Here is a 72,089-nt window from a genome sequence, read left to right on the forward strand (position 1 = left end):
GCTCTTACTGTCTCCACAACTTCTCAGATGATTGGTTCTGATGTCCAAGCATGTTCTTCCATCCATGCTATGACTTGTGCACCTTCAGATATGGTGGAGAATGAATCAGGTCCACCTTATCTAAATGAAACAACCACAACCCCATCCCTCCAGGATGGCATAGCACCACAGACAACTGTTCTATGTACTCACTATCCTAATTCACCCATGCAACCTGATACAGTTTCATATTTGTCTCAGCAAAGTGTTGCTCTCCATCTAACATCTGTGGCCTCTGAAGATAATCCTGGAGCAATTTTGCAAAGCAGTGCTGTTCACTGTAAGCCCCATGCCAGTCAAGATGGTGATACACCCAGGTCAGTCAGTGGCAACATCTCTGAAGTCTCACTTGTAGAAGAGATGTTTCCTTACCCTGAGATCTGTGACTCTTCTGAAGCAACCTGTGTTGTTCTAAGTCACTCACAAGAGAACCTCAAGGATCATCCCTCCAAAACTTCTGAAAGCAACACTCCCAGTAATGAATGTGCAAGGACTGACGTCCTTGAAGGGTCTTCAGATGCTCGTGTATCATCATCTTCCTGTTCTTGTATCTCAAAATCACTATGTAGCTGTACTGTTCCTGAGTCATCACCACTGAACACTTGTGCCCCTCAATCTTATGTCTATAATAATGGCAGTGAACCCCCTTTGTTAGCTTGTGCTGTTCCTACTTCATCAACTGGAGGGTCTGTCAATGAAGGATCATTAGATTGTACAAGTGTCACCCAAGCATTGTCCAAAGAAGCTAACCTTGAGTCGTTTTCCACATCTGACCCTGAACCATACATCAATGTTTTCCCTGCTGCATGTCAAACTAACATCCCTAGGCCTGTTCCATCCACTAATCCTATTCCTGATTCAGAACCCACTGTTTCTGTGTTACTCCAGGATCTGAATTCGTCTTCAAATGATATTGATCACCCTAGATTTTCCCAACCTCAGATATCAACATCCTCTCCATTGCCTGATTCTGTAGCCAACCCTATCAAGGTCACCATTTCTGAAGTATCAATAGCTTGTAATTCAGTTGTAGAAACGTCCCCAGTAACTCTCTCCAAAGTGACAATCCCATATAGTGATAAAAAATCCCACACATCTCTACACTTTACCAGTGATGAAGACCCATTTTTTCCAACTACAGATATCCCTGACACATCTCCCAAAATATCTAACTCAACACCCAGTCCATCTCATGACAAGAAAGCATTTGCCTCTGAAAACATCAAAGAGTTCTCTTCAAGAAAATCTCTTATTTCTGAGTCATGTTTGACCAGTGCTTTGCACTCTGATGAGTCTCTGCTTGGTAAGTCTGCTGAGGAAATATCTACAATCAGTGATTTTGATAGTGATGATTCATTGGCAAGTACTGAAGTGCTTGAACTTTCTCCGGAAAAGACTGGTGTCTCTCTTATATCACCTTCCACTGACCTCACCAATAGGCTTAAAACATTATCCATAAATTCTATTGAGTGTGAGCCCCCTTCCTTTGCCACAGATGCTTCAGTGTTTTTTCCAACCAGAAGGAAATCTTTTCTGTCAGGGACACACATTTCTGTGCTCTCTTCAAATGAAAACAACATTCCAGTGTTATCTCTTACTGAATCAGATGTTTCTAAACTATCCCCATTAGAGCTTAATATTTGGGAGTCATTATCATTAGAAATGGATACCACTACACCTTTTGAATTTGAAGATGTTATTAATGTATCTACAAGTGCAAGTAATACTTCAGCATATGCAGTTGGAGCAACAGTACCTGCTTCATTTCAAATGTGCATTGCAGATAATCATGGCCTCTGCAATAACACCACTTATGAAACACTGTCAACTTCTTCAAGTCAAGAATCCTTGCAGGAGACATCAGTAATACTCTCTGCCCCAAAAGTTGCAACACCCTATCCTTTTCAGAGGTTGTGCTCTACTATACCTAATCAACACTCATCTCTGGAATCTAGTAAGAGCTTATGTCACAGAAGTATCAATTATAGAATGGATTCCCCCAATCACAAAGATACTTCCAACCCCCAGCCATCTTCCATGCTATCCTTTTCCAAAGAAAAATCTAATACCTCAACACAAAGTCCTTCTTTATACAAAATTTGTGATAAACTCCCATTTCTATTTACCAGTAACCATCACCATGAATCTACTTATTCATTGTCCAATGAAATCCCTAACAACAATCATACTCATGATTTGGTGCCACCAGAATGTACTGAATTCAGAACTCAGACTACAGACTGCATGAAAAAAAATTGTGAGGCAAGCAAGAAGTCATTAAAACACAACAAAGGCAAACATAAATCACACTTGTGCAGGTTCACAAAACCAAAAGTAACCATTCTGAATGCTCCAATCACTTCTAGAGTAACAACAAAGGATTCTGTGCATCTACATTCTACTAAGAAATCTCTCCTAATCACCAGATTAGATAGTAATAAAACTACTCCAAAACTTACACCATTGAAAGATGCATCAAAAATTCTTGAAGCCATCAGAAAGGGAGACTTTACCATTTCAAAACCAGTTGAGAAAAAGAAGTGCCCTTCGAAGCAACAAAGAGCACCAAAATCAACTGTAAAGAAGACTAAGAAAGCTTCCAATAAATCACTCCAAGCAGTACCCTCTCTTTCAACCGACATGCAATCAAACTCACAAGTGAGTAAAAGCATGGTCAAAACTTCAGATCCATTGTTGGAGGCTGGATCAGTGTTTAGTGGGCCAAAAGAATCTATGCCACTCTCTCCCACATCAGATGCTATAGCTAAACTTGGTACTAAAGAGGGTGACAAGTTATTGAGTCCCCATAGTCTGAAACACATTTTATCTGTTTTTCTTCAACAGGAAAAGACTCTTAAATCATGTACACAGGATGTACTTATAGAATCACCTTTGAAAAATGACTCAAAAATTCTTTCAAAACCAATTGAGAAAAAGAAGTGCCCTTCGAAGCGACAAAGAGCACCAAAATCAACTGTAAAGAAGACTAAGAAAGCTTCCAATAAATCACTCCAAGCAGTACCCTCTCTTTCAACCGACATGCAATCAAACTCACAAGTCAATAAAAGCATGGTCAAAACTTCAGATCCATTGTTGGAGGCTGGATCAGTGTTTAGTGGGCCAAAGGAATCTATGTCACTCTCTCCCACATCAGATGCTACAGCTAAACTTGGTACTAAAGAGGGTGACAAGTTATTGAGTCCGCATAGTCTGAAACACATTTTATCTGTTTTTCTTCAACACAAAAATCCTCCTAAATCATGTACACAGGATGTACTTATAGAATCATCAGCAATAAAAACATCACCTACCCAACTACCATCCAAATCAAGTGGCAAGTCTGTCTTGCAGCCTCCTGAATCAAGTGATAAGAATAACTCACAAGTACATAAATCTAAACATAAAGGCAATGAATCAAATTCCATCCCTCCAAAAGGTTCTTTAGACTTGAAATATTTAAAACAGGAGGAATTTTGCTTAAAACCTGTTTTAGTTTTTCCTGATATTCCAATGTTGCATTCAAGACCTGACCAAAGTTCAAAGTCCTGTAACCCAAGTAGGTCTTCAATAGCATTGCCATCAAAGTCAGTGTCAAAAAGAACGATATCAAATGTATTTAGCTCTATACATCAAAAGTTGAAGTATTCCAAAATACTGCAATCAAAACATTCATTTCATAGGAGTTTGTGTGCTAAGTTTCCACCACCCAAACATTCAAAACTTGAAAACTTACGAACAGTTTCTGGGCCAAAGCTCCACAGACATAAGCGTCCATCCTCCTTGACATCCAAAGATTCTGCTTTCAAGTCCCAGTACATTCTGAGTTCAGCAAGTGAGACAAATGAATTCAAACAAACAATACTCAAAATGGATTTCTCTACGGCTTCACCTCATCAAAGTCTTAGATATGAAACAAGTATGACAAATGTATTATCTCCTCTGACAAAAAGTTATGAAACTTCTAAAATTTGTCACACATCTAAACACCTTTCACCAAAGACCACTAAACCTATACTCCTACGAGAAAAGAATGATTCCTCCACACGCTGTACACGAATATATGGTGGGTCAAAATCACTAAAACACAAAGCAAATGTGCCCTATTCACATTCTTCCAAATACCTAGAATTTAAGAATGCTGTACTCTGTGCTAATAAGCAATCATTTTTGAAGAACAAATATTCTTCCTCCATACCACTTCCAACCAAAAGCCAGTTGTTCAAGAACCTTTTGCCTGACCATTCTGTGTCAAAGACAGATCAACATAACTGCATTGGTTTGAAGTTTAAACTCAACACCAATGTGACCGCACCAAAAAAAGCACAAGAATTAAAGTCCACAGTACCTTTGAAGCCTTCCCTGACTGACCCAGATGAATGTTCTTCACTCAAATCAAAGTCAGATCCATTTATATCAACTCATTTTCAACTGACTCGGGGCCAAAGACCAGAGAGTAAGCCATTCGTTGCCCCAGCTTTGCCTCAGAAGAAAAGGAAACTAAAATCTGCCAAGCCATCACAATCATCCTCATTTTACAAAAAAAGATTCTTGTTCTCCAAATCTAAGCCAGACATTGCTTTGTCTCTTCCTGCTGATAATCAAGATCTTATTGAAGAACCTACATTTTCAGGAAATAATCAGTCAGCATCCACATCCCCTTTACCTGAATGTTCACATGTTAAGTCAACCCCAAGCAAAGCATTGGTATCAAAAATTCCCAAATTCAACTACCACAAGAATAAACATGGTGTGAGTAAATGTTTAGAACTTGAAACGGAATCTAACAGATTTCCCAATTGTACCCATGCATCTAAACTACCATATTCACAATCAGCCCAAAGATCTGATTTACATATTCCAAAATCTCGTGGTCACAAATGGTGGCTGTCAAGATTTATAAAACATAAAGCATCCAAGCAGAAATATTTATCTCATTCTCAGATTTCAAGACCTCGTACACAAAACAACTCTGTGTCAAGAAGAAGCAAGAATGTGCAAACTAGAAGAAATAGTCGCCACAAGCTCTTTTTATCTACACACTTAACATCTGGTTCTAATGATTCAGCAGTACAAGTGCACAATAAAACACAGTCGCTTCATAAAGAAACTAGAAGAAAACAATCCCAAAGGTTCAGACATTCTTTGAGAAATACAAAAGAAGGACCTGACTATTGCCCAAGAACCAGCATACAAAGGCACCACCATAGTAGATCACCATGCCCCCAAACCATGCAGCTGGAGTCTGACAACAACAATATGACTGAACGACCTTCCGTGCAACATGTACAACACAGAAATGCATTACTACAACCTAACAACCAATCTCAAACTGAACAATCTTCCAGCAATGCCAGACAACCTCCTCACCCTTTTGACCCTGAAGAAAGGGGGATTAATAGTCTGGGCACACAAAATACAATCATTGATAGGGTTTGTAGTGTATGCAACTCCTCTTATAAAACTTTTGACGATGACCTTGTGTTGTACTGTTACATGTGTCATGCAATGATTACTAAAATAGCTTCTTGCTTGAAGGCCTCTTTATGTGCAAGATGCCTTCAGCCCTTCATTAGGGTGCAGGAGGAGAAGAAGGAGAAGGAGAAGGAAGAGGTGTGTAATCAGTGTTTGCAAGAATATGTAATGACCAACTGGAGAGACACTGATGGACACTTTTGATGCAGTTAAACTTCATGAGTGACACTGGCTCAGAGAAAGTGTAGTACACACCTCCAAGACTGAAAGTGTTATGCAATTAGGAAAGCTTTAAAAGGCACTCTTACTAAGTTCATAGTTCAGCAACAAAATCCAAGTACTTTGCAACCTTTGTAATGAAACAAACTACAGATGGAAAAATTTTCAAACAAATCACCAAGAAGAAACAGATGGAGTTCAATTTCAGAGATTGAATGACACAGCTGATATTGATCATTTTTATATATTTGACAAGTAACTATATGAAACATTTTTGTCAATAAAATCATGTTGTCTTCTTGGACTTTAGCAAAAAATATATATACAGTATAAATGTAATAATAGTAAGTTGTATCCTTATATTCAATGTAAATATTTGATAAGTGTACATTTTGAAACGGGATTGATTTATTTTATGGACAGTTTGTAGCATTGATACACTGTCATACAGTACACCTAAGTCTCTTAATCCAACATTTGCCAACTGCCACTTGTGCAGACACTTGGACTCAGGACATAAACCCACTTCAGGAATTGGCCCAAAGTGGGTTTATGTCCTGGGCCCAAATGTCGGCACTAGTGATGGTTGGCGAGTGTTGGATTAAGAGACCTCCTAGCTGTACACTATACCAAGGAATGCACTTTAATGGTTTATGATAAACCCAGTGATATTGCATTCTGTCTTTGACTACTGCAAATCAGGGTGTAGCAGGGAAGGAGAGTTCAATGCCTGGGGTCCCATTTCAATAAGACAGGAAAATCTACGTTCTCAATGTGTGTCTTTGCTAAGTATGTTATTATTCTATTGTATATTTTTATCCTCTAAATATACTCCCATCAAACCTTCTTTATTGTTTCTTTCATCTTCCATCAGACCCTTCCCTTACATCTTATATCAGTAAAACACCTTTAAAGTTCACGATTCCAGCCTACAAGACTGCAATGTTGGCCAAACTTAAGAAAAATTATTTGATACTTCACATATTCCTCACCAAGGTACTGATTGCAGTATTTTAGGACTGTTTTGGGGCAACTAGACAGACTTGAACTACACATAATTTGTCTATATTAGTGTAAAATATATAATCATAAAAGTATGGGTGCAGTGCCAATTTTATAGGTGCTGGAGCTCTGGAAGGCCTGACAAAAAGTAAACAAAAATGTATTGTAATATTAAGTTATTAGTAATCTGTACAAATATTTTCCTGCTACCACCAACTAGCATCCATAAGCTACCATCCCCTCATCCTCTCTCCCTTCCCTGGCCCCACTGGCCACAACCCTTTTCCAGAGGTGCTGGAGCAGCACTCCAGTGAGCTTTGGCAGCACTGTATTCTTGCATAAAAGCATGATGAGATGCTTTTGAACTATTGTACCTCTTTTCTGTTGCCTCCTTGAACCTATTCTTCACAATTTCTATGATTACTACTTTCTTCTTTGATCCCCCAGTGGTGGTGTGGGGAAGAAGAATGCCACCACAGTGTTTCCATAGAAAGTGAACAGCTGGGATGGACTTGGGGGACAAATGATCTCCCACTGCATTTTTCTCTTGTGAAAAGTCAAGGCATAAGAGAGTTTGAGTAAAGAACTTCAACCAGAACCCTAGTAATTGGTTCTTTTAAGTCTGCATAGGTCTGGTAGAGGTGAGAGCAAAAAGGAAGAGCTCAGTAGTAAATTTATAAAAAAAAAAAAAAAAAAGGGTGTGTTTGCTTAGACTGAAATGAAACTGAAAAAGAGTTTAGGAGTGTGATGGGTAAGGCATCAGGAGTGGCAAGAGGGTGAGGGATACACAGCTTAGTAAAGAGAGAAGTGTCACCAAGGGCAATGTGGGTGAAGGTGGGATTGGAATGGGAGATTAAGCTTATGTGAATGCATATGGCCCTAGTACTGTGAAAAGTGAGGAGGAGAGATAGATGTCTGATTTTTTAAACAAATGTACTTAGAGCATCAGGAATAATGTAAATGTGGTGTATTTACCTAGTTGTATTTTACAGGAAGGGGAGCTATGCTCGTGGTGTCCTGTCTTCATATCTCATTTTATCTAGACTTTTTAAATTCATGTATTGTTTTTGCACACATCACTTTCTCATCTAACTTGTTCCAAATGTCTATTACTCTGTGGGGAAAGCTATTCTTTTTCAGGTCTCTTCTATAACTGTCTTTCTTGATTTTCTTTCCGTGTCCTCTTGTATTTCTATTATCCCATTTTATTAGATCCTCTCTATCAATAGTTTCTATGCCTTTCATGAGTCTATAGTTATCAAGTCTCCTCTCTTCTTTGCTATAATGTCTGTAGCTCAAGTTTGTTAGTCTCTCTTTATATGATAGTTCTGAGAGTGTTGGTGCCAATTTTGTAATTGCTCTTTGTATTCTTTCAAGTTTGGTATACATTTTTTTGTACTTGGTGACCACATTGTCGCTGCATATTCCAATCTTGGTCTTATCAAAGTGACTAGTATTTTCTTCACCATTTCTTCGTCCAGGTATGTAAATCCCACTTTGATTGTTCTTATTAAAATTATAAGTTTCTCCAAAAATTTTATTTATATGTTTCTCAGGGGACATATTATTCATAATAATGACTTCCAGGTCCTTCTCATTTTCTACATTTTTTAGTTCTTCTTTTCCCAATTTATATGATCCCATTATTCTTTTTTTGCTTCTTCCAAATTCCATTATACTACATTTCTTAATATTGAATTCCATCTCCCACTTCCTACTCCATTCCCATACCTTATTGAGATCACTCTGTAGCAACTCACAATCTTCCTCAGTGTTCACTTTTTTCAACAATTTTGCATCATCTGCAAAGAAGCTCATATAACTTTCAATTCCTTTATCCATATCATTAATATATATAGCAAACATTATTGGGGCCAGAACTGTTCCTTGTGGAACACCACTTATCACTTCATCCCAATTAGAGTGTTTGTCTCTTATCACCACTCTCATTTTTCTTTCATGCAAGAAGACTTCCATCCACTTCAGCAGTTTGCCCTGTATTCCTCCTGCAGTTTCTAATTTCTTTAGCAACTTCTTATGTGGCACCTTATCAAAAACTTTTTTCAGGTCTAGAAATGCACAATCACCCCATCCATTTCTTTCTTGTATTACATCTATTAGCCTTGAATAGAAACACATTAAGTTTGTGACGCATGATCGTCCTTGACTAAATCCAAATTGCCTTGGATTTAGTACATTGTTTTTTCCAAATGCCTTACCCATCTAATTTTGATCATTCACAAATTTTAGCTATTGTACTTGTAAGAGAGACCAGTCTATAGTTGGTAGGGTCTTCTTTGTTTCCCCCTTTATATATTGGTACTATATTTGCTCTTTTCCAATCTTCTGGAACTTTTCCTTCTTTCAATGAACTGTTTATTAGACTATGTATTTTGTCTGTTAGTTCATTCTTGCATTCTCCCAAAATCCAGTTTGCCATATCTGGTCCATGCGATTTTCTGACATCGAAATTACTCAAGTGATTCATTATTTCATTCCTTGTTACTTCTATCTCTTTCATAGGGGGGACTTTCTCCTCCCACTCAATATCTCTAGGTTGTATGTTCTCCCTTGTAAACACCGATTTAAAATGTTTGTTCATAATTTCTGCCATTTCTATTTCCTTTGTATTCAACTCCTCCTTGTTGTAGTTCCTCTAATTCTTGTTTGTTTTTCAGTTTGTTGTTTACAAATCTGTAAAATAGTTTTGGTTGGTCTTTACATTTCTCACACACTCCACTCCCAATTTATTTATTTATTTATTTATTTATTTTTTATTTATTTTTTTATTTTTTTTTCTTCTTCTTCTTCTTTTTCTGGATGACAGGTCATCCCTGCACATTGCCCACTGCCCTGGGCTGGAAGTAATGCAGCAAGACACAGTACATCCACAGCAAGGCCACTTCATTTAATTGGCAATCCCTCTCCATCCCTTCATGCAGAAAAAGAGAAGACAAGGAGTAATTCCTTCAGGCTGCATCAAAATCATTCACACATACTCCCTAATCCCCCCACTCATCCCCACCCACTCCCTTTTATGCATCAGTGTCATCCATACACAACCATTCTCCACTCACCCGTATCTTTTCTCTTCTCACTTCCTTCCTCAACATACATCACCCTCTTTCCTATTGCTGCTTTTATCCCATGCATCTCATCCTTGGTCATCCCCTCATGTTTACTCCATCCATCTCTGCCTTCCACTTTAGATTTGTATTGGAACTTATTTTCAGCTTTATGATATGTACACTATTATCAAATTTTAGTAGCTCTCCAAATAAGGGCATGCAGTGTAGGAATAAATGCAAAAAATACTTGGCATTTGCTGGAATGGATTAATATGTCCTTAGCAGTACTTACAAAGGATTACAAAGGCAAAGCATGCCGACAGGAGACCTTTTGATCCATATCTAGGTCGGATGCAAAAAAAAAAAAAAAAAAAAAAAAAAAAATCATATTAATAATAAATTAAAACTATAACAATGTAAATAACAATTAAAATACATAAATAAATGCATTGGTATAGTTGAATAACAAACAAACAGGTAAATAGTAAATGATAATAAATTGACATATAACTAATAATAAATGAAAATCAGACAGACAAATTATAACAAAACAAAAACAAATAATATAACATAAATTATAATAATTACAGCATCTTACTTAGGTATTTATCTAAATGATTCTTAAAGCTTCAAACTGAACTACATTGCACTACCTGTGCAGGAAGTTTATTCCATTCATTAACTACACGGTTGGCAAAGTTGTTTCTACCTACTTCCAAATTGAATCTATTTCCGGACAGTTTGAGACCATTGTTTCTTGTCTGATTCTCATTCAATGTGAAAATTTTGTCACTTTTGATGTCAATTCCCTTTAAAATCTTAAAGACCTGTATCAAGTCACCTCTGAGTCTACGCTTTTTTAGGGAAAACAGATTCATGTGCTTAAGTCGATTTTCGTATGATTTATTTTTGATATTTGGAATCAGTTTTGTGGCTCGCCGTTGTACTTTTTCCAGTCTGTCAATGTCTTTAATGAGATTCGGTGACCATACGGAAACAGCATATTCCAAATGTGGACGAACTAACGATTTATATAGCTTGTTAATGAGTGATGGACTTTTGAAATCAAAAGATCGCGCAATCAATCCCAGAATCTTATTTGCTTTCTCAGAGGCTGAAATACACTGCTTGGATGATTTGAGGTCGTTACTGATAATTACGCCGAGATCTTTTTCACTATCCACTTTTGTTAACGAATTTCCAAATAACTTGTAATCGTACTTGCTGTTATTTTTACCTATGTGCATTACCTTGCATTTACTTGTGTTAAATTTCATTAGCCACTTTTCAGACCATTGCTGTAATTTATCTAAATCTTCTTGAATATCTAATTGGTTTGAGTGATCATTTGCCACTCCGCACAGTTTTGTATCATCAGCAAATTTGGAAACAGTAGATTTTAGTCCATGGTCTATATCATTTATATATACTATGAATAGAAGTGGCCCAAGAACTGAACCCTGAGGAACTCCACTTGCAACACTTTTCCATCCAGAAGTTTTTCCATTTAAAACAACTCTCTGTTTTCGACCTTTCAACCAATTACTAGTCCAACCTAATAGGCTACCACTTATTCCATGCAAAGCTAATTTAGTAAGTAGTCTTTCGTGTGGGACGGTATCAAAAGCTTTTGCAAAGTCTAGATATATTAAATCTATATTGTTTCTTTTGTCATAATTCGAGACAACTGTGTTGTAGAATTCGAGTAAGTTAGTCACGCAAGAACGTTTCCGTCTGAAACCATGTTGGCTATCATTTATCAAACGGTTACTTTCTAAATGATATTCGATAGCATCTCTGATGATAGTTTCCATTATTTTTCCTACGATCGAAGTCAAACTAATAGGCCTATAGTTATTTGGTTTCTTTTTGTCACCTTTTTTGAATATGGGAGTAACGTTAGCTAGCTTCCATTCTCTTGGGACATCTCCGGATATGATGGATTTCTTGAAAATAATTTCTAATGGAACAACAATCTCATTTTTCATTTCCTTTAAGATTCTTGGATGCCAACCGTCAGGCCCTGGTGTTTTATTAACTTTGAGTTTGTCTATACACCTTTTAATTGTTTCTTTTGTTATATTTACCGTAGTGAGTAAGTTTACCCCAGACTTTTCACAGGTTTCAGTTTGGAATTCACTTTGAGGTGTTTCGTTTACGAATACCGAGCTAAAATAATTGTTTAAGAGATTACACATTCCTTCATTTGAATATTCAAGTTGACCGTCAGCAGATAATAGTGGACCAATGTGATTCCTAACAACCTTTTTATCTCTAATGTAACTATAGAATTCTTTGGGATTCTCTTTGGATTTCTCAGCGATGTTCATTTCGTATTGTCGTTTTCTTTTTCTTATTGTCTTTTTTAAATCTCTCTGTATTGATACATAACTTTCATAGTCATTAGATGCACCCGAGCACTTATATTTCTTATAAGCCTGTCTCTTTTTAGCAATACTTTTTTCAGTTTCTTTGTCGAGCCACTTTGGGCGAGCCTGATTTGGGGGACGTCTGTCCTTAAAAGGAATGTAAGTTTGAATCATCTTAGTGAGCGTATTTTGAAATATTTCCCACATCTGATCTACAGGCCTTTCGTTTAATTTTTCCTCCCAATCTGTAAGCTGAAGCTCCTGACGTAGTTCTATGAACTGAGCTTTACTGAAATCGGGTATTTTAGAAGCACAAGTATCTATTCTAAAATTGTTTAGGAGTTTGAATCTGACTAAGTTGTGATCGCTATTTGCAACAGATTCACCGACTTCTACATCAGTTGCCATGCTTTCGCGGCTAGTGATCAATAAATCGAGTAAGTTTCCATATCTTGTGGGCTCTTTTACATGCTGAATTAAGTAATTGTCACCAAGAAAATCAATCAAGCGACTACCTATATGGCCATGTTCAAGGGTCATCCAATCAATGTCAGTAAAATTGAAATCACCCATTATCAATAAATCCCGGTTGCAGAAACTAGACAGTTCTTGAAATAACAGTTTGTCGTCTGCTAATGATAATGTCTTTGGCCTATATATTACACCTATATTCATTTTTTGTCCATTTGTTTGGGTTAACTCAACCCACAAACTGTCATATGCATCCTGTTTCACTTTCTCTAAAACACAAGCATGAACATTGTTTTTAACGTACAATAGAACACCCCCACCTTTCTTGCGGTTTCTATCCTGATGAAAGTGTTTAAATCCCGCAATATTAAATTCAGCTTCGAACTCTGAACTCTGTAGTGAAGCTTTTGTTTTTTATAGTGTGTAGATGGGAGTGGAATGGGTTGAAGTGGAATTATGCCTTTTGATTTTGGTACCTCCCTGGTATGGGGGAAAGAGCCCTTGGTATATGTATATATGTGTAGACAATTTAAAATAATGTATCTAACTTGTTGTGTAAAGAATAATTGGTTCTATCTTGTAACAAGGCATCAGTTAGCTTTTTTACTAGGATACTTAGGCCAAGATGAAAAAATATCTGTATTACACTGTTGAAATCATCGTTTACAAAGCTTGTAAATAGGGGGATGTCTGTTGAGGAGGGAAGGGAGAAGACAGAAGATAGGGGTGAGTGAATGGTTGTGTATGGATAATACTGTGATGCATGGAAGGAAGTGGATGGGAGATGGGGGGGGGGGAGTACAAGTGAATGATATTTTGAAGCAGCCCGAAGTGATTTCTTCCCGTTTTCTCTTTTTCTGCATAAGGGGACAGAGAGGGGAGGTCACAGATTAATTGAAGCAGTATTGCTATGTCTTGCTGCATTGCTTCTGACACAGGGAAGTGAGTGAGACACAGGGATGACACGTTATCCAGGAGGATCCAAGAAAAGAGGGAGGGAGGGGTGGTAAATGGGAGTGGAGTATGTGGGGATGAAATGGGTGGGATTGGAATTATGCCATTTGAGTTTGGCTACCTCCCTTGTAAGGGGGAAAAAGCCCATGGTATATGTATGTATGTATGCATAAAGCTTGTGGCATCCAGGAGGCATAGTGTGAATGTGATGCAGTATTCTGTGTAGGAGCATACTACAAAAATATTGAATGCATCATGTTTACTACCCTTGCTTTTTTTGAGTGCCCAAAAACAGCATTGCAGAACCAACGTGTATGTACATACATACATATACCAAAGGCTTTTTCACCCTTACACAGGAAGTAGCCAAAAGACAAAGGCATAGAAACCACTACCACCCATTCCATCCTCTACATGCTCCACTCCACTCTACCCTCTTCCCTCCCTCATCTTGGCACCTCCTGGATGACGGTCATCCCTGCATCTTGTCCACTGCCCTAGGTCAGAAACAGTGTTGCAAGACACAGAACATCCACAGCAAGGACACTTCATTAATTTGGTGACCCCCCTCATGCAGAAAAGAAGACAGGGAGAAATCCCTTCGGGCTGCATCAATTTATTTCTCATACATACTCCCTCACCCCCCATCACCTACCCACTCCCCCTCATGCATCACAGCATCATCCATACACAACCCTTCTCCATTCATCCCTATCTTCTGTCCTCACCCGTCCTTCCTCAACAGACATTCCCCTCTTTCCCAATGCCCCTTTTACCCCATCCATCCATCTCATCCTAGGACATCCCCTCATGTTCACTCCTTCCACCTCTGCCTTCCACACCTCTTTTACTAATCTTTCTTCACTCATTCTTTTCATGTGTTCAAACCATCCTCATACTCTTTCATCCACCCTATCTCCCAATTCTCTTTCCACCCCTGTTCTCCTCCTCACCTCCTCATTTCTCACGCTATCTAGCCTAGTAACCCCCATCATACTTCTCAGGCTTTTCATCTCAAACACATTCAAATTCCTTCTCTCTTCCTCTCTTAGTATGTTCCATGTTTCTGCCCTGTAGTGTTGTTGGCACAATCACTCCTTCTTAGCTAGAAGATACAAGAAAATCACTAAATGAGATACTAAGGGGTAAGGGTAACCTAGTAATTATGGGAGACTTCAATTACAAAGAAATTTGTTGGGACAACATGACAGTACAAGGAGATGACGTGTGGGGCAATGTACTGCTAGACATGACCATGGAGTACACAATGACCCAGTGGGTCAGTGAAAACACAAGGTACAGAAACAATGAAGAGCCATCAAAACTAGATTTAATATTTACAACGGAACCTGAAATAATGGACAAAGTCCACTACAAGACACCAATTGGAAAGAGTGACCATGTACTCATCGAAACTGTACTAAAGGAAGAAATTGAGATGAAGAGGAGCGAAAAGCATAGGAAAGGAAGATTGATGTACAACAAAGACTTTGCAAAACTAAAGACGTTCTTCCAGAATGCAAACTGGGAAAAATTCTATATGGAAGAGAAATGGAACATACTGTTGGATAATTACAATGAAGGGATAAACAGGCATGTACCAAGACAAAAGCGAGAGAGTACATTTAATGTTGGTTCAACAAAAGATGCAGTGAGGCAAAAGACAGAAGGGACAAAGCTTGGAAAAAGTGGAGAAATGACAAAAAACAAAGCAAATGGCAAATTTATATAAACTATAGAAATGAGTATGTTAATGTGAGAAGAGAGGAGAAAAGGAACCATGAGAAGGATATTATAGATAAATGCAAAGATCAGCCCAAGCTATTCTACCGGTATGTAAATGGTAAACTTAAAACCAAACAGGAACTAGTGAAACTACGCCAAGGAAATATAGAATACACAGAAGAATTAGAGATGGCCGAAATCATGAACAACCACTTTAAATCTGTCTTCACCAGAGAGAAAATACAAAATTGGGATGTAGATAATAACAAACATTCTCCCCACATGAGTGAATTTACAACATCACAAAAAGAAATATCAGAACATCTATCAAAACTGGACGTCAGAAAATCACATGGCCCGGATGGAATTGCAAATTGGATTTTAACCACTTCAATACGGGACTTAAATCTTAAAAGAATGCAAAGAAGAGCTAACGGACAAAATACACATCATAATAAATAGCTCACTCAAGGAAGGAAAGATACCTAATGACTGGAAAAATGCTAACATTGTACCAATATATAAAGGAGGAAACAAGGAAGAACCCACCAACTATAGACCAGTATCACTAACAAGCACTATAGTCAAAATTTGTGAGAAAATCTTCAAGAATAGATGGGTAAAACACCTGGACGATAACAACATATTAAACCCAAGACAATTCGGGTTCAGACAAGGTAGATCATGCACCACAAACTTGATATGCTTCTACTCAAGACTAATAGACATAGTGCAAGAAAGAAACGGATGGGCTGATTGTGCATTCCTAGACTTGCAAAAAGCATTTGACAAAGTACCACACAGAAAACTACAAAAAAAACTGGAACACATAGGAGGAATACAAGGGAACCTACTAAAATGGATGGAGGACTTCCTGACTGGAAGAAAGATGAGAGTAGTACTCAGAGAAAAATATTCAGATTGGAAAGAGGTGATCAGTGGAGTACCACAAGGATCTGTACTGGCTCCAATAATGTTTGCTATCTATATGAATGATATGGACGAGGGCGTGAACTGTTACATGAGCTTCTTTGCTGATGATGCCAAACTGTTAAGGAAAGTAGAAACTGATAAGGACTGTGAAGCACTGCAAGAAGATCTGAATAGGGTATAGAACTGGAGTCAGAAATGGGAAGTGGATTTTAATACTAAGAAGTGTAGCATAATGGAGTTTGGAAAAAGCAAGAACAGAATATCAAGAAATTATACAATTGGAACCAAGGAAGTAAAGAAAGTAGGATCCAAAAAAGACTTGGGAGTTATTATCACAAATGACTTGTCCTATGATACACAGATTAACAAAATTGTCGGGGAGACTTACAACTTGCTAAGATCAATAAAAGTGGCTTTTGCTTACCTGGACGAAGACATGATAAAAAAAATTTTGGTTACATTGATAAGGCCTAGACTAGAGTATGCGGCGACATTGTGGTCCCCCAGTACCAAAAAGAACATAAAGAAAATAGAAAGAATCCAAAGAGCAGCTACAAAAATGGCACCTGCACTTGCAAACCTATCATACGAGGAGAGATTGGCTAAACTGGAGCTACCGACACTGGAGGAAAGAAGAGAGAGAGGAGACCTACTGACCATCTACAGAATCATGAAAGGCACAGAGATACTTGATAGAGAAGAGTTACTAAACTGGGACAAGAGAAACACAAGAGGACATGGAAGGAAATTAAGAAAACATAGCTATAGAAGAGAACTGAAGAAAAACAGTTTTCCACATAGAGTTTTAGACACTTGGAACAAACTGGATAATGAAATAGTAAGCGCAAAAACCATTCACGAGTTTAAAAGCAAACTAGACACTGAGAGATACAATGGCGGGACAACACGAGCATAGCTCCCCTTCCCGCAAAATACAACTAGGTAAAAAACTAGGTAAATACAATCTCCTCTTAGCATCCATTCCCAAATGTCTATTTCTCATTACACTTTTTAATCCCCCAATTTACATTCTACCTCCACCTCCACTCCTCCCTTTCCTGCCACATTTCCACCCAAGTATCTAAAACTATCCACTTCCTCCAGTCTCTCTTCCTTAATACTCACTTCCAGTCTGCTGCCACTTTCTCCCCATATACATCTCATCACCTTACTTTTACCCACATTTATCTTCAACTTCTTTCACACACTAACTTCCTCAATCCCTCCTCTGATCCTGCTATAAGCACTATGTCATCAGCAAACCACAACTGGCGTATCTCCCACTTTTCTCCATTTTCTTTAAACATCTCCAATCCCTGGCCCACTACCATTGCATTCACCTCTTGCACCACCCCATCCATGTATAAATTGAACAGCCAGGGTGACTAACACATCCCTGACAAAGTCCCATCTTTACCTCAAACCACTCACTCTCTCCATTTCTAATCCTGGCACATGCTCTACTACTCTCATAAAAACTCTTGACAGCTCCTAGAAGCTTTCCTCCTATCCCATATATCTTCAAAACCTCCCACAGTGCCTTCCTGTTAACCGTGTCATAAGTCTTTTCCAGATCCATAAAAGCCCAAAAATAATCCTTACCTTTTCCTTTAGCTTTCTCACATATCTGTCTTACCACAAAAATCTGATCTACACAACCCCTACCTGTCCTAAACCCACACTGTTCCTCACCAATTACTCCCTCTGTTCCTCTCCTAATCCTCTCAATCAGGACCCCCCCATAAGCCTTCCCAACTCCACTCAACAAGCTGATCCCTCTGAAACTACTACACTCACACTTGTCCCCCTTTCCCTTGTAAAGTAGAACTATACAGGCACTCCTCCAGTACTGTACCCTCTCTTAAACATTAAATAACCTCACCAGCCAGTCCACCATAACTGTACCTCCTTTTTTCAGACATTCTGCATGGCATCCATCCAACCTCCTCTTCCTCTTTTAATTTCTTTACAAAACATTTTTTTATTACTTTCAATTTTTTTGGTCATGCTCTTACCCCATTTCACATCTGCTCTCTTCTTTGCCTCCTTTATCTTATGCTTTACTTTACCAATTATGTATCAACATGAAAAATTCTTCAGGTTTATTCCGGTTTTAATCAATAGCCCATAACAATGCCATCTACCCACATATCTTGGCTGTTGTCAGAGATATTTTAAGGAATAGAGACTACTCTCAAAAGACAATGAAAAATTCTCAGTATAGTTGAATATCATGTTTCATTACAGGACTCTTGTGTTGTCTCTCATGACATTATCAGAACTAATACCAAGAGATGGTATTGTATGTTATATTTTAGAATGTAAATTACCAGACAGTGAATATTTTCATCAGAAAGTCCCTCAAGTCTACACCGTTTTTCCCCCTCATAAGGGAGGCAGCCAAGTCAAAGGCGCGTACCTACTCCCACCCATTTCACTCCCATCCACCACCCTCAAATAGTACTTTTGAGGTAAGATATTTATTTTAAACATGGTTCTCGTGAAAATGAACAACATTGCAAAAGAGAGAATGCAAAGTTGTACCTGGGCTTCGTTATTACCCTTTAAGGGAATTAGAGAAGTGTATTTTTTATATATAATTTTAATAGTAATACATACATTTTAAATAAAAAATTATATGCCAAAAATCAGAAACTTTGGCACAAATAGTTGTCCTAGGGACCTTACTTTTGCCATGAGTGCCACAACTTGGGGAGTAAAGATTATCTTATTACAAATATTACACCTGCAATCCCACACCCCTTTGAAACAACTACACCTTTCCACGGTCACTTAATTGTTTAAATAGCACAAGCATCACAATATATGTATACCCATTTCACTTGATCATTCAAAGCCCTTGGTACTAGTAACAATCATTCTGCATCAGGTCAGAGGGGCCTAAAAACTCTTTGGTTATCCATTATCTGTCTAAACTTTAATGACACAATTCCATACAACCATACTTGGTTTAGTCAAGTCACTTGCAAAAACAGTAATTCCCAGCTTTAGCTTTGTTTTCTGTCCTCTGATCCTTGGTGTATATCTGACTAGTAACCAACAATTTCAACAAAAATACTTGAGTGATAATATACACAATCTATGTACAGGTCTTTAAAGAACTAATATTATATTTTTGTTTCTGAGTACCTTTGTATCATTGTTTACATAATGATAACAGAAATATATCACTGACTTTTAACAATATAATATATTTTTCACTAACTGATGATTCTAACAAGTTTTACTAACTTTGAAGACTGTGCCTGTTAGTGGGCATACATGGGGATCGGATGCACAGCCAATATGAGCCATTACTCCATTAGGATATATGGTGAATGCACACTCACTAAACCTTTTTCCACAAACACAGCATATTCTGAAATGAGAAAAAAAAAAAAACATTTTTATCTGCATTCAATATAGTCTACAACAACTCCATATTTGAAAGAACAATTGAGGGTAGACAAGCAAATAAAGTGTAGAAAGTGAATATACACAGAAAACTTGAGAAGACACAGAATGGATATGATGAAGGAGAGGCATTAGATGCACAAGGAAAGTCTGAAGCAGGAGAGAGAAGATAAAAAATACAAGACAAAATGGAGGAAAATTGTGAATACATTAAAGGATGATTTCATCTACTCTGAAATATTTTAACTGGGAAAGAGTTGCCATATAATGATATGAAAGAGATAAACCAGCTCCCACAGTCAGGCTCTGCTGTGGAGGTACAGTTTCTCTGCACTGCCTTTGACCCAAGCAGTGTGATGGGGGACAGAATGACCATTCAATTATGGGGTGCTGGGAAATATGCAAAGGAGTATCCCTAGTCCCCTTACCCTACCCGTAGGTACTTCTTTTGACATTAAATGCATTCATAATCCAAAAGAATGATCTATCTATACATCAAGGGCTTTTTACCCTTATATAGGAAGGTGGCCAATGATCCTAACTAAAATTATACCTACCTGCTGCCAGACATTGGAATAGGACCCATATCTCTTGAAAGTTTATGTAGAACATATTTCTGCTGTAGATTCTCACATCTCACTAATGTCTGCTGAATTCGCTTGATTCGACTCTGAAATATCAATACAGTATTGAGACATGTCAGTGATATCTTAAGTGTGCACATTTTACAAAAAAGTAACATACATATACAGAAATTCCTCTTGTATCTAGATCATCATATGGAATTTACTACTATCCAGATCACCATCCATCCCAACTCTGTGATTATGCCTACCTGGTGCATGGAGGCTCTTATAGCTGCCCTCAAGTAATGCTGAAAGATGGTCAAGGACCAATGCTCTGGCAACAACTCTAAAACTGCTTCCAGATCTAAATCACCTGCATGGAGGGACAGCAGTTCAATTGCAGGGGCAAGCTCAATGTCATCACTGGAGCCACTGCAATATGAAATACAGTATTATGAATATTCTGAACAATATGTACATGTTACTTTAATGAAACAACATTTTCTATTTCAGTGTTAAGTAAAATTACATATTACAAGTCTCACCCAGAGGGAGGTCTTAAATAAATCTTCAGAAGTGTTAAGAATATTTTTGACTTGACTTTTTCTTCTTTTCCTTTGGTGTGAGTGATGCAGTATTGCTCTGCTGCACTGAAATCCTTCATCTTGTGAACCAAAAGTGATAAAGCCTTCTCATGTTCCTCTAACTGTAATGTAAAAATTGGACATATGACCTATTAGCATAGATATACCAAATGCTTTTCCCCCCTTACAAGGGAGGTAGCTAAAAAGAAAAAGGCATAAAAACCATTCCTACCCATTGCATCCCTAAATACACTCCACTCCCCTCCACCCTCTACCCTCCCTCTTATCTTGGCACCTCCTGGATGATGGGTCATCCCTGCATCTTGTCCACTGCCCTGGGTCAGAGGCAGCGTCGCAAGACACAGCATATCCACAGCAAGGCCGCTTCATTAAATCAGCGACCCCCCCATCTCCGTCCCCTCATGCAGAAAAGGAGAATACAGGAAGAAATCCCTTCGGGCTGCGTCAAATTTTTCTCATACTACCTCACCCCCCATCCCCCCACCCATTCCACCTCATGCATCACAATATCATCCATATACAACCATTCTCCATTCACCCGTCTTCTATCCTCTCCTGTCCTTCCTCAACAGACATTCCCCTCTTCCCCAAAGCCCTTTTCACCCCATCTATCCATCTCATCCTAGGTTGCCCCCTCATGTTCACTCCCTCCACATCTGCCTTCCATATCTCTTTTACTGGTCTTTCTTCACTCATTTTTTCCATGTGTCCAAACCATCCCAATACTCTCTCATCCACCCTATCTCCCAACTCCCTTACCATCCATTCTTTTGCTAACCTTTCTTCACTCATTCTTTCCACATGCCCAAACCATCCCAATAATGTTTCATCAGCTCTATCCGCTACTTCCCTGTCCACCCCAACTCTCCTCCTCACCTTCTCCTTTCTCACTCTATCCAGTGGCTAGTGAATACAATAATGTAAATATAAGTTTTACTGCTCCCTGAATATAGAGGATATTTGAATTAGAAAAAAATATGTGGAGTCTACAAAGTACTTACTTTTCCATACACATATGCTGTTTCCTGGTGAAGATTTGTATTTACCAGTCTACTGAGAACAAGTTTGGGTTGGTAATGGCATGAAGAACAAAGGAGATCTAACAATTTCTCCCTTGTCTCTTCCAGGGAGGAACTCTCTTCATCACTCTGTTTTACAGCTTCTTCTACATAATGAAGAATAAGCTCTGTATGATATTTTTCATCCTGTAAATTCATAAAATAAAGGAGAAAGTTAATTATTCTAAACACTTTGTCACTACGCTTGTAAAGTCTGCAGATACTAGTACTATTCTATATTGGGTTACCTCTGAATATTTATGCTTGACTCTTCTTACCACTTCAGTAGTACGAGTCAAATTCTCATGCGCAGCATCGGCTACCATATGTATGATGCATCACACTACTTGCATTATAAAATATAAAGTCACTGCTGTACTACTCATTCTCTTTTACTCTGATTAATAATAAACACACAAAATGTGATCAAACCAGTGCACAGAATCTGGGGATAACTCATGTACAACTATAAAAAAGTATATATAATCAAGACACTGCTACCCTTGTGTACCCACTTGTGCCTCATGATGCCTATGTAAGCATCATCATACCAAAGTGGTTAAACAATTCCCTTTCTAGGTACATCTTCAACATCAACTCGCCATTATTATTTTAACCTTGCATTCATAAATTTCCTACTACTTTATCTACTAATTTACTTTATCAGTTTAACATCAAACTCTCCCTCTCAGAGAGGGTGTGGACAGTGTATCCTTTTGAAGGAGGGAATCTAATGTGGTATACCTTTACTAAAGATTCAATGCCAGGCACTCAATCTACCTTCACTCCTGACCTCTGTCCCAAGTAACCCACTCAGTCAGTGAACATCCATGTATGCTAATTGATTGCTACAATTTTATTTCACAAACTCCCCCTGTCAAAAGGCTACGACAGTGACCCTTATAGAGGACTATGTAGCATGGAATTTAATGAATCATGCCCTTGGTTCAACTTCACTTATGGCACAGTTCGAACCGCCATCCCCTTAACCTTCACCAGAAGTAACAACGCCCTAACCCACTTGGCCAACAAGCTTCCTCCATCCCTATATACTAATACTAATCCAATATATACTCACCTTAAATTTTTTGGAATAAATCAGATGATGAAGATACTTCAACCGGGCATCAGGATACCTATGAAGAGTTTCTAATACTTCAGTTGGGTTTAAGGAAGCTGCAGATTCAATGAAAACTCGCACTCCCTGCACTGCATCATGTTCAAGGACAAAGTCAGCATAGCGCCACACAATACTGGCATCGGTCACACTGCAAGATACAACAGGTTGACTGAGAAATCACTTCCTATTATGTTTGCCAACTTCAAATTCAGTTCCATTCAATCTTTTATTAAATGATATATTCCTATAAGGTCTTATAACAGAGTGATTGTATTCATGGCACTTCAGAGAGCAGAAACATGAAATATATGGGAGACGCAGTCAGAGATTGAATATTTTTGAGATGAAGTGTTTGAGTAATATGATGTTGATTTGGTTTAATGTCACAAACAACCCCCTATCAGAAGGCTAAGACCGTGCCCTTTACAGTGGACTTTGTAGTGTGGAATTTAATGAACTATGCTCTTAGTTCAACTTTCCTTGAGCAGGGTTCGAATTGTCATCATCTCAACCTTTGCCACAAGGAACAACACCCTAACCTGCTCAGCCAGCAACCATCCAAGAAATATAGGTTACAACAATTGATAAAGTGAGAAATGTGGAGGTGAGGCAGAGAACAATAGTGAAAAAGAAGTTGTCTAACAGGTAGACCAGAGTTCTGAAGTGGTTTGAGTAAATAAAAACAATGAATGAAGAAAGATCAGCAAAGGCAGTGTGGAAATCAGAAATGGATGGAGTCAACTTGAGAGGAAGACTGAGAATGAGACTTATGGATGAGGTAAAGGGAGTAGTGGATAAAAAAGAAATGTCTTTTGAACAGGGAAGAGACAAATGCAATATATAGGAATCATAGGAGGGAAATTGTGAATGGATAACAGGATGATGGAGTATGAATTATTTTGAGGGTGGGGGGTTGTCATTTGATGACTTAGTGAAAGTAATCCAGCTCCAGCTATCAGCTGTGCCTTGTTGCATTACCTGTGACCCAAGTAATCTAACAGGGGACAGTGACCCTTCAGCCTTAAAATGAAATGGGTGGTTGTTGTAGCCTCTAGTTTACTGGTGTTTCTATCCTTGTGGGTGATCTTGTCCTGCTGTCATAGATTCTTTTGTATTTCATGTATTGGCCTAGTTATTTACGAGTGTTTATTTTTTGGTTAGGAGGTCTTTTTTGTAGGAAGCTGCACAGAGATAGTTGCTGTGTTGGTGTTTTAGCACCCAAGATTTAGTGTAGTTTCATTGTTGTTTGAGGTGGTCAATGAGAGAGTAGGGTGTTTTTTGTGGAGTGTTCTATAAATCTGACATGTTGTAAGGGAAGCTTTGCACAGACAGATGAAAGGGTTTTTTCCTGTCATGTGGTGACATGTGTAAGGCAGGAATGTCTTGTTTTTAGGGATATTAGTGTCACTTGAAAGCATCAGTTATGCTGACATCAAGACATCCAAGGATGTTTGTGGAAGTTTATTGTTTTGAGGCGTTTAGCAACATGCTGCTCTCAATGTCTTTACCACATGTTCAGCAATGTGGAATAGACGACTGGGTAGTAGTCTGTTACTGACAATAGAATGAAGGCAATGGAAGGGCTAGACACCACCGTACAAGCTGCCTTATCATCTTGTTTAATGTCTAGGATGGATGCCAACGTAATACCCAGCAGAAGCATATAGATTTAAAACAGATGGAAATATGGATGATACACAGGTGGCAGGGCTTGAAGGTGGAAATTGCTTGTACAGAATTTCATGATCTGAGCTGATTACATAGGCTGTGGGGGTTGGGGGTCACAGATAGTATATAGGGCAGTGACAATATTGAAGAGTTCAGCAGTGAAGACTGAGGTGATGGAATGTAGGTATCTAGACTTTGTTTCAGTTAGTAACACCACTGCATACCCTACTTTGTGTTTATAGAATAGGAGCCATGAAGACAATAGATTAGGCCTATATATACATACATATACCAAGGCTTTTTCCCCCTTACAAGGGAGGTAACCAAAAAGAAAAAGGCATAAAATCATTCCCACCCATTCCATCCCTGAATACACTCCACTCCCCTCCACCCTCCCTCTTATCTATATATACTTGGAGATTTTCGTCTGATTTAATCGATGTTTTCCAATCAATACTACACATGTCTCTAAAATTGTACCATGTACTTCTAGGTAGGATACACCCCACTTCCAAAACACATGGAAAGGATTAAAAAAATACATCCTATACACAAATAAAAAGGGTAGGTTGGGGACAAATGTGATAGTAGTGGTTTTACAGGGATCAATTTGATGAGAGTACTTGGAAAAGCAGGTGTTAATTCAGAGGATTAGGAGAGGAACAGAGCGAATAACTGGCTCAGCATGTGACAGACCAGCTGCCACCAAACATCAAGAAGAAAATAGCTAAGCCTAATGACAAAAGAATCTATCCTATTTTTAATAATGATTAATAATAATTAGGAAAAGAGGATTACAACATATGAAAACTTTTGACCACCCTTAACAGACTTCCTCTTATTCCGTACACTTACAACCATCTTAACTTTACCAGCTCTCATCTCTTTGTATCTCCTTTTTTTCCTGTAGTCTTACCATATTCTTCACACCCATCACAGTCATTTTTCTGGCATCTCAATCAATAAAATGTTGCCTCGTTTCAGTAAGTGGGTAACCAGCAGCCACAATGGCTAACAATGGCCCAAGGAACCTCCTACAGATCTCTAGGAAGAAACATTGGACTGTTGTGTGTGTCATATTAGTGTATATACCTAGTTGTATTATACGGGAAGGGAGCTATGCTCATAGTGACCTGTCTTTGTATCTTTCAGCATCAAGTTTGTTCTTAAATTCTTGAATAGTGTTGGCACACACTGTGGTCTTATCTAATTTATTCCAGGTATCCACCACCCTGTATGGGAAGCTATTCTTTTTCGGATCTCTTCTATAATTATCCTTTTTTAGTTTCTTTTCAAGTCCTCTTGTTTTTCTATCATCCCACTTTAATAAATCATCTCTATCTAGGATTTTGATTCCTTTCATGATTCTGTAAATAGTCAGTAGATCTCCTCTTTCTCTTCTTTGTTCCAGAGTTGGTAGTTCCAATTTGGACAATCTTTGTTCATATGGGACCATTCCTATGTCACCAACTCAAGTGGTGAAAAAGTGTAAGAATACAATTGACATTGATAAAGAGAGGCCCCAGGCCTAGTCCAGTGACTGACTGCCAGCCCCTCAAGGCTGCACTTCCTGATGGAGATGAGGGGGTTCACAGGTTTTGAAAATGTGCAGCTTTGCTGTCCATCTTGCAGGACCACCACATGAGGGTACCTGTCATTGGCCCCTTCTGGCATCAATTGCCACAATCAAAACCTGCCTATCTCCCATATATATTCAATAACTCCCCAAAATACTCTAACCTTTTCCCCCTCATTGCCTTCACTTTCATAAGCATATGTCCATCTACACCATTTACCTCCACTCTATTCTTTTCATTTTTTTTTTAAATATCTTTCTATTCTCTTCCAAATTTTCACCCTACTCCAATTTAGATCTGCTCTCCCCTTAGCCTCCTTCACCTTACATTTCATTTGATCTTCTTTATTCTGTACCACTCATCCATACATTTACCAAAGGCTTTTTCCCCCTACATGGGGGGGTAGCCAAAAAGAAAAAGGCATAGAAACCACTCCCATCCATTCCACTCCTATGATTCCCAATTTTTTCTTTGCAACCATTCTTCTTATGCTCACTTTTTTCTGCAACCACTTCCTTCACCTCTTCATCCCAGCATTCACTGGTACTTCTTCCATTTCTTTCCATTCTTCAAATCCCATATGTAATATATACATGTAGAAGTGATTTGATTTGATCTAATATCACAAACTCAAACATCTCACAGAGGGTGAGGATAGTGCTTCCTAACAGAGGACTTTTTGAAATAGAGAATGTAATGTAGTATGCCCTTATTACAAACTTACTTGCTAAGTGCATAAGAAAAAACCAGCAAAAGTAGGTACTGTATACATCTGTCATATACCATATATTGCAACATCTACATCAAATGCAAAACAACTAAAAGTTCACTACCAGAATCCTCTTACCATGTTAGTGTGTCCACAAGCTGTTGAAGACCAGTAAAGTTTTCATCTGATATTTCTCCTCTCACAAGCTGTGTCAGCACACCCAAAGCTTTTTCCATGTCTCCCATTATTCTGCTGTATTAAAAAATATTTTAATTATAACATACACATACTAAGGGCTTTCTCCCCCCCTACAAGGGAGGTAGCCAAACTCAAAAGACATAATTCCACTCCCAGCCATTCCACCCCCATTCTCCACCCTTCCCTCCCTTGTTCTCATCTTGGCTCCTCCTCAATGACAGGTCATCCCTGCATCTCGCCCACTGCCCTAGGTCAGAAGGAATGCAGCAAGACACAGCATATCCACAGCAAGGCCGCTTAATTTAATCAGTGACCTCCCCCATCTCCATCCCCTCATGCAGTAGCATTGAAATAACCTTATGACAGAATAATAAATTATTTCTGGCACAAACAAATATCTCTGGTAAACACATCTTTATAAAAACTATTTTCATGGCTACATGTTCCCTATGTAAGATGAGTGAAGAGTAGGAGTTTACTTTGACAAGGTCACCCACTTTACAAGGAGGAAAGGGCCTTTTTGTATTCATGCATGCATATGTTCTAACAGGGACATGACAAGTACCTGCAAGTGGAGGTCCTAAAAGTTTGACATCAGAAGGCTTCTATCTGCTGCCCATCTTTTGAAAGCCACCTTCAGATCTATCCTGAATGGTTAACACTTTGTCTCTGAACAAGGCAAGAAATCTATCCTCTTTGAATGTATTTCCTCAGCCTTTCCACCTAGTGCAAGCTGCCAACAAGCAATTGTTTTCCTCCTCCTATTACTATAAACCAGTGACAGAGAAACAGTCCCAAACTATTATAATACATACATTTCTTTCCAAAGATGTCTGGGAGAGCCCAAGTGTAGTTGTCAACCAGTGTGGGACTGTTTCTATTTTCCAAGTTTGTTGTAGGGAAGAGGGTGGAAAGGAATGGATTATGTTAGGGATGGAATGGGTGGGAGTGGTTTTTATGCCTTTGTTTTTTGGCTACCTCCCTTGTACAGGGAAAAAAGCCTTTGGTATATGTATGTATGTATTGTTGTAGGAGGGAAACAGTCACCAGTTGTCAGCTCTCCTAATGTGAAAAAGTGTAGGAAATATGGAAAAAAAAATCTTGGATATCTTGGGCCTAATCCAGAAACTCAGCATCAGCCCTGCATTGGCAGATGGAGCTGATGGTATTGACGAGTTTAAAAGATGCTTTTTCTGACATCCATTTTGCAGAACCATCAACTGGAGGTACTCATCACAAGCCCCCTGTGTAGACATACTAAAATAAATATCCATCTATATACCAAGTGCTTTTTCCTCCTCATAAGGGAGGTAGCCAAGTCAAAAGTAATGCACCTAAACCCACCAGTTTCACTCCCATCCACCACCCTTTCCTCCCTCTCATCTTTGCACCTCATGGATGACAGGTCATCCCTTTATCCCACCCCCCTGGGTCAGAAACAATGTAGCAAGACCACTTCACTTAATCAGCATCCCCCTCAGGCAAAAATGTGAAGACAGAGAGAAATCCCTTCAGGCAGCATCAAAATATCATTCACACAACCACTCTCTACTCCCGCATATCCCACCCCCTCCCATCCTTGCATTACAGTATCATCACTATACAGCCATTCTCCACACACCTCTTGACATCTCCCTGTTGCTCAAAGTACCCCTCACCCGATCCATCTATCTCATCCTCGGTCGTCACCTCAAATTCACTCCACCCACCTCTGCCTTCCACACCTCTTTTACTAATCTTTCTTCAATCATCTTTATATTTGTATAAAACAAATATCAAGTCAATAATTTCTACCTGTACACTTTTGCCAAAGCTGTGAACTGGCCATACTTCTCCAACCATTGCACACATTCCTGCATAGCACACACCACATCTCCACCTTCAAGAAAGGCAATAAGATCTACGGATTTCTCCTCGGCATACAACTTGATGATGGCTGTATCAACTTCCTATTAATCAAAGAAAGAAAAGTTACCAAATTAAGCTATCTTTTAACAACTTCCTTTTAAAATAGTAACATACATATATATGCCAATACATATCAAAAGGCCTCTTCCCTATCATAACAGGATTAAAACAATAACAACAATGAAAATCTACAAACATAATTACCACTCTGTGAGGAATAGGTTCGCCAGAGCTTCTTAAGAACATGAGGTAATTAAAAAGAAATTGTTTGGCTTGGCTTAATTTTTCTTGGTCTCCATGTGTGGCCTGAATAATATCTGCCATGTTGTGCAGAGGTGGCTGTGTACGGATGAAATTAGCCTTGGAAGGCATCATTCCTGGATACAAACTGATGAGCTGTGAAATTTTAATGATTGTATTATTTTTTTCTAGAACATACACACACACACACATATGTCTAATGGATATGAAAAAATAATCTTCCACAAATACATGGAATGGCTTAGAAGGTGATAAAACCTAAGTTGGAACAATATATGAATTCAAGTCTAAATATGATAATTATAAATCAAGGAAATAGATTAAGTTGGAACTGTACATGAATTTAATGCTAGGTATGATAAATTGAAGGACTGACTGACCATTAAGGAGGGACAGCTATAGTACAAAAGTATCATTACTCCTTTATGAATAGAGATTTTCAACAATAACACAGATGAAAGATGTGAGGCTCTTGCCCACTGGAGTACCTAAAAGTCCCTAAAGTTCTGACTGTTTTATGCAGTCAATACCTCTGTCCACATCATAAACAAATAAAATTCATTCAACCCTCCCTCCCATTTCACCACCTCATGGATGTAGGGTTCCCCTGTCCCTTGCTGTGCTGCTTGGGTCAAATGCAATGCAGTTAGACACAGCTCTTCCAAAGCAGGACTAGCCAGCCAAAGCTGATTTACCTCCACCACTTCACTGTATAGCAAGTGCTCTCATCCACTCAAAATAAATCATAAAGCAGATGTGAATATCCCAGGGCACCACCTTCCCTTCATCCACTGATAATTTTCTATTCACTACTACCTTTTGCAACCTCTCTTCCCTGCTTGACAGGCAATTCCCACATGCATCCAAAGCCTCCATTCTCTGTCTTCCTATCTCTTATCTCTCTCACTCCACCCAATTCTGCTTTCTATACACTTTGTTAGTCTTTCCTTGTTTATTTTTTCCATATACCCAAACCCCCCCAGCCTTCTCTGTTCTACTCTATCCAATAGCTCCTTACCCAGCCCCATTTTCTACTTAAAGTTCTTTGAGGATATTACAGTATACTTGGAACTTGTAAAATTGAGAGAAAGCTTTAAAATTACTAAAATAAAAACAAGTTCTAGAATTAAATGGACAAAGTAACAATAGTTTTGGTCCCTTTCCCTAAGAGCCTGACAAGACCTGAATGATCAGATTCTATGTGCTAAAAAAAAAATTACCTCTCTGATGTCAATTTTTCCTTTAAAGAAATATTCTTGTGCTTGATCATAAACCCCATAAGCCAACTTGATGAACCCAGCCTTCTGCAAAAGTGTTGCCATAAATACTTCATATTGTTCTTGACTCATGCCAGCAGCTCTGCTATGGTTGGCAAGCTCCAAAGCTTCTTCAACTCTTTCATTTTCTATCAAGGCCTGTAAAAAAATAAATAAATAAATTATACTAGAGCTTCATAAAGGAGGGTCAAGAAATACACGAGGTTTAAGTTTAACTCTGGATATTTCACCATGTATGCTAGATGGAAACTTAATATCTGGCAAGGCATTCAGTACTCCACATATATTTTCTAATGCAAAAAGTGATATTAAAATTATATATTGGAACAAAATGGAGGGGGAAAAGGATAACAAGGATGAGGTGGGTTGAGTCAAGTATAGGAGGGGAGCAAAATGGACAGGAGGCAAATGTCAAAGATAGGGGAGGGTAGGGTAGGGCAGGACAGGGAGAGAAAACAAGAAGGGAGCCGGAGGGAAAAGAACGAGCAGGGAGAGGTAATGGGATGGTAGTTATGGAGAGGGAAGGGAGAATTACTGCAATATAGACATGATACAAGTTGCATAAACACGGCAAAGGAAACATGGACTGGAAGTGAAGTGTTTATTCCTGACATTTCGTCTATTGAGAAAGTCAACAGCTGAAACATCATGAATAAATGCTTCACTTCCAGTCCATGTTTCCTTTGCCGTGTTTATGCAACTTGTTCACATGGATTTTCATTTTTCAGATACAGGAAAGATGAGCCTTACACTATGGGGTTTAGGTTACCTGAACCAACTGATATGTCAACCTCGAATAGAATAACTCCCATGGAATTGCCTAGTGTAGGCCTCATGTTCTCTTGCAGTCTCCTTCATTCTTATGTTCTTATGTAACCCCTTGAGAATGGACCTCCAGATGGAGGCAAAAGTGTTGATGGGATTTGAAGACAAGCAGCAAGGAGATGATTTTCTCCAATGTCCATCTTGAAAGGCCACCACAAGTCAGTAACTATCATTGGTCCCATCTCAAGATTATTTGTGGTAATCTGGCCACCAAACTGCTGGCAGAAGCTTAAATCTCACAGAAGAAATAGGATCTGACAATCACGTACATACATACTAAAGGGTCTTATCCCTTTATAAGGTCATGGCCAAGTCCAAGCATGCACCCACATCACTATCTATACACCAAAAGGTTTCTTCTCCTTCACAAGGGAGGTAGCCAGCCAAGGCATGCACCTACGCTCCATAAACCTGAAGCCCATTCAGTGCCCCTCCCATCTTAGCCCAACAGATAGAGCTGGTTTACCCCCACAGCTTCATTATTTGGTGATCCTCTCACTTCAACATCTCAAAAAGTTTCAGAGCTGGCAAAAAGAACATCCCTTTGGGCCATGGCATTTTCTTGTTCATTTACAGCCCCTCTCCAATCACTCCTATCTTGAGCACTTGCTCTTACTTGCTCAACAGACATTCTTCTTGCATCCAATGAACTCTGTCCATCCACCTCATTCTTGGTATTCCTCTCAAGTTCACTGTCTACTTTTTTTTTTTATACTTTGATCTACCCTTTCAAACAACTCTCTTCCCACCACTCTGCTCAAATGAAAATCATCCAGGTCCCCCCAATGACAATTTTAGCCTTGGGTTTGACTGGCTGAAAACTCAAATCCCCACAGGGTCCTTGAAGGCTCCTTTAGATCTCTCTACAAAGAAATATTTGACTCTTATCTGTGTTATATTAGTGTGGAACTGTTTTTATACTACTGACACATGGTATGAGGCCAGAAGCAGTAACCAGTTATAAATTCTCCTTATATGAAAAGGGGTAAACAAAGTCTAAACTAACAGATCCTAGGCCCTCTCCAGGGCACCAAGTGTCAGTACTCTGGAGGTAAGGATGTTGACAAATCCTAAAGATAGGCAGTGGGGAAACGATTCTCTTCAATATTCATTTTGCAGGGCCTTCACTAATTCTTCCATGATTCTAATACTACTCACTTGTACTTGTTTGGTCCATGGCTGTGGGAGCAAACAAAAGATGGAGTATTGAGAGGAAACATAAATTTGTCCATCAAAGTTTTCCAGTAAACGACCAGTGGAGAAGTTGACAGTTTGCTTTTGCTGCTGATCAATCAAACTGAAAACATTTAAGGAAATAGGAGTCATGTGACTATACAAAACCAATATCATAAATTTATTTTCCCACATATGAAAAGGAAAAATACCTAACATGTCTTATTCATAAATGTTTACAAAATATGCCCCACATACCTGTACACTCTAATAAATTCACTTGTAACAGTAAGAATATATGGATGGTAATATGTAACAGCTAGAATATCATCTGTCCACTGGATGGGAGGTCTTTCTGATATACCAGCTGCTGTTACAAACATTCCTAAGCTTCCTGGACCAACCAATAAAAACTCTTCCTGAAAACAAAGATATCTAAAAAATAAATGTACTAAGGCAAGTCTCCTAAGTAACAACACAAGAGTCCTACATTCAATTTTGATTATTTCTGTTTTGGATGAATGCACATCACCCTAGTTAGTTAACCACTTACTGCATACCAAAAAGATGATTAAGTCCTTGTCAAACTATATTCACCCAACATGGTATCCACTACAACAAATAAACAGCCACTATGCAAGACCTCCAGATATAAATTTGTGCTTCACAGCCCTTCACTTGCAATCTACAGTATAACTGAAAGAACCCAACATCCCTTTCTTCATGGGTGCAATGATGATATTGTTTCTTTGTTTAGTATATCATATATTTTCAGTGCAAGAAGATACCTAATATAGTACATACATACATATATATACCAACAGCTTTTCCCACTCCATTCCTTTTCCCACCCATTCCATTCCCACATACTCCACTCCCATTCACCCCCCTCCCTCTTTCTAATCTTAGATCCTCCTGGATGACGGGTCATCCCTGCATCTTGCCCACTGTCCTGGATCAGAAGCAATGTAGCAAGACACAGCACATCCACAGCTAGGCCACTTCATTTAATTGGCAACCTGACCCCCCACTCCTCTCTGTCCCCTCATGCATATAATCTAGTCAACACTCAAAATGAACCTTAAGAGTTAAGACCCTCATTCCAAAAGTTTATTTACCTTTGCTATTCTTTTGACATGAGGAAATGTGGTTGTAGGATCATATGGGAACAAATCTTGAACAGATCCAGTCTGGACATTGTAGACAGAGTACTGACATTGTCCTGCAACGCATACAAAGCTGCCATCCATGGCAAGACTTACTGGAGAATCAATTGTGCTCACTTCTTTGAACAATGATACCCTATCTTCATGCAGGGAACACATTTGAACACTTCGTCTTTTTCCTACACAAAACTAAAAATGAAAAATAAAGAAATCCCATAAACATACAAATAAGCATAAATACTGTAATACTTAATTAGTATGACAAAACAGATGGCATAAATATATGTCAACTACAGATACTATTATCAAATTAACAAAGCATCATTACTATGGATTACACTCACCTGAATGGTAAAAGGATCTAAGGTGTTTGGATTTTCATTGATGCAAAAAACAATGACATTTTTAATTTTTGGGCCTGAACCCACTGTGTTAAGGGATTCAGAGTCTAATAGGTACAAATTTCCATCGCTTAGTGCCAAGACTCTAGTCAGTGCTGATGCAGTCTTCAGCTGGATAACAGGCTTTTTCTGAAATTTATAAATATGATTAACTTTGACATTTTATAAGAGAAAAACTGAGTGGGGGATCCCTAATCATCTAACTCAGTATTCTTCTCTCTCCTACACCACAAAAGGATCATCAGGTTAGGAGATGGGATCAAATGAGTATTGCTCCTTTCCTGTATACTACAATTAGGTAAATACAGGGAACAAGAAGAGTTGAACAACAATGGTGACATTACATAACTCTAGTACAGCATTACCTTCACTTCAAACTACTCACTCTCTCCATTCCCTACCCTCACACAAGGTTTATTGCTCAAAAACTTTTGACTAACCTCAGCAAACTACCACTTACTCCAATAACTCTTCAACTCAAAAGAATGAATTTGAAACCTGCAAGGATTATATATTAGATTATGCCAGGTCCTATGTCAGACAGTGGGATGATGATAAAGGACCTGACACAAACTAATATAAAATCCTTGAAGATATTAAATTCATCATTTAGATTAGTAGAGTTGCTAGTTTTTTCAGGATCTTTTTTCTCAATCCTTTATTTCCTATGGGTATGCTAGCTAAATAAACTTAGTCTGCTATTTGCCACAATCAGGTACTGTACTTAAAAGTGCTAAATTTATCCTTTTACACAATAAAATGTTTACTAATAAAGTATTAACTAAATTTATCCTTTTACACAATAAAATGTTAACTAATTTGGTCAAAACCCTACCTTTCCAAGGAATAAAACTAAGAAGTATGATAAGTAAATATAGTTGTTGTTTTTTTGCATGCCTCGAGTTTACAATTTCCTTTCACATCATTTAAAAAAAAAAATCCAAGAGTACCAGTAACCTGAGAAATTGAGTAATAATGATCCAAGACTATGGAAAACATATTACAGAAGATACTGTTATTATTTTTATTCCCTGTACCTATGACATTCCTGCATTCATTAATTCATGTCATATATTCTATACATATGAAGAACTTTTAGGAACATAAAAGCACAAATGACTATCACTTAACAGCATTCTATTACTAAATCACTTGTGCTAAAACAAAATCATTAAACAGGTATTATTTACTTTTAATTAATCAACTAGCCTTAAAATATTTTGAAAAATTATATTCTTACAGTTCCAAGATTTTTAACTCCAAGGGTATTTGTGGAATAAAAAAGGGTTCCACAAGGTTGTCGACTTCTCTCCTCCACGGAGTAGTGTAACACCATCCTGTCAAAAAAAAAGAAAATCAAATTAATGACAAGCAATCAATTTGTTGCCCAAGTTTTATTTTGTAGGACATCCATAGCAAACCAACTATGGCCATTGGTTCAACCTATATGTCATTTAGTGAAGAAATTTTATGGAGATGTATTGAGCAAATTAGTGTGGAATGGTATAAGAGTTCATTCTGTGTCTTGTGTAGTAATTGTATCTTGGAAACTTGATGTCTATTGCCAGGCTAATTTTATGCTGATACTGTTTCAGTGTTAGATAATGACCTGAGTATAAGCATAGTACCTGAGTATAAGCATAGTACTCTTGTGTTCTGGGAGTGAGTTACTACATGCCTAAATGGCAGAATACATCAAGTGATTCCCCATACAAGTATCCATACATTTTTTTTATCCTGTGTAGGAAAAAAATGTCAGAGGAGGGATTTAGGCAGTAACAGAGTTTGGAAAGGTATATGATAGGAGAATGTTGAAGGTAAATGTGGGTAAAAGTAAGATGACGAGATGTACAAGGGAAGGGGATGGAAGAGAATTGGAAGTAAGTCTTAAAGGAGAGAGGCTGGAGGAAGTGGATAGTTTTAGGTATTTGGGGTCACATGTGGCAGGAAAGGGAGGAGTGGAGGTGAAGGTAAATTAAAGATTGAGAGAAGCAAGTTAACGTCTTGGAGGATTATAAAGTGTCATGAGAAATAGGCATCTGGGAATAGATGCAAAGAGGTGGTTATATGAAGGGGTGATTGTGCTAACAACACCATATGGAGTGGAGACTTGTAATTTAAGAGAGGCAGGGAGGAAAAGTTGAAATATGTTTTAGATGAAATGTTTGAGAAGTGTGGTAGGGGTTACAGAGTTGGGTGGAGTGGGAAATGAGGTGAGGAGGAGAGTTGGGGTGGAAAAGTATATAGCACATAAACCTGATGAAAGAGTATTGGGATGGTTTGGACACATGGAAGGAATAAGTGAGGAGGTATTAACAAAAGAGATGTGGAGGGCAGAGGTGGATGGAGTGAACTTGAGGTGACAACCAAGGATGAGATGGATGGATGGGGTGAGGGGGGCTTTGAACAAGAGGGAAATGTCTGTTGAGCAGGGAAGGAAGAGGACAGGAGATGGGATTGAGTGGAGAGTGGCTGTGTATAGATGATACTGCAATGCAAGGAAGAGAGGGGGCAGGGGATGGACAAAGAGTAAGGAGCAGTTATATGTGAATGATATTTTGACATAGTCTGAAGGGATTTGCCCTCGTCTTCTCTATTTTCTGCATGAGGGGATGGAGAGGGGGGTTACTGATTAAGTGAAGCAGCCTTGCTGTGGATGTACTGTGTCTTGTTGCATTGCTTCTGACCCAGGGCAGTGGGCAAGAGACAGGAATAACCCTTCACCCATGAGGAGCTAAGATGAGAGGGAGGAAAGGGTATGTGCCTTTTAAGTTAACTACCTTCCTTATAAGGGCACAAAACCTTGGTATATTGATAGAAAAAATATATATATATTGTGCAATCTCCTCAAATTGTGTTTAAAGGCATTGTGTTGGGAGGTGAGGAGGAGAACAGGGGTGGGAAGGGAGTTGGGAGATAGGGTTGATGAAAGAGTATTAGGATGGTTTGGACACATGGAGAGAATGAGTGAAGAAAGACTAGTAAAAGAGGTATGGAAGGCAGATGTGGAGGGAGTGAACATGAGGGGACGTCCTAGGACGAGGTGGATGGATGGGGTGAAGGGGGAAGAGGGGAATGTCTGTTGAGGAAGGACGGGAGAGGACAGAAGACAGGGGTGAATGGAGAATCGTTGTATATGGATGATGATGTGATGCATGAGGTGGAATGGGCGGGGGGGATGGGGGATGAGGTAGTATGTGTGAGGAAAATTTGACGCAGCCCAAAGGGATTTCTCCCTGTCTTCTCCTTTTATGCATGTGCAGAGAGGGGGGGTCGCCGATTTAATGAAGTGACCTTGCTGTGGATGTGCTGTGTCTTGTGACACTGCTTCTGACCCAGGGCAGTGGACAAGGTGCAGGGATGACCCTTCATCCAGGAGGTGCTAAGATAAGAGGGAGGGGTGTGGAGTGTATTCAGGGATGGAATGTGTGGGAATGATTTTATGCCTTTTCCTTTTTGGCTACCTCCCTTGTAAGGGGGAAAAAGCCTTGGTATATGTATGTATGTATGTGTTGGAAGGACTGGAGGAGTGCTTGTATAGTTCCAGTTTACAAAGGAAATGGTGGCAAATATTAATGTAGTATTTTTTGAGGGATCATTCTGTTGAGTGTGGCTGGAAAGGCATATGAGAGGGCATTAATTGAGAGGATTAGGAGCGGAACTGAGTGAGTAATTGAACAAGACCAGTGTAGGTTTAGGAAAGGAAGAGGGGACATGGATCAATTTTTTGTAGTAAGGCAGATATGCATAAATTTTTTGGCAAAAGATAAGGATATTCTTTGGGGCTTTATAGATCTGGTGAAGGCATATGACAAGGTCAAATACAAGGCATTGTGGGAGATTTTGCAGATGTATATGACAGGAGGAAAGTTGTTGGAGCGGTCAAAATTTTTTATGTGAGTAGTAGAGCTTGTGTTAGGGTTAGAAAGAGTAAGAATTAATGGCTTGAGGTGAAGGCAGTAATGCACCTGTGGTATTTAATGGCACCATAAAATGTGTGCATTTATACAAAAAACTACACCTTCAGCATACTATTCAATTATCTATAACAGCCTACCAACTCTACCAGACATCCCCACAGAAACACATCAGGTAAAAACAATTAGCTAAATACATACATACATATACCAAGGCTTTTTCCCCCTTACAAGGGAGGTAGCCAAAAAGGAAAAGGCATAAAATCATTCCCACCCATTCCATCCCTGAATACACTCCACACCCCTTCACCCTCCCTCTCATCTTAGCACCTCCTGGATGACAGGTCATCCCTGCACCTTGTCCACTGCCCTGGGTCAGAAGCAGTATCGCAAGACACAGCACATCCACAGCAAGGCCGCTTCATTAAATCGCCGACCCCCCCTCTCCGTCCCCCCATGCATAAAAGGAGAAGATGGGGAGAAATCCCTTTGGGCTGCATCAAAATTTGCTCACACATACTACCTCACCCCCCATCCCCCCACCCATTCCAACTCATGCATCACAACATCATCCATATACAACCATTCTCCATTCACCCGTCTTCTGTCCTCTCCCGTCCTTCCTCAACACACATTCCCCTCTTCCCCTTCACCCCATCCATCCACCTCATCCTAGGACGTCCCTTCATGTTCACTCCCCCCACATCTGCTTTCTATACCTCTTTTACTAGTCTTTCTTCACTCATTCTTTCCATGTGTCCAAACCATCCTAATACTCTTTCATCAACCCTATCTCCCAACCCCCTTTCCACTCCTGTTCTCCTCCTCACCTCCTCATTTCTCACTCTATCCAGCCTAGTAACCCCCATCATACTTCTCAGACACCTCATCTCAAACACATTCAAACTCCTCCTCTCTTCCTCTCTTATGTTCCATGTTTCTGCCCCATACAGTGCTGTTGCCGCAATCACTCCTTCATATAGTCTCCTCTTAGCATCCATTCCCAAATATCTATTCCTCATTACACTTTTTAATCCACCAAGGCATTTACTCGCTTCTCTCAATCTACATTCTACCTCCACCTTTTGCTGCCACATTTGCACCCAGGTATCTAAAACTATCCACTTCCTCCAGTCGCTCTCCCTTAATGCTCACTTCCAGACTACTGCCACTTTCACCCCTTGTACATCTCATCACCTTACTTTTACCCACATTTATCTTCAGCTTTCTTCTATCACACACTCTCCCAAACTCTGTCACCAACTTCCTCAATCCCTCCTCCAATCCTGCCACAAGCGCAGTGTCGTCCACAAACAACAGCTGGCTCACCTCCCACTTTTCTACATTTTCTTTAACCATCTCCAATCCCTGACCCACTACCCTTGCATTTACCTCTCGCACTACCCCATCCATGTATAAGTTGAACAGCCAGGGCGACATAACACATCCTTGACGAAGTCCCACCTTTACCTCAAACCACTCACTCTCTCCATCTCTAATCCTGACACAAGCTCTACTACTCTCATAAAAACTCTTGACAGCTCCTAGAAGCTTTCCTCCTATCCCGTATATCCTCAAAACCTCCCACAGTGCCTTTCTGTCTACCCTGTCGTAAGCCTTTTCCAGGTCCATGAAGGCCCAAAAAACATCCTTCCCCTTTCCTATAGCTTTCTCACATATCTGTCTTACCACAAAAATCTGATCTACACAACCTCTACCCATCCTAAATCCACACTGTTCCTCACCAATTACTCCCTCTGTTCCTCTCATACACACCCAAATATCTAAACAAGCCCTTCAAGAAACTGCCAAACAATACTCCAACATCAACCCCCTAGATACAAGCCCCACAAAGAAAACCCTCCCACATCTTACAAGAACCACTCTGACATGCCTGCACTCAGGACACCATCCATCATTAAGACAGTACCAACACAGTAGGCCTGATCACAGATTTCAACTCCCCCAGATGCAATCACCACACGGAAGACACAAAACACCTCATAATACAATGCCCCACACTAACAATCCCCAGACAACAACACAATATATCTTCCCTACATGACTTATGGTCCTGCCCAGTAGCTGTTGCCAGTTTCCTAGAGGCAGCAGATTTTCTGCAAGAGAGACCAGAAGCAATGGATTGATTGATTGTGTACATAGATGGTATATAGGAAGTAAATGCAAGGGTGATGGGCACCGCACTGAGATGATTAGATAAGAGTGGACAGAAGTAGGAGGTGAGCCAGTTGTTGTTTGCTATAACATTGTGTTTGTGACTGGGTCAGAAAGGGGTCTAAATCAGATAGTAACAGAGTTTTGGAGGGCATGTGAGAGGAGAAAGTTGACAGTAAATGTTAATCAAATTAAGGTGATGAGATGTACAAGTGGTAACAGTGGCAGTGAGTTGGAGGTATGGCTTAAAGGAGAGAGGCTAGAGGAAGTGCACAGTTTTACATATTTAGAGTCACATGTAACAGGGAATGGAGGAGTGGGAGTGGAGTTAGGAAAGGATAAATAAAACTGTAGAGTGAGGAAAGGAAGTAAATGTTTTGGGAAAATGAAAATTGTAACAAGAAATATATATCTAGGGTTGAACACCATGAGAACGCTATATGAAGGAGTGATTGTGTAGTTAAGAAGTATGGTTGGAGTTCCAAGGATTGCCTGAATAAGAAATGGGGAAACGAGGTGGAGAGCAGGGATGGAAAGGGAGCTGGCAGATAGGTTTGACCAAAGAATACCATCATGGTTTGAGCATATGGAAAGAATGAGCAAGGAAAGACTAGCAAAAAAGAGTGTCTTCTCCGATTATTTGTGACTGGATGAGGAGGGAGGTTCATCATGTAATAAAGCAGTGGGGGTAAACCATCATCTTCAGATGTTGGGTCCTGCTGTGGAGGTGCTATGTCTTGCTGCATTGCTTCTGACCCAGACAGTGGTGGGGGCCACAGATGGCCTTTCACCCACAAAGAGCTAAGATAAATGGGAAAACAAATTTGGTACTGAGTAGGTGTTGGATGGATGAAGAGTGGATGCACACCTTAACTGGGTACCTCCCTTATACAGGGGAAGAGGCTTTTTGGGTAAGCTATCTCATATATAATTAATTTACTTTAAGCGGTTTTCTTCAAAATTTCCATAAGATTCCTCACTAAAGTGAGGGCTATCTAGAGTGTGACAGCTCCAAGGGATTGATGACATACCTGTGCATGATAGTCCTGCAAGAAGGTTGTCAGAAAATCATTTCCTTAACACCCATCTTCAAACCCTGTAATCAACTTCAACTGGTGACTGCCCCCCTCCTACTATTTTCAGCTAATGAAATAGAAACAGTCCCACACTAATATAGTGCAGACATTGGTCCAAGATTTATTCCCATTGAGAACTATGGAAAGGCCCAAGGAACACTGGCAGCTGCTGTGCATCTGATGGTTTGTAGTCAGCAAAACTCAAAGCAACAATAAATAAGCTGTACATGTCTGTATCTAAAACTGGCTGGTGCCAAATAATCTTGTTCAGTCAAAACAAGACACCAAATTCAGCTTATGCAATGTCTTTAAGCTTCCTTGGGTGATATCACTTCATGATTTCTGAGAACATATCTGTTAATCTGAGATCCAGAAACTCATTAGTTTAAAAAGGGTTATAAAAGTCCATGAGCACCAACACTGTTTACATATCTAATACTTTGAAAAGACTCAAAACTATGGACACGGTAAAGGAAACATGGACTGGAGGTGAAGCTTTTATTCCTGATGTTTCTTCTATTGACTTTGAGAAAGTCGATAGACGAAACGTCAGGAATAAAAGCTTCACCTCCAGTCCATGTATCCTTTACCATGTCTATACAACTTGTTCACATGGATTTTCACTCAAAACTATATTTCAAAACAGAAATCAATCAATCAATCCATTATCCCAGGTTTCTCTTATGGGAGACCCAAACCTCTCAGGTAAATGTCAACAGCCTTCAAGTCACTCAAGGAAGAAATATCACATTGGTGTCTGGGTGGCAGTGTAATACAAGGTGTTCCACATCTTCTAGTTGCATCTGAGTCACTTTGTTTCTATAGTAAGGTTATTCTGTGTTGGCACAGTCTCAGTGCTGGATGATGACTTGAACATAGTCATGCAAGTGTGGTTGTTGCTACTCTTGTTAGGAGGGATTATTCTGTGGGGTTAATGTCTGGAGAGGTTTGACAGAGGAGGGTATTAGGTGGCTGGTCTAGGAATGCTGGTTTTGTAATCTGAGTGTGAGTCTTATGTTTTTTGGAAATTAACAATGACCCAAGTAAATAAAAATAAAAGTCAAATGTGAAATTATTCTATTATAGTTGTAGAACTTACTCAAATTGGTTGAACCAATTACCTATGTACTATCAAAAGCATTTATACATCATAATCATTCTTACCCATCTTCTGATCCAATATAGAGGTCATTTCCACTTGCTTCCAAGCATTCAATCTGCATAAAAAGAAGAATAAAAGTATGTATGATATCACCAATAAAAAAAAATACTGAATTAATGTGTACCTCATTAAACTACTTATACTACTAAGAATATTGTAAAACTAAAAACATTACCAATATCTTCTTGGCCATACTTCTGACACATCTTTCACCCATATACATGGGTACTTCCAGCTATTATTTTACTATAAAAAACAGTGCCATGCTGCTCATTCCACACATGTAATACATTCTGATTACAGCTGAGGAAGACCGGTTTGGTTTCTTTTAAATTTACAGGTAAGTCCATGAGTACATAATATAAATTAAATTTTCAGGCATAAAATGAAAACATGGTTGAATTAACTGTTGGATATATGTGAATTTGTACATTGGGGGATAAAAACTTAATGAGGGGCTGATGTAAAGTATCCACTAGTAATGTCTTTGCTTTGCTTGGGTGGTGGAGGGGAGTGAAATGTATGGGAATAGGTATGTGCCTCTGACTTAGCTACCTCCCTTATATGGGGGACAAAGCTCTTGGTACATAGGTAGATAGTAATGTCAGTCACCAATCAAACTTTGAAGTTTTCCACCTAAATAAATCAATCTATAGTCCCAGTTCTCTTACAGGAGACCTGTAGTCCCCAAGAAACAAGCTCCAACCACCAGTTCTGCCCATAACTCGGTCATTAATGAGATTTTGTGGACCTGTCTGGAATGAGTGAGTGTAAGACAGTGTAGCATGATGCATTCTATATTTTCTGTGTCATGTTTACATCTGGGGCAATTACTATTTGGTGCCAAGCCAATTCTGTCTTGATAGTTTCATTTTGATATTCTAACACAGCCCAAAGGGATTTCTCCCTGTCTTCTCTTTTTGTGCATGAGGGGATGGAAGGGGGGCAGTCACCAATTAAGTGAAGCAGCCTTCCTCTGGATGTATTGTGTCTTGCTGCACTGCGTCCAACCCAGGGCAATGGGCAGGATACTGGGATGATCTGTCATCCACAAGGAGCTGAGATGAGAGGGAAGAAAGGGTTGTGGATGGGATTGGAATGGGTGCAAGTGGGTCAGTGCCTTTTGACTTGGCCACCTCCCTTATAAGGGGGAAAAAGCCTTTGGCATATAGATACAGACTGTCATTGCAGGGTGATGACCTCAACATAGACATCAGGATAATTCTTGCCTGTGACCATCAATCCAAGTCAAATTCTTGCATACAGCACTGTATGCCTAATGTATGCAGCATCACACTACTCACATTATAAAATATAAACTCACTGCTGCTGTATTACTCATTCTCTTTCATGCTGAGTAATAATAAACACAGAAAACATGATCAAACCAGTTCACAGAATTTGGGGGTCACTCAACTACAACTACAGAGTAAATATAATCAAAATAACGACATCAGCATCTTTGTATATCCACTCACACGTCATGACGCCTATGTAGGCATCATCATATGAAAGATGTTAAATGGTAATGGGATTCTCAGCTGAATGAAGTCACCTAGCAACAGCTGTAAAGGACTTTCTCTGTCAACAGGTTAAATACTGTTGGTTATTACAGACCCATCAATAAGTACAATGAAAAGTTTAAAGGCATTACATGGCCCTCTCTGCTACATTCTTGTCAACTTGTTTTACATGTTTTGGCAGCCATGACCTTACCCTCTCCATGCCAATACACTTCATGTAACTATATTCTTCCCTTCATATCACTTGCTTCATATTTTTGCCATGTACAGTGGGTCTATTATTATAAAACAACAGGAAATAATTTACTTCTGACAGGACTCAGATCCCACAAGAATTAAATTTCATAGAAAAAAGTAAAAGCAAAGCTAATGGGAGAAGCTGATTAATCTGAAAATAAAAAGCACAAAAGGTTAAAAAGCACCTGGTTATGAGAACAAGATATGGACTGTAGTTTACAAATGCTTTTATCCTTGTGGACAATCTCATGCCACAAATAATGTTAAATAATACACAATGCACACGTAAACATGAGCGGCACATATATCATGTCTGTATGATGTACATTTTTTTATATATAAACTGAGAAAAGGCACATCATTATTCAATAACTGCACAAATTTCTACCATGGGGTGAGAAAGTTATGCAAGAAGGTGAGTTGCTACAGTTGAACCGTCACTTTCATCCAGTGTACTTAGAATGTTAATGCAGATAGTCACTGCTAAGAATCTGACCAAAGTGCAAGACTCAAAGCCATGACTAGGAAGATACAAAACCCACACACTTCTGATTGTGCCACCAGTGTACAATAAAGTTATATGTGAAATGACTGTTCTATTGTGTATGTAAAATCAAAATTTGCCAAAAGTAAGCCTTAACCCCATTTCTTACAAGGACCTTCACTACCGCTGAACAAAATCCTGTCAAATGATGGAATAAATCTGTTAAACATACAATTAACTGATACTCAAGTTCTTCATTAAAGTAAAATCCAAGAGTTAAAATAAAAGAGTCTATTCCATAATCACGCAAACACATTTTCACTTTTTCATTTTGCATTTGAAAGACCTACTGGTTTGATTCCAATATCTTGCAAACACATTTTTCATTTCTTTCTTTTTTGCAATTGAAAGATAATTCTTTTTTATGGAATGTTTATGTTAGGTTAAGTTATATAATGATAATTAGTATAATAACATAAGATTCATGTTAAATATCCATGCTTGCGTGATTCTGGAATTTTACCAATATTTTTTTTTTTCTATGAAAAGTTTACACTAGGTTATGTTAAGTTAATTTAGGTTGGATTAGATTAGGAGCTGTTGGACAACACTAGTTTCATGTTAAATATCCATGTTTGTGTGAATCTGGGTATTTACCAAATAAAATTAAAAGCCTCCATAAATCTTGTGCAAGGGAGTTGAAACCTTAACAGCCTTGTGTAGTTGAATCTGTGAGTGGTTTAACATTACAGTACTGGTATTTGTCATTATATTTTACTCTATATATGATCTGTATGATGAATTTTTAAGATTAATTGTGTCTCAACTGGAAAAAAAAATACTTAAATATGTGCACATTCTCATACATACAAAAAGATTGAACCTCAAAAACATGTACAATCGCCTTATATCAAAATTTGGTAAAAACACTTAGTTTTTGTGTTAATGAAATTAATTGAAGGCAAAGTTAAAGTAAAAGCAATAGTGAATAGTCGAGAATTGATATGGGGTGAAGGGTTTCCAGGAAAAAAATGTCCTTGCAGAAAAAAAATTATAGAAGTACCTTGTTTTCAGTTCTTTCTACCACCGGAACCAGCTCAAATGCTCTAAGAGACATTGTCAGTCGCCTTATTTGCAAATGTCTTCCATACGCGAATCTCAAACTCGTCAACGCCTCCGAACACAATAACAATAGCCCAAACCTCCGACTTCTACAGAACTGTCATTCAATATTCCAATTAATTCTTATCGCCCCTATAGATTTCTTTTCTTAATTTCTAGTGGGCAAAACTGAAATAAAATTAGGACATGTGAACATATATTGACACAATGAATATGAAAGGAGTTAATTAGTATATCCTTCAGATGGAAATGGTAAGAGTATTCCATGTAATTATATATATTCAATATTGACTTTTTACAAGCCTGTTTATTGTAAAGAAACAGCAGCAACTTAATATTCAGAGAAATTTTTTATATTAGATACAGTGCGCACGACATTCGTTACAAATATCTGTAAAAGGGATAATCACGAATCAATACTCAATTGTCCAGATGCCCTAACAAAAATCACCTGTACCCTTTCAGTGCGTTTTATTTTGGAATTTTCCATTTGCCACAAAACGATTTTATTTAGCATAGGAGAAATACCCCTCGAACTAAGCTTGAAAATATATTTAGCTACGTTCTACTTTATTCTAGTTGCCGCCAGGCGATTTTATTCCACTTCACAACGAAGCTAATAGAAAATTAAAAGAATATATGGGATAAGTTAGTTTATCACGTAGTATATTTGCAGAAAATTGGGAAAAAGTTGTGTCACTGGAGCAGAAAAGCTCAGCTTGACTTTAGCATGATAAATTCCAAATTCACTTCCGTCGCCCTACTATATGCACGCACTTCGCTTCCTTAGGGTATGAGATAAGTTTAATATTTCCGTTTCAGTATACCCCGGAGTAATTGGGGATGTCTTCACGTATCGCATACTCACTCTTTGTCTTTTTTATTATGGACCAAATAATAAACATACAATATAGATAGGGAAGGAGTTCCAAACATGTTGTCAGACAAAATGTAGGAACATTGGTGAGCATTGCACTAATAAATCACAACTTACACTACAATCGGAAAAAACGGTATTTACTCCTTCCCTAATTCCCTTTCTTTTGAAAGAGGTTGCTATTTAAAGATAGCATCCTCCTCCCACTTTGCACAACTGAAGAGTAAGCCTATTGCAGTTCGCGTATTCAGCTTTCTTTTTTTTCCAACAGTACGTGGTGTTAGTTGTGATGTAGGAATATGTCAATAGTTACAAAGGACAGGGCCTTAGAACTCGATGGGTAGCCTACATTTGAATAATAACGGAAATTTGTAACAATAGGTCTATATGAATTGAATAATATGAGGAAAACAGGGACGGGGTTCTGACCTAAACCGAATCGAGACAGGTGATGGTAATGGGAGACACGTGTGCAAATATAGGAATTATAATGTTTCTTGGGAAGTGGGGCGACTTCCTGAGGACCGGAAAAAGGTGTGTGTGGTGCCGATCCCCAAGTCCAAGGACACACACAGCTACAGGCCTATCTCCCTTGCGTCCTGCATTTGCAAGACCGCTGAGCAGATGGACCTCAATCGCTTCCTAAGGTGGATGGAACCCTTCCGTCGCAATATGTATGGTTTTACAAAGAGAGTGGCAACAACCGATTGTGTGGCAACCCTTCTTGACCTGGTCGGTAGTCAGCCTGCCATTGGTGTGTTTCTGGAATTTTATTATCATTCGAGTTAGCGATCAAATGCTTCTGCCATTCTTGCATCCTTGACTACCAATGTTGCAGACTTCCTCACAGGACAGAAAACGGGACTCCACAAGGGGAGGGGGGTTCTTTTTAAGGGATCACGTGAAGAATCGTCACCTCCAGAACGCCCACATGAAGAATCGTCACCCCATGAGATTCCACCTGAAGAATTGTCACCCCAGTACGCCGAATATCAACAATGGAATAAAGATTAGGTTAGGTTGAATGAGAGTTATGCTTATTGTCTTCAACTTATACAACCTAAGAGTCGTAAACACATGAAGAATTGTCACCCTAGGATAGCCCACATGAAGAATTGTCATCCTGTCGAAGTCTGGGGTGACGATTCATCATGTGATCCTTTTTAAGTCCTACCCTCTAACGTGCTCATGGAGAACCTGGTTCTCCCCGAACTCGAGGAAGGTGTTCGCCTCCTCTGTTATGCGGATGATCTGGAGATGGTCACTGGGGACGTCTGCAGTGGTGGGATTCTGCTGGTTCTTACCGTTTCGTACGAACCTGTTATTGGAATTCCATGAGTTCCGCGAACCTGTTATTAAAAATTGTCTTATACAGGCTATGGTACAGCCTGAGTGATATCTGCATGCTTCTGGACTAGTGAGAAAACCTGTTGTTATTATCTTTTAATCCCACCACTAGGCGTCTGCCTCCCTCAAAGGGCTTAGCGGGCACTCAATCGCCTCTTCCAGGAATGTAAACAGCTTGGACTGAAGCTCTCGACAGCCAAGACCAGAGCAATGGGTCTGAGAACACGGACACAACTCCTACCCCCTCGTACTCTTCTAGGCGATTTACTCACCAGAGTACCCACCTATCAGTACTTGGGGATTTGAGTCGACTCCAGGCTCTCTTTTGCTCTGGAGGTCGGGTACCTCCGTGAAGCCATGAAGACGAGATTAAAGCTCCTCAGAGCCATGGTGAGGCACGAGCTGGGTGTTGGTCCCAAGGTTCTCTGGACGTACTATATTCAAGCGGTACGTTCGCTCTCACCTTCCTCAGATCGTGGAACAAGCTCGAGGTTCTCCAAAATCAGGCTCTGTGCACCATCACTATGGCTCCTCCATGGACCTGTGGGGAGAATTTTAGACAAGAGGCAGGTGTTACTTCCCTTTGTGAACGGATTGAGAGGCTTTCTTCCTGTCTTCACGTCTGACCGGTCTAAGAGAGAGTGAAGTCAAGACCTTCCTCCTGAGTGCCCTGGACGCCGAGGGAGACCCCACAGTATACAGAGCCCTTGCCATTCTTCTCCTAGGCTTCGGAAGGAGTGGCGCGGTAGCTCAGCACATCCCCTTTCGTGGCAACACTTAGTAACCTGAAAGCACACCCTACCGCTGCAGCTAAGTTCCCGGGGTACCTTCTCATCCTGATAGCCTCTCGGTACCACCACTCTAAACAGTGGCATAACATGGAGACCACCTCCTGACTTCATGTATGAACTCTTCCGAATTGCGTCAGCCCCGCAAACATAACATAATGATAGTAATAAGTAAATACACAAATGTATAAAAATATGAAAAAGAGGTGACGTAATTACTAAAAAGAGAAACTGCTGTTGCAATTCTGAGTAGAGAAACGGTATGATCGAATACACCATATGAAATGAAATTCCATATATATGTGTCGGCAAGAAATGATAGATTGTATATATATATATATATATATATATATATATATATATATATATATATATATATATATATATATGCACTAGATGGATATGTGCAGATAAATAACAGGCTAAGCAATGATTTTTTTTGTTGAAGAAATGCTATTATTGACAAACTAGAAATATACAGCCTTAGACTATGAAAACATGAATAGATAATAACAAAGTCCGTCGGTGGAGGGTACCTACAGTAGATCCTAAAGGGGAGGCAAAGTAAAATAAACACCGAGATTCCAGATTGTGTGAATGCAAATCCTTTTCCTTGAGTGACTTATATGAGGGTGACTGTTGCGGGTAAACAGGGAACCGTTAGTCTCCCGCGATAGAGATCTGAGACAACGAAGGATGGATTCCCTCCCACCCTATTGAGTCTTGGCCATAGAACTGAATCTTCATGGTCTATCTCGGTGTTTATTTTCTGCCTTCTTTACAGGATTTAAGTATCCTCCTCTGACACACTATGTTATTATATTTTCTACTTCATATTTTCATAATCTAAGTGTTATTTGTAATTAATAGTATTTCTTCAACATATTTTTCATTACGCAGCCTCCCATTCATCTGCACATATTCATATGATCCATGTGGAATTTATTCTTTCTTGCCGTCGACACATGTTTGTGGATTAAGTCAATTTCAAATTGTGTATTTGATACTATCAACTGTTTCTCTGTAGAGTTGCAACAGCAATTTCCCTTTTAAGTCGTGGCACTTTCTTTTTCAGATGCCTGTGATTCCTTTCGTCATTGTATTTCCTATCTTCCTATTCATGGCCTGTCTCGATTCGGCTTGGGCCAGAACCCACTCCATGTTTATTAACATCATTCTATCCGCATACACCAGTCATCACCACTTTCCGTTATTGTTAAATTGTAGCAATTGGATTCTAAGACCCAAACGTTTGTACCTATTTACATGTTCCTTGGTTTTGTTTGACGCCATCCTCGCAACTCCTTCGTTATTCTTTTTATTGATGTATGTTTACAACTTCCACCATTTCTTATATAATGATTGCGCATTTTTACTCCATTCAATCTATATTTGTTCAAATTCAGGTTAATGTCGATTATCATTCCCAAGTTTCTTGCTGAAATTACTAGATTTGCCTCGTAGTTCATGTTTTTATTCTTTCAATTTGGCCAAGATTATCTAGGTTTTCTCATGACCCAAATACTATACAGCCTATTTTTTTTCATTTGTGTTAGATGGTAGCGTGGCAAATGAAGCATTTGGTTTAGTTTCTCAATATATTTCCGATATAAAGATTTCAAACACTTTGTATTAATTACATCTTTGTTCTTATAAAAATTCAACCACACCCACACATCAATGTAATCCAGACTTATTCTTTCTGTCTGTTTCTGATTTTTTCTCCTGTCTGACCTACGATTAAATAGACTCATTGAGTTACCCATTGCCATATGTTCTTCTATTCTTTTTACTTCCTAACATACTTTGTATATTCTATTTTGTCACCAAGTCTTTACCATAATATGAACTATAACATTTTATTTCTTATTAGTTTATCTGACCTTTGGTATACACTAAAATTTATTCTAACATCTGATTTTGGCATTCCGAGTTCTGTCTCCCGTATTTGTTTTTCATGACCTGTCATCAGTCCTGGTATTACTCGTTCTTCACACGCTCTGGGATCCGCATTTTTGAGTGCATGGCTAACCTATTTTTCTACACTAGTATACAATGCAATACAATACAACATCTGACTTGTTTTTGTTGTTGCTCTTACGGATTGTGATTTACTACAAGCGTTTGTATCTTTATGAACATTCATGTTTGTAACTGGGAAATAAGACTGAGTGTCCGCATGCACATAGAGAAATTGAGACATCTATGGCATGAACGTTGAATGACCTATACCTCCTTGTGGCACTCCTTTATTTAGTTTCAGATTTTTCTTTCGGTGTTAAAACAATTATTTGTGTATTCACGAGATAACTTTCCGAGCATTTTAATACATTTTCGCATATACATATATGCTCATATCCTCTAGTTAGATTTCATTATCTAAAATGCAAAAGCGGCTCTATAATCTAGCAAAATGAATATGTTTGTATCTACATTTTCACTACCTTGTGTAAATACATGTTTTATTAATTTTGCAATGAACATAGTATTTTTATATAGTCTTTTTGTATCAGCTTCACCTTTCGGTTTATCTCTTTTATCCAACCTATTAATTTATACTTTAAATACTTTCTTATGGTCTCTGTTTTATTGTTATTGTAGTATTTCACCTTTGCTTTCTTGATTACATTATTATAGACTATTCTTGTTTCGTTATTTGTCATTTTCTGTTGACCCGTCTTTTTTTTTATTACAATTGTTTAATTCTCACATCTCGTTGTTAAACAACTTGCATGGTCTTTCGTGGATGTTTCCTTTTCCGGAAATGTTCTTTCTCTATGTCTGTAATTGCTGGGTCGGGAATAGATTATTATAGATTACTAAGGTCTACCACGAGTCCTATAACTATCCGATAAAACTGGTATATTATTTTACCACTTTGTGATGCATCACAACAAGAAATAAGATTAGCTTTACCACTGAAGAGGATTTATACCGAAACTTTGGTAAGCTTTATCAATACTCGCCATGTAACTAATGACGTTTGCCAAGATAATTGTACAATTATTTGCATCACCTTGGCGGCACCTCGGGTACGGACCCGGATATATTTTGATAATGCGCTAGCATGCTAGTCGACCCGCCACCATAGTGTCGTAATTGCTTATAGCAATAAAATGCATAATATAATTTGTATATATTGTTGAATACTCTACAAATGTTGACGCGCTGAAATTCATTTCCATTCAGGGAAAAAATAAGTACTTTGAAATCGGCGGTGCTGCGCGATGGGCGACAAACTTTGGGTGCAGCACCCACGAATGACGTCACGCTGCTGTTGCCACTTGATAGTCAAATATAAACAACTATAAAATCAGATGTTAAAAGTAAAATACATCCAGGAGTTCGAATGTAAGTATGGTAATTTCCTTGTATTACACATTAGTATTTTTTCCTTTTGCACTAAAGTATAGACCATTTACACATGATATGTCAAATATTTTAGTGATCATCGGCAACATTCTGTTAGTTTCACAGGCGGCTCAGCTGGTAGAGTAGAGCCGTCTGCTAGACCGTGTGATTTCCTGTGTTTTTGTAAGAATTTAGTGTTTCTTCTTACCAAGGTATGTACTGTAAGAATTTCTAAGTATTGTTATTTGCGGGTGATGAATAACGATTCGATAAGTTTAATATTTACTTCTCTATAACTGAAAAACATTTCGTTGGCGTTCACTGACGAAGTTGTCTTTTGAAGGAAGAAGGTAATGTTAATCTAGATACTGTATGCATATTGACTCATTCAAGAAAGTTAAAGATGCACCAGATTTAATAACACTTATGTTTTATGCCATGGCTAGTTTGGTTTAATCTATGAAGAATGACAAGTGTTTTGTGTGTGCCACCTGCTCATTAGTTTGAAACGTTGATGAGTGACAATCAAGTAAAGCTTGTCTCTCGGTACTCACCTTGATGCCATTTTTCAAGTACTTGGGCTGACGTATGAGAATTACGATTTTCAATGCATAACGTAGATCAATTCACCGCAAAACATGAGGTTAATTGAGTCTGATTGAAATTGTTGTGGAGGCGTATAAATGGACGGGCCTGGCCGCTGTCATGAACCAAACAAGGCCTTGAGGGGGAAATCTCAGATGTATTTTTATTGTAGGGAGCTGAATCAGCATTAGCAAATACTATATGTTTATAGCGCATCTTGATTATATTTGTTTGATATGTGAAGTATCCATAATTATTTTTTGAGTGATTATGATGGGTGGTTTGGTGGTTTTCTTATAATTAAGTCAGAGACTCAGACAGCTTTCATCTACATATCATTATAATTTATTCCAAACATGGTATAGTAATATAATAGTTATCAATTACTTGGTTTTGTCTTGATGTTACACACTTCTTTCTTGGTGGATTGTAATAAACTTGCTAATTTTTTGTTTCAAAATTATACTTTGGTTGTTATGTATAAGATATATATTTATATATCAAAAGGCCTTTTTTTCCTCCCTTCAGGGTGGTGATCAAGTCAAAGCATACACACACACCCTTAACCTATCCAAAGCCATTTGTGTTCCCTTCTATCTTAGTTCTTTGTGGTTGAAGGAATCCATGTCAGAAGTAATGCAGCAAGACACAGCATCTCCACATAAGGGCCTGGTAGCTGAAGTTGGTTTATCTCTTTATATGGTGACCCTGCCCCATTATCAACTTATGAAGCAGATAAGAAGAAATCCCAATGGGTTGCATCCAATTAGTATATTTATAAACATACTTCACTTTCTTAGTTTCTATCACTCACCATATCCATTCCCTAATCAACAGAAACATTCCCATTATTCCTGTCACCCTACTCATCCATCTCATTCTTGTTGTTCTCAGGTTTATTTCATCCTCCTATACTCATTTTGGTAGACTTTCTTCATTCATTCATTCATTCCATATAGGAGGGGGTAATCGGGCCATCACTGGGGGTAAATGGGTCATATGAAAATCACTCATTTTTTTGATTAAAATTGGTTTTAAAATATTTCACTTTTACCCTGAATAAATACCTAGCTCCATTTTACAATAATTTTATTTACCAGTTGTAACATAATTTTTACGTATATACATATACCAAGGCTTTTTCCCCCTTACAAGGGAGGTAGCCAAAAAGAAAAGAAAAAAAAGCCTTGGTATATGTATGTATGTATGTAAATACATACATGAATAACTTATATGGCCCATTTACCCCAGTGATGGCCCAATTACCCCATCCTACAGTATCCCTACGCCATCCCAGTATTCTTTGATCAAGCCATCTTTTAGCTCCTTGCCTCACCTCATTTCTCGCTGTATCCATCCCCATAACGCCCACTGTACTTCTTAAATACTTCATCTCGTACACTTTTAGGTTCCTCCATTGTGCCTCCTATAGATTCAAGGCCTCAGCTCCATTCAATGTTCTTTGTTTGTACAGTCTTTTGTTGTGTTCATTCTCAGATAACTATTTCTCGTGACATTTTTCAGTCCCCCAAGACATTTTACATTCATTACACTATAATTTGCTTCCATTCCCATTCTCCTTTCCTTGATATATGTGACTCTAAATGCTTAGAGCTCTCCTCTTCCTCTACCCTGTCCTTTTAAACTTGCATCCAACTTGGTACTACCTTTTTCCATTGTACATCTCGTGACCTTAATTCACACTTAGCTTTCGCTTCATGTGTCCTCCCAGGCTCCACTAATGGCTTCAGTCTCACTGCTCACACAACTATAAGCACAGTATCATCCACCTCCCACTTCCCTCCACTCTCACAAACTCCACACCCCTGTCCATCACCCTCACATGTACCTATAACACCACCCCATCCATCAATCAATAAATCAATCTGTTGTCCCTGGTCTCTCTTACAGGAGACCCACAACTCCCAGGTAACAGGCAGTGGCCAGTGGGTGGGCCCAAAGGTGACTCATGGAAGAAGTATTGTGTTGTCTTGGGATTATTAGTGTGGGACATTGTGGGAGAAGGCATTCAGTGTCCCATATGTGCCAGCTGCACCTAGGGCAGCTCTACTCCACAGTCAATCCCAATATATGTTTACACTGCACTAGAGCTGGATGATGTCCTGAATGCAAGCATGCTGATTTGGTTCTTACATCTCCCAAGAACAACTAAAGTGACATTACACAACCCTGGTGCAGCCCCACTTTCACCTCAAATGATTCTTTCTCTCAATTGCCTACCCTTACATGAGCTCTACTGTATATACTGAGGGCTTTTTCCCCCCTCATAAGAGGGACCTGTAAGTCAAAGGCCTGCACCCATTCCCACCCATTCCACTCCCATCCACCACCATTGTTTCCCTCTTATTTCAGCTCCATGTGGATGATAGGTCATCCCTTTCTCCTGCCCACTGCCTGGGTTGGAAGCAATGCAACAAGACTACTACATGCATAAAAACTCTTGCTGCTCTTCCACAGTTACTCCCTCTGTTTCCCTCCAAATCATCTTGGTTAACACCCTCCTATATTCCATGCTATTTAGATTAAACAGATTGACCCCTATAAAACCACTACATTCAATGTGTCCCCTTTCTATAGTGTTACCATACATGCACTTCTCCAGTCCACTAGTCTCCTGTAGGCACACATTAACCAATCTTGCTAGTCATTCCACTATAGCTGCTCCTGCTTTTGTCAGACACTCCATGTGACATCCATCTAACCTAGATGTCTGTCCAGCTTTCATCATTTTCAATGTACTTTGTATCTCTATAGCTCTATTATCTTCTTCCATCACATTAATTTTTTTGCATCTCTCATTGCCACTATCAATAAATCCCAAATCTCTACATTCATCAGATCCTTCAAATAATCTGCCAGCACATTTTCCCCATACTTCCTTCTCTTCCATTAGCATCTGTCTGCACCCATTACCTCTCTCTTCTCCATTCAACCTTTTCTCTTCTTTCCAAAACATCTTTTTACTTTTTCCTAAATTCTCTGTCAGACACCCTGCATTTTGCCTCTTCTCTCTCCTGTGCCTCTTATATTTACTGAATTGTAGTATACTGAAAAGAGCAACACTCATTGGGTCTTGTCACTTTTTTTCATACCTATCCTCAAATTCATGTACAGTTCCAACTTAATCTATATCCTTGATTTCTAATTATCATGTATTTGAATTCCTGTATTGTTTGACCTTGGGCAATTTCACCTTCTTAGCTATTCCACATACTTATGCATATATATATAGGAAATGCAGATACATTAATAAATGGAATAGCTTAGGTGAAATAGCCCAAGCTCAAACAGTACATGAGTTCAAATTTAAATATGATAATTAGAAATTAAGGATATAGATTAAGTTGGAACTGTACATGCTTTCTTAGTTATGCATTGCAACCAGTTTTTATATGCTATATCAAACCAAATAGCCTGATCAATACTATGGATCACACTGTCTTGTTACCATTGTTGTAGAAATAGTCACTTTCTTTTGAAGGTGGTGAAATGGGGTTAGATATAATTGTTATCAATGGTTGGAAAGATATTGATAGCACCTCTATATTGTCATGATTCAAGTGAATTTGGCTTTCATTTCTGCCAGAAATCATACCTTCACCCTAATGGAACAGCTACACATTAAAATAGAATCACCCCCATACAACAACACATGAAAATGACAAGCATATAGTATATGCAAGAACCCTCAGTCTCATCCATTCATCCCAATGCATGGCACATGCACTGCCATTTGACCACAACAAAGAAATCACACTAGCAGCATACTACCCAAACTTTTACAACAACCTTCCAGCCCCATTCAGTACAAAAGGACATAGATATCCAGATTGCAAAACAAACACTCCAAGACAAACTACCAGATTCACCACTTCACCAAACTCCCCTAGACAATCCCTACAGAGAAATCATTCCCATGACAAGCAAGAACCACACTAGAACCTTTGCATTGAGGCCACTGTCGAATTTGAAAATATCAACACACAATTGGTCTAGTTACAGGTGCAAATTGCCCAGTGCAATTACCATGCAGAAAACACCAAAACACCTCATTTTGTATTGCCCTACTCTAACAAAACAACAGTACAATATTTCTTTTACAAGTTACATGGACCAATCCAGTAGTTGTTACTGGTTACTTAGGAGCTCTGAGTTTCCTGCAGGGAACCTTGGACAATGGATTGATTGATCATGCCTACTTACTTTACTTGGTTGTGTTTGCTGGAGGTCTTCACTGTGTTTCAGTTATCTTCATTAATGATATGTGCTTATCTGCACATATCAAACTGATGCATGAATTGTTCTCTTGAGCAAATTATCTCGGAGTTTTCTTGGGATGCAGTTACATAGTCTCACTGCCTTGTACCTGAAGGTGTTGTAGTGTTCCAGCTGTTCTTAGTGTAGAATCCAATTTATAAATACAACCTCTACAATTTAACAAGGTTAAACTTGGGTTTCCATGGATTGGAACCTTTTCCAGAAGTCAAACTTTTTGGGGTTTTGTGGTTCAGAACTTAATTCTCCAGGATTTGCTTTAGGTACATCATAGATGTTTCCCCTTCTTCACAGGAAATAGTTATAACCACTTAAGTTATTTAGAATAACTACAGTCCTCTAATTTTAAATGTTCCTTTTAAAATATGTATGTGTTTTTGCAAATATATCTTTCATATGTATACAAGTACCAAAATGTTTTCCTCTTGTAAGGGGATAGCCAGATCAAAATTTACACCTACCTTGTATCCATCATACACATATCCAAAACCCAGTTTGCTGTAACTACCATCTTACCTGTCCCCTGACAGTGCTTAGGTCAGAGGCATTGCAACAAAACACAACACCTTCACATCAGGCCCCAACAGCTGGAACTGGTTTACCCTTACCATTTTGTTGCATGGTTACCCCCTTTTCTTTATCCACAATGGAAATGTTCTCAGCAGACAAGAAATCCTTTAGGGCACACAATTTCCTTGTCTTTTTATAACTACTACATTCACTCGTATCTTTTGCACTCTCATCCTTGCTTGACAGACATTCCTCTTGCATTCAGTATCCACTCCTCCATCTATCCACCTCAATCTTGGACATCCTTTAAAGTTCCCTCCATCCATAATGATTGTGAATGGATGATAAATTCATGTGGCCCAAAGGAATTTCTCTATCTTCTCTATTTTCATTTGAGGGGACAAGGGGAGAGGGGCACCATGTAAAGTGGCCTTGCTGGGGATGTGTGGCATTTTGTTGCATTGCTTCTGAGCCTGGTAGTATGTTGGATACAGGAATGACCCTTCATCCAAGAGGAACTGAGATGGAGGGGAAACAGGTGGGTGATGGGGATTGTTTATAGATATAGATAGCCTTTGGTATATAGATAGAAATTTGATTAATGTTTATAAAAATTTATTTCACAGTTCATGACTGCAAGGACCAGAGGAAAAAAAATTGAAGAAATTCACCAGGACTGCTTTGTTGTGGCATCTGATTCAGGTATGTGATTTGGTTTTTTGATTGGTAGTTTTCCATTGTAGATGCATTTACTTGGATGAATTTAATTTTATCACCCAGCCCTTCCTCTTACTGTACATCAGTCACTCTCAGGTAAAAGCATAAAAGGTTTGACACACATGATTTTCCAGGTCTAAAGCCAGACTGTCAAAATGTTCATCTCCTCAGGATGTTGACCCATTAATCTTTCGTAGCTCATTCACATAATATCACTATTGTGCTGGTCAATGATACTGGCTGGTAGTTTGGTGGTGTCTCCTTAGTTTCACCTTTGTGAATTGGTACCACATTAGCTCTTTTCCAATCATATGACACAATTTCTTGAACATGCAATAAGAATGTGAATCTTGTCCATCAGTTGTTCTCTACCTTCTTTAAATATCCAGTTTGAGAGCCCGTCAGGTCCTGAAACTTTTCTCACGTCCAATGGTTGAACACTTACCTCTTTTCTACATTTATATCTTCTAGACCCAGATTCTTCCTCCTCTCACTTTCCTAAAAAAAACTGCTCTCCTATGTGGACACAGATTGGAAACTTTCATTATATTCTGCTTGAGCTGAAGCCTCTTCAAAGACCACACCACTCATTGTTTGGTTGGTTATTTCTTTCTTGTATCTCGGATTACCATTGATAAACCTGTGAAACAGAATCTGTTCATATGCATTTATCTACATCATTCCTTTCTAAATTACTTTCTTCCTCCCTGCATTCTCTCTCTCTCTCTCTCTCTCTCTTCTCTCTCTCTTCTCTCCTCTCTCTCTCTCTTCTCTCTCTCTCTCTCTCTCTCTCTTCTCTCTCTCTCTTCTCTCTCTCTCTCTTCTCTCTCTCTCTCTTCTCTCTCTCTCTCTTCTCTCTCTCTCTCTCTCTCTCTCTCTCTCTCTCTCTTCTCTCTCTTCTCTCTCTCTTCTCTCTCTCTCTCTCTCTCTCTCTCTCTCTCTCTCTCTCTCTCTCTCTCTCTCTCTCTTAATCTGTCTTAATCTTGCTTTTATCTTTCACTGTGTGTGGGACCAGACCACTGGTGCATATTTCAGTCTTGAACAGAGCAGGGTTTCTAGAGTTTTTTCATCCTTACAGTGAAAACCAACATTAATCTGCAGCAGTCTGTACATCTTTCCCTCAGTCCTGGTGATATGTCTGTCAAATGACAGGTTGTCTTTTTATCAACACTTCCAAGTCTTTCTCCTCTTTTGTTTTTGTAATGGGTTCATTTCCCCAAGGTAGCTTAAAGATGGTATTTTGCATCTATTGCATATTTCCAGTGTGTTTATGCATTTACCTTGTATTCACTTAGTTGCAGTATATAGGGTTGGAGCTGTGTTCTTTGTTCCCACATACTAAATTTTGCCTTGGAATATTTTGTATGTTGTCAGCTTGGATTATATTTTCATCCAGCTTGTTCTACTAATCTGTATATCTACTGTAAATGGAAAGGTATACTTTCTAACATCTTTAAGGATGCCTACCTTTTTGTTCTAATTGAGCTAGGAAGCTGATTTATTTATTCTATTTATTTTATTTTATTTTCTATATGTATTTATATTTTTTTTTTACTGAAAATCATGCTCATCACTGTAGTCCTTCTTGCCAAGTTTCTTTGAAGTCTGCCAATAAATACTGTACTTACACAATAAAAACTGCATTTTATTGTGCAAAAATAATCAGTATTCTGTTACTGTCATTTATATATATATATATATATATATATATATATATATATATATATATATATATATATATATATATATATATATATATATATATATATATATATACACACTAAACGTGAATAGGTTCAGTGGTTATTTTTTGTTTTACTGATATATCTACCCCCATAGAATTTTTAAAATCCTAGAGATTTCAATATTCAACTCATAATAAATGTTCAGAATATAGAATGAAGTGTCAGCTTTCAAATGAGAAAAGAATCATGCAAATAAACCAAAAATTGTCAGATTAGGCCTAGTAGTATTTTGAATGATATTATTTTAGGGAAAATGTCAAGAAAATGGGCTTCAGATTTGACCTTGAAGTTTTTACACTCCAGACATAAATGTAAAGGGCATGATAGGTGAAATATGCAGATAGATTATTTAATAATTAACTTTTCAAGTAAATCAAGGCATTTACTGGTACAGAGACCTCAACCCTAGGGCTGTCTGAAAACAGTATCTGACAGTCAAGGATTTTGTCCTATCAGGGCCTGGCTTCTTCCTCATCCAGGTACTGCTCCTAGCCAAGATGATCAGCAGCCTAGAAGTCTCCTGCAGTATACTGGGGCTCGGGTTCCTTCAGCTGTAACCTCTTCTTCCTGGGTTTTGTTGGACACACTTGCTCTTGTTCTTCATCCATCTTTTCCAGCTGGCAGAGTACTCTGGCATTCACTTTGTATTCAATGTTATAATCAAGTAAAGTCTGGGCAATAGCAAAATCCAAAGTAACCTTGTCCTGGTTCTTGACTTTTGGGCACAGCTTCCAGTTCTATGAGCGAATAGACTCGTTAGAGTTTTTGGGCATAGTGCCACTTCATTGGAAAAGGGCTAATGTGGTTCTAGTTCACAAAGGTGGAAGTAAGGGGACACCACAAAATTTTAGGCCAGTATCACTGACCAGCAAAGTAGTGAAATTATGTGAAAGATTAATGGACAAAATACCTTGAAGAGGTGCACACTGACAGGCAGTCAGTATGGCGTAAGATCTGGAAGGTCATGTGAGTCAAATCTATTAAGCATTTACTCAATAGTGATTAATGTGCTATAAGAGAGAGAGGGATGGGTGTACTGTGTGTAGCTTGATCTAGAAAAGGCTTTTGATAAAGTACCTCTCAGTTGACTTATGTGTAAGCTGGAGCATATTGGAAGACTAAGAGGACTACTTGAATGAATTTTTTTTTGAAGACCCAGTACACTAAAATGGTAAAGGACAAGGAATCAAGATACAGAGCAATGACCAGCAGAATTCCACAAGGTTAGGTGCTAGTACACCTAGGTCTCATAATCCAACACTTGCCAACTGCTGCTTGTGTGAACGTTTGTGCCCAGGATAAACACACTTCTGTAATTAGGGGTGTTTTATGTCCTGGGCCAATTCCCATTGTGGGTTTATGTCCTGGGCTCAAATGTCTGCACAAATGGCAGTTGGCAAATGTTGGATTAAGAGGCCTGGTTATACCTATAATGTTGGGATCAATGATGAGTTCCTGCATATGGTGGTCCTGTAAGATGGACAGCAATGCTACCCATTTTTAAAACCTGTCAAACCCCTTGTTTCCATCAAGTGGTGCAGCCAAGAGGGGCTGACATTTGGTTTCTGGACAGGCCCAAGATATCTTTTAATTTGAACTGTGTTTCTTACACTTTTTCACACACACAGAGAGTTGACATTCGACAACTGTTCTCCTCACCCCACCACTTTCAGCTGGTGACATGGAAACTGTCCCACACTCACACAACATAGACACCAGTCCAAAGTTTCCTCCCAGAGAGATCTGTGGGAGGTTCTAAGAACCATTGCCAACCACTGTGGAGCTCCAGGTTGGCCACTTCGTTAAACCCGAGGCAACAATTGATTGAATGACTTGTAATGTTTATCTGTGTGAATGACATGATGGAATCTACAAGTGATTCCATCTTGTTTCCAGATGATGCAAATATCATGAGAATAGTGAAAGATAGGGGAGGACTGTTAACTGTTGCAAAAATATCTATACACTAATTTTACATGAATCTAGGATTTAAAAAAATTTCAATACAAAAAAAATGCAAAGTATTGGAAATGGGCAATCACTCGAGACCCTATTTAATCCATTACAAAGGCAAAAGAGGACAAAGATTTGGAAGTGTTAACAAAAGACAACCACTCACTTGACAGACCTATTAGCTTGTGAGTGAGACATGGATTACTGCGGAACTTTAATGTGGCTTTTCACTATGTGGATGAAGAGATGATGGAAAAAACTCATAGAAACCCTTATCCATTCAAGATTTGAATATGCATCAGTGGTATGTTCCCCACACAGAGTGAAGGATGTAAACAATATCAATGGGATACAAAGGGCAGCAACTAAAACCTGTTCCTAGATTGACAGATATACCATATGAGAAGAGACTAAAAGCATTGGAGCTGCTAACATTGAAAATGCAAAGAGAAAGAGGTGATGGCTACAGTGCTCAGGTCACTGAAGGGGATAGATTACATTAGTGAAAGAGAATTCTTTATTTAGGGTAAGAGGGTTTTAAAAGGTCATGAGAACAAATTGAAAAAGACTAAATGCCATAAGAATATGAAGAAATAGTTTTCCATCCAGATACATAAATACTTGGAATAGGTTAGAAAGCAACATAGCCCAATCTGGAGCAGTATATGAATTTAAATCTTATGGCCCTAACATGGGGGAGGGGGCATATGCCCAGGGGCGGCACATTTAGAGTGGCGGCAATTCTATTCTGGACATGCAGCCCACAAGGCTGACAAAATAATTATGATAAAAAACAGGTCAAAGAAACCCCGAATATATTACCGTAATATACGAATTTTGTGCCAGTCAACAGAATATGAAATATTTTTCCCTTATCCTTTCTGCAATAAGGACATTCAATAAAAAAATTGAAATCTTTAATTATTTTGCAAGCCAATGGCTAAAACAGGCTGTAAGGGATGGGGGAAAGGGGGGGGGGGGTGCACATCACTGAGAACTTTGCCCCAGGGGCAGCACTTAGGCATGTAAGGGCTTTGATTATAATGGGAGAATAAGGAGATATTGTTCAAGTTGGAACCCTATGTGAATTTGTAGCCAGGTATGATTATTGGAGGGTAAGAGACAGGCCCCACAAATATTGCTCTTTTCCTGTTTACTTCAATATGGTAAATAGGTAAGTCCAAATATACATACATACATACATACACACATATATATATATATATATATATATATATATATATATATATATATATATGCTAATAAGAACACAGGTACATGTGTTCACTTATGCAAAGTGAACACAGGTACATGTGTTCACTTATGCAAAGTAGACCACTTGGATAAAGAAACTAGTGAAGCAGAGCGCTTTTGTATATTACATCTTCAGCGCAAAAAGTTCATAGTTGATAGAAATACATGTATATATAATCTATGTATTTTTTGCACTGAAGATGTAATATACGAAAGCACTCTGCTTCGTTAGTTTCTTTTTCCAAGTGGTCTACTTTGCATATATATATATATATATATATATATATATATATAAATATATATATATAAATAAATATATATATATATATAACACTGAATGGGTCCCAGTGACAAGATACATTTTTATCAACCACAATACATTCACATATACATACCATACATATGGAAGGAGATATTGTATATATGTTTCCCATATGTTTTTACTCCATAAAGGGAGTTGTACTAACTCAACCATGACTGCTGTGTGTAGGAGGCACCAGGACCAAAATAAAGGGAGTGTGTGGGACTATGTCGTTTCATTGCTTCTCTGTTAAAGAGGATAAACTAAAACAAGATAGACTTCTCCTATGTTTCCTCTTTATCTTCCGTTTTAGAACGCCCTCTTCTCTTCCTCCTGTACACCCTCCCATTCTCTTCCTTCTATCTTTGCCCTCATCATCCTCTCTTTACCCTCCTTCTTCCCCCTCTTTGCCTTCCTTCTTCCCCCTCTTTGCCATCCTCATCTTCCCCTTTCCCCTCTTCCCCCTTCTCCCCTCTTCCTCCTCCTCCTCCTCCCCTCTTCCCCCTCCTCTTACTTCTTCCCCTTCCTCCTCCCCTCTTCCCTCTCCTGCTCCCTTCTTCCCCCTCCTTATCCCCTCTTCCCCCCTCTTCTTTTACCCTCCTCTTTCCCCCTCCTCATCCTTTTTCCTCTTCCTTCACCATCTACTTCTTCCTCTTCCCCCACTTTCTCTCCCCATCTTTATCTTTGCCTCTTCCTTTTCCCCCCTTTTCCACCCTTTCCTCATCTCTTCTTCCCCCACATCTTCTTATTCCTCCTTTTCCTCCTTCTCATCCTCCTTTTCCAAATTTTCCATCCTCTTTTCCTCCTTTTCTCTTGCCACTTTCCCCTCTTCTTCCCCTCTTCCCCCTCTTCTTCCCCTCTTCCCCCTTATCTTTTTTATCTTTTACCTATTTTGCCTTACCCCTCCTCCTATCCCCTTCCTCTCCCCTTCTTCTCCCCTTCTTCTCCCCTTCTTCTCCCCCTCCTCTCCCCTTCTTTCTCCTCTTCTCTTCCTTTCTCTAACATTTTCTTCCCACTTCTCATCTTACCACTCCTTTTCTCCTTCCTCCTTTCCCCTTGCTCCATTCCCCTTCCTCCTCTTTTTTTCTCCTCCTCCACTTCTTACTACTTATTTTCTCCCTCCTTTCCACCCTCTTCTTTCATCTCTTCTTCCTCAGATTCTTCCTCCTCCTCTTCCCTGTCTTCTTCCTCTTCCTCCTTTTCCTTCTCTTCCTCCTTTTCCTCCTCTTCCTCCTTTTCCTCCTCCTCCACTTCCTATCACTCCTTTTCTCCTCCACCTTCTCCTCCTCCTCCTCCTCTTCCTCTTCCTCCTCTTCCTCTTCCCATTTCCCTCCCCTTTCTTCTCCTCCTCTTCCTCCTCCACCCTCTTCTCCTCTTCTTATTCTACCCCTTCATCTTCCACCTCTTCTCCATGGATTTCCACTCACCCATGTCTCATAACTGCACATCAACTTGTTTCTTCTTCTTCTTCTTCTTCTTCTCCCAAGCACTCATGTCCCACTGCCCTCCTCCATTAAGTCTTCCTCATTTTCCTTCCACTCTCAATTGTTTTGATATTTCTCCCCTTCCATTCGTCTCTTTACACGGGACCTGCAATGGGTATGTACAAGCGGTGGTCCTACAAGCTGCATTGGAGAAAATCCTCAAAACCTGTCTCTACCTTTATCACTGTCTGAAGGTGCAGCCCCAAGGGGGTGACACTTGATCTCCAGACTAGTCCCAATACCTTAATTGATTGTTGCCTTAATTTTCACTAAGTGGAAAATTTAATCCTACGGTGGCTGACAATGGTCCTCAGGCTGTCTTGCAGATCTCCCTGATAAGAAACTTTGGACTGTTGTATTAGTGTGGGACTGTTTCTGTGTTACTGTCTGAAAGTAGTAGTGGAAGGAGAACAGTTGCTGATTGTCAGCTCTCAGTATGTGAAAAAAGTAAGGAATACAGTTGAAGTTTTTAGAGATCTTAGATCTAGTCTAGGGACTGGGAGTCAGCCTCTAATGGCTACACCTGGAGATTATGGGTTTTTGAAAATGAGTAGCTTCACTGTCCATCTTGTAGGATCACCACATACAGGTACCTGCCATTGGTTCCTAGATCTCTGTATTGACTTGAGTTGTATTTCCTCCATCATATAAGGAGAGCTGACAACTGGCAATTGCTCCCCCTCCTATTCTAATAAGTGGGTGACAAAAACAGTTCCACACATGTACACACTGTCAACATTCCATAGTTTCATCCCAGAGAAATTTATGGGAGGGCCCAAGACCAACAGCTGTGGGGCTCTTGAGTTTCTCATCAGTGAAACTTGCAGCAACTTTATTATTATTTTATCTGCATATACATAACATTGTAGTTAGGCCCTGTTCACTTGTTCATCTGAATAACTTTTCCAAATTTTTATGTGTTAGATGTAGCCAGTCAGTCAATCAGTCCATTGCTCTTGGTCTTTCTTGAAGGAGACCTATGAACTCCATGTATACTTTGCATTGACCCATGGACAGGTTCATCACTCAAGAAAGATGTGTTTTGTCTCGAGATTATTAGTTTGGGACACTTGACTCGGGACACCTCCTAAGACCACACCCAGCTCACAGTCCACCATTACTCATAATCTTTCAGTTTACTGATAAGTGTCCACAACTCACTTCTGTATAGTAGCATAGTTCCTACTATAATCATGCTTACTTTTGTTTTGATAACCTATAACAGACACAAAAGCAGTAATATCCACCTGGAAGTCTTCAGTGATGCTGCTTACCCCTGATTACCTTGAATCTGAAAGCACCCAGTAAACAAGTTAAATGGTCAACCTTTACCACTGGACAAAATCCCAAGATACTTGGCCCCACATTAGATACAGATATGATCTTCTCACACATTAAAGATCTCAGTGAATGTAAATATGGAACTGAACACAGAAAAGTTGCATTTATAAAAGGGGCATGTGATAAATGTATACAGAGTATATATACTCAAATGTATACAGAGTATTCTCATAGAAATGTATATATAAAAACCTAATAGAAATATTTTGAAACTGTCAAGAAAGCACACATAGTATTGCTATGAAACTGTATTTTAGTAAATTCATAGAGTAGATAGCATCACTAGTTTAGTCTTGAGTCCATTATTTAATCATGGATGGGTCTTTCAGTTGGAACTCCTATGTGGATGATTAATAGGGCTCATGGAGAAGTTGGGCTGCCCAGTCACCAGAATCTTCCTCTCAGTCATGCTGGTATAGTTAAGAGGGATGATAGGACCAGTGTATTCACTACTAGGTTGACTGCAGAAGTTTCCAGAGAAGCACTCAAAGAACATTTGGTCACTTTCAAGACAATCATGAATTATACTGACACACATTTATGTCACCACTCTCTGAGACAATGCCTACACAGGTTAGGCTGAATAACAGATATCAAATGTCTGAGATGCACCCACCACATAGAAGACACAGAGCACATTATATTGCACTGCTCTATGCTCACTCAAGACAACTGTGCAAAATCTCTTCGCTGATTGACTTATGGGCTGAACCAGTGGTCATGACTAGATTCTTGGGGGCCATGGGTCTTAATTGATTGTTGCCTCAAGTGGAAAATCTGTAGCCCCACAGTAGCTGGCAGCAATCCTCAGGTCCTCCCACAGATCTCTTGGGGAAGAAACTTTGGAATGTTGTCTGTTGTATTAGTGTGGGGTTGTTTTTTTTGTTGTTGTCACTGGCTGAAAGTAGTAGTGTGAGGGAAGCAGTTGCCAGTTGTCAGTGTGTGAAAAAGTGAAAGAAGTACAGTTTGAAGTTGATATAAAGAGATCCCATGATGGGGTTGGTGGGTTTTGAAAATGGGCTGCTTTCCTGTCCATCTTGTAGGACTGTGCAGGTACCTCTCATTGGTGCTATCAGTCTCATCCAAGAGAACCAGGATAGTGGATTGATTAAAGATGGTAGGGCTTTAAGAGGTCATGGGAGCAAATTAAGAAAGAAAATGTGTCTAAAGGATGTGAAGAAATACAATTTTCCAGATAGATGCTTAAATGTGTGGAATAGTTTAGAAAGTAATAAAGCCCAAGCTGGAATGATGCATGAGTTCAAATCTGAATATGATAATTGGAAATCAAGGATATAGATTAAGATGGAACTGTACATGAATTTGAGTCTAGGTGTGTTAGAAAATTAGAGAATACAAGACGGGACCCAACGAGCATTGCTCCTTTCCTGTAGACTGAAAATAGGTAAATACAGTGAACTGTAGTTGGACAGCACCTCTGCTTGCACAGTGAGCAATGAAAGTGAAGGTAAGGTAAATGTTTTCCTACTAATATATTTGAGTTCTTGTGACATCACTTTGGGTTCCGTTTCTTTTCTGCAACTTATATAACTTTGACACTTTAGGCCTCCAAACACGTATATTTACTCAGAAAAATATGAAATTTAACCTTGTTACAATGATAAGCCTCCTCGCTAGTACAGTGGTAGTGCACTGGCCTTGTAATCACAGGATTGGCAGATTGAGCCTTGCTAGGGCCTGTGAACTCAACTATTTACTGAGGAGGTTACTGCCATGGCTTGATATCACAGTGGGGGGTTTAGGCTTGCCTCTGCTGATGGTCGGGGGCTCAGCTGTGGCATCTGTTAGAACCCTTGCTGAAGTGTAGACGTTAGGAAAGACCACCACCTGATTACCGTTCACCTCAAGACCTCCTGAGGTGACATGGGCATCACTATGTGTGTGTGTGATACATCAATTTCCTCCAGTTATCATCACTGCAGCATATCATAGATACTGTCTCGTGCGTTTATGTATGAACAGTTCTGGACCACCAATGAGGTTGAGGTCCAAGCAGGTACCAGCCCTGCAAACCACACAAAAAATATATATATCATCATAAATCTGAGGTTCCCTTCCAAACTGGATTATGTGTACCCCCAGAGGGGGGGGATACCTCAAAGGATCCCTGTTGGTATGCAATTTTCTTACAATATTTTACCTAATTTGCATATATACAGTAGAAGGATAAGATATCAAATGATAATAATATAGAATGAAAAAATAGAGTAAAATAAATCCACTTCATTATTTCATTAATATTGTAACAATGATTTCACCAAAATACTGCTTAGCAACCAAGGGGTACATGGAAGAATAGAGCATGCCTACTTGATGTCCATGGGATCCTCTGCCTTGGATGAATGAAATTGTCTGGCCTTGTCAGAATAAGAATGTAACTGGCTGAGCAGGTTGGACATTGTTACTTGTGTATGAAGGTTGAGGGGATGGTGGTTCAAAACCTGCCACAGGTGAAGTTTAACTAAGGGCATGGTTCATTAAATTTTATGCTACAAAGTCCTCTGTAAGGGGCACCATCCCAACCTCTTGACAGGAGGGAATTTGTAGCATTAAACCATATCATCATTTTCATATCAAGAATATAAGCATAACTGAGACATTAATGGAGACTGTTATGACCCTTTCTCTGTGGTGACATCCTCTCAGTGAAATAAAAATAATTCAGCAATATGCAGAATTAAGTTAATGAGTGCCACTATACTAAAGGGTATGGAAAAGAAACATCAAATATACATAAAAAAAAGTGGCTCATGAATGTAGTACTAAAAATAGTTATTCACTGTTTTATTATGTGATATATGTCATTATTTGGCTTCAGCAATGTGGCTGGAACAAAATAGAATAAATGTTTTAGATTAACCACATCAGTAGAAGTCAAATTTTCACTTGCAACGTTGGTTGCCATATGTACAATACATCACACTACTCGCATTATAAAACAAAGTCACTGCTGTATTACTCATTCTCTTTTACTCTGAGTAATAATGAACACAAAAAACATGATCAAACCAGTTCACAGAATCTGGGGGTAACTCATGTACAACTACAAAAAATATATATGTAATCAAGACCCCCGATGCTGGCATACTCATGTACCCACTCGCGCCTCATGATGCCTACATAGGTGTCATCATACTAAAGTGGTTAATTGACAAAAATATGCATGATGAAATGGCCCATGTCTGTAATTCCACTGGCTAGTGGGCCACGAGCTGGATTCTTGTAAATAGTGAGTTGTGAGAACTGTTATTAGTATAATCTTAACTCGAATACAGTCGCATGGTCTTGGTCGCTAAGATGATGCATAACTGGAGCTACTCAGGTGCAACTATCTCTGATGCCACACTTACCACAAGAGATGACCCTTGGTGGAGGAAACAAAGGGGACATCCACAGTATTCATGACAAGGGCAAGTTGATCAAAATTGTCGAGTTGTTCGGGGTGGGAAGGGTGTCTGCATGGGAGCTTACTTGGAGAGACCATAAAGACTACTGTTGCCAGTGTGGGAGTGAAGCAACAGGCTCCCTGTTGTATGCCCCAAATTGATGATGTGATGTTCACCACAACACTTTCTAAGGGGGTTACTGTAACATTATTTGACAATTTTCATTATTAAGACTTTGGCTACTATGTAATGAATAATGTAATCAAGTGTACTCATAACAACAGCATTCATGGGGGTTAGGGTACAGACAAATTTGGAATTTCTGTGAATAATTTCCAAAACCACTAAACCTGTGCCAAATGCAAAGAAATAACCACTTAAAGATAACCTTAATCAATTTCAGCACCTCCAGACAGCCAAAATAACAAAAAACAAACCAGTGCAACACAAAAGTAATTTGGAAGGTAAAATTTTGTAGCTTTTATTTATGTGAAGGAGGATAGGGAGGGAAAGGTAGTTGCAGTGGGAAGCTCTTAAGTAAATGACGATGATGGGGGAGAAATAAGAAAAGATGAGGTGAAAGCAGTTATTAAAATGATGAGAGCATGTAAGGCACCTTGGTTAGATGGGTGTCATGCGGAGTGTAAAAAAGGGAGGTACAATGATGGTGGACTGGCTGGTGAAGTTGTTTAATGTTTGTTTAAAAGAGGGTAAGAGTGCTGGAGGAGTGCATGTATAGTTCCACTTTACAAGGGAAAAGCAAACAAGTGTGAGTGTAATAGTTTCAGAGGAATTGGTTGGTTGAATGTAGTTGGGAAGGCTTATGAGAGGGTTTGATTGAGAAGAGGGAGTACAGTAATTGGTGAGGAACAGTGTGGGTTTAGGACAGGTAGAGGTTGCATGGATCAAATTTTTGTGGTAAGGCAGATATGTGAGAAAGCTTTAGGGAAAGGTAAGGATGTTTTTATGGTTCTTTATGGATTTGGGAGAGGTTTGTGACAGGATAGACAGGAAGGCACTGTGGGAGGTATTGCAGTTACATGGGGTAGGAGGAAAACTGTTAAGAGCAGTCAAGAGTTTTCGTGAGAGTAGTAGAGCCTATGGTAGAATTAGAAATGGAAAGAGCAAGCGGTTTTAGGTAAAGGTTGGTCTTTGCCAGGGGTGTCATGTCACCATGGTTGTTCAATTTATACTTGGATGGGGTGGTGCAAGAGGTAAATGCATGGGTAATGGGCCAGGGATTGGAGATGGTTAAAGAAAATGGAGATAAACCAGTTGTTTGCTGATGACACTGCTTGTAGCAGGATCAGAGGAGGGATTAAAGAGATTAGTGACAGAGTTTGGGAAAGTGTGTGAAAGAAGGAAATTGAAGATAAATGTGAGTAAAAATAAGGTGATGAGATGTACAAGGGGAGAGGATTGCAGCAAATTGGAAGTGAGTATTAAGGGAGAAAGACTGAAGGAAGTGGATAGCTTTAAATACCTGGGGGTGAATGTGGTGGGAAAGGGAGGAGTGGTGGTGGAGGTGAATGTAAATCGAGTGAAGCAAGTAAATGCCATGGAGATTAAAAAATGTAATGAGAAGTAGACATTTGGGAATGGATGGTGAGAGGAGATTGTATGAAAATGTGGTTGTGTTGACAGCACTGTATGGTGCAGAAAAATGGAACATACGAGAGGAAGAGTTTAAATGTGTTTGAAATGAAATGTACGAGAAGTATAATAGGGGTTACTAAGCTGGATAGATTGAGAAATGAGGAGGTGAGGAGAACAGGGGTGGAAAGGGAGTTTGGAGATAAGGTTAATGAAAGAGTATTGGGAAGGTTTGGACATATAGAAAGAATGAGTGAGGAAAGATTGGTAAAAGAGGTGTGGAAGGCAGAGGTAGGAGTGAGTATGAGGGGGGAACCAAGGATGAGATGGATGGATGGAGTAAAAGGGGCATTGAAAAAGAGGGGAATGCCTGAACATTGAGGAAAGAAGGGAGAAGACAAGATAGGGTTGAGTGGAGAATGGTTGTGTATGGATGATGCTGTGATACATGGAAGGGAGTGGGGGGTGGGGAGTATGTGTGAATGATATTTTGATGCAATCTGAAGGGGTTTCTCCCCATCTCTTTTTCTGCATGAGGGGATGGAGAGTGGGGTTTGCTGATTAAATGAAACATTTTACTTTGGAAGTGCTGTGTCTTGCTGCATCGCTTTTGACCCAGAGCAGTGGGTGAGATGCAGGGATGACCCATCATCCAGGAAAACCCAA

General features: G+C 39.0%; 2 protein-coding genes across 3 annotated transcripts in view; one reads left to right on the forward strand and one right to left on the reverse strand.

The window, feature by feature from the left end:
• The window catches only part of LOC143034384 (uncharacterized), a 10,077-nt gene extending 3,510 nt beyond the window's left edge, over positions 1-6,567 (forward strand). The window contains exon 4 of the mRNA XM_076200352.1: positions 1-6,567. This exon is cut by the window's left edge and continues 1,535 nt beyond it. Within this exon, the coding sequence (XP_076056467.1) occupies positions 1-5,715 (5,715 nt within the window). The 3' untranslated portion in view covers positions 5,716-6,567.
• Positions 6,568-18,841: 12,274 nt separating this feature from the next.
• LOC143034385 (transforming growth factor-beta receptor-associated protein 1-like) lies at positions 18,842-45,990 on the reverse strand. 2 transcript variants are annotated; one of them, XM_076200354.1, is made up of 17 exons: positions 45,816-45,990; positions 42,511-42,563; positions 35,419-35,515; positions 34,122-34,307; positions 33,730-33,966; positions 32,870-33,030; positions 32,597-32,735; positions 30,557-30,751; positions 29,280-29,471; positions 28,962-29,116; positions 27,108-27,218; positions 22,974-23,163; positions 21,839-22,042; positions 20,778-20,938; positions 20,502-20,664; positions 20,224-20,336; positions 18,842-19,631 (listed from the first exon to the last, which is right to left on the reverse strand). In XM_076200354.1, exons 1-17 carry the CDS (start codon positions 45,867-45,869, stop codon positions 19,487-19,489), a joined length of 2,556 nt encoding a protein of 851 aa, XP_076056469.1. In that variant the 5' UTR covers positions 45,870-45,990; the 3' UTR covers positions 18,842-19,486. The 2 variants fall into 2 exon arrangements, with proteins under 2 accessions (XP_076056469.1, XP_076056468.1); XM_076200353.1 differs by having other exon boundaries at positions 18,843-19,631; positions 27,108-27,221.
• Positions 45,991-72,089: the final 26,099 nt, after the last annotated feature.

Source organism: Oratosquilla oratoria, chromosome 17 (assembly GCF_046742065.1).
Source record: "Oratosquilla oratoria isolate Oo_2021 chromosome 17, ASM4674206v1, whole genome shotgun sequence".
In the NCBI taxonomy this organism is placed as follows: Eukaryota; Metazoa; Arthropoda; class Malacostraca; order Stomatopoda; family Squillidae; genus Oratosquilla; species Oratosquilla oratoria.

Coding starts and splice junctions, on each gene's coding strand:
- LOC143034385 (XM_076200353.1), bottom strand. CDS start 45,869: ATGTCTCTTAGAGCATTTGAGCTGGTTCCGGTGGTAGAAAGAACTGAA. Junction 32,736..32,869: donor GAATTTATTAGAGTGTACAG/GTATGTGGGGCA, acceptor AAATGTTTTCAG/TTTGATTGATCAGCAGCAAA. Junction 27,222..28,961: donor GCTTTGGCAAAAGTGTACAG/GTAGAAATTATT, acceptor TTTTTAATACAG/CAGAATAATGGGAGACATGG.